Source organism: Hypanus sabinus, chromosome 16 (genome assembly GCF_030144855.1).
Source record: "Hypanus sabinus isolate sHypSab1 chromosome 16, sHypSab1.hap1, whole genome shotgun sequence".
Classification (NCBI taxonomy): Eukaryota; Metazoa; Chordata; class Chondrichthyes; order Myliobatiformes; family Dasyatidae; genus Hypanus; species Hypanus sabinus.
In genome coordinates this window covers 46,407,377-46,468,324 of record NC_082721.1, presented here as the reverse complement: position 1 = coordinate 46,468,324, position 60,948 = coordinate 46,407,377, and the positions used below count along the sequence as shown (strand labels likewise).

Below are 60,948 nucleotides of genomic sequence, written 5' to 3'. Positions count from 1 at the left end.
ATGCTAAATTTTGGAGTCCTAACCCACCTTTTCTTTCCTGTGATGACAGACCTTAACGAAGGATGATTTGGACCCAAATGCTGGAGTATCTTAGGCAAAGATCGAGACACGGTATGAAATTGGACTGAGAACTGAGCATAAAACAAAACAAAAACTAGATATTTCTGGTTGATCTTACAACTGAGCACTGAGCTCCATTCAAGTAATCTTTAAATACTCAACTCTTGATTCCCAAAAGGTAATTGCCTATTAGTGGGACAGTCCTGAACCCTTAAAGGGGCTGTGGCAACTGTCCATACTCCAGAGAGTTTGAGCATCTAAACCCCGGACAGGAACCCTTCCCCTACAGCTGAACGCTGATAGTACTGGCTGCTCAGAGAAATGGTGATGGTGCTCATGGATGAGAACTGGATCCAAGATGTCTTTTTCAAGCATCTAGTACATTTCCTCAGATCCAAATCCTCCCCAGTCAACAAGGTATTGTGAAGACCTGTGCCATTGATAAACCTGCATGGCAGCAGGGCTGATTGGGGTGGGGCTAAGTGGCTGATGCTGACAGAGATGTGGAAGGTGGGATTGATCTTCAGGGTCTTGTGGAGCAGCAAGGTGTAAGCCACCAGGTTTAATTTCCTCAGGACTTTGAAGGGTCCAATGAACTTAGGAGCCAATTTTCTAGACTCCACCCAGAGTGGCAAATCTTGAGTGGACAGCCAGACCTGTTGCCCAGGCTGCAAAGTGGGTCCCTGTCTTCTCTTTTGGTTAGCCTTGGTTTCTTCCCTCTGAGTGGAGGCCAGCAAAATCTCTCTTGTTCTAATCTATATCTGTTTGGAGCGTTGAACGAAATCTTTGGCCCCAGGAACCTCTGTTCAGGGAAGAGTGACAGAGGATAACCAAAATGGCACTCAAATGATGACATCTTGTGCACCAAATGCTGTAATGTGTTGTGGGCATGTACACATCACTCATCAGGCCTTTCTGAGGCCAGGCACCTCTGGGTTTGTTCCAAATCTTGATTGGCCGCTCCATCTGGCCATTGGACTGCAGATGAAACCCAAAGGAAAGACCTGCAGTTGCACCAGTCAATTTACAGAACACCATCCCAAAATGGGATGCAAATTGTGGACCATGATCTGTGACAATGTCCACCAGGAATCCATGAATCTTGAAGACCTGGTCCAGGACAATCTTGGCTGTCTCCACTGTAGATGGTAGCTTATCCAAGGCAATGAACTTGCAGGCTTTTGAAAACCAATCAACAATGTCCATGATGAAGGTCCTGATGACCCATGACAAAGTCTATTGAAATGTGTGCCATTGTCCTTCTGGAACAGGTAGGGAGTGGAGGAGACCTTGAGGTTGGGTACGGGGTTTCTTGTTCCGAGCGCACACCTCACATGCCTACACTTGCTGCCAGACCTCTTTCATCATTCTGGGCCACCAATACCTCCTCTTGATAAACTTGAGGGGCCTAGCAATCCCTGGTTGAGCGGTCATTCTCAATGTATGTCCCCATTAGTGTACCTGAGACTAGACAGAACATGGGATGAACAACTGGCCCAGAGGACCATTCCCAGGAATTTCCCTTTGCGCTTAGGTCTTGCAAACAAGAGCGTCAATTCCCCAACAAATTGGTGCTATCACCCTGGCTTGGGCCAAAACGGTGGAAGACTTCTCCTCTCATTCGAGTTCATCAAACTGATGGGATAAGGCATTGGATTTTTGTTTCTTGTGATCCTAGTCGATAGATCAGGATGAAATTAAAGCAGTTAAAGAACAGAGACCACCTGGACTGCCTGGAATCCAGCTTCAGGACCTTCTGAATATAAGCCAGGCTATTGTGGTCTGTCCAAATGACAGAAGGGTTCTTGGCCCCCTCAAGCCAGTGACATCATTCCTCCAAGGGTAACTTAACCACAAGAAGCTCCCAATTCCCAATGTCATAGATCCTCGCTGTCAGGGTTAGCTGCCAGGAGAAGGCAGCACCCACTCTGATGCCTGAGGCATTCCCCTCCATGATGAAGGGAAGGTTCGGGTTGGGTGAAACCAAAATGGGAGCAGTAGTAAACCACTGTTGAAGCTCTGCAAAAACAGCGTCCACTTTAGTAGCCCAGACAAAAGGGCCCGTTGATTTCTTAGCACCGTCAGCGGAGCTGCCACTGAGCTGAAGTTCCTGATGAACTTCCAGTAGAAGTTTGCAAACCCCAGGAATCGTTAGACTTGTTTGACTTTGGATGGTTGCAGCCTACCTTTGACTGCCTGGGTCTTGGTAGGATCCATCTTGAGATTGCCATCGGAAGCGATGAAACCCAAAAATGCAATAATCAGGTGAAATTTGGACTTCTCCAGCTTGACATAAAGTCCACAGTCTAGAAATGTCTTTAAGTTGTCCCTGACATGACCGATATGTAGGTGAAGACATACTTATGCAGAGTATCACAGAGCATGTCATTTATAATGCCTGAGAAATGGCTGGAGCGTCCACCAGAATGAAGGGCATAACCAGGTTCTCGTAGTAGCCTGTCGGTAAATTGAATGCAGTCTATAACTCATCATCCTCCTGTATGTGGTCCAGGTTGTACACACTCCACAGGTCTAGCTTTGTGAATACTCTTGCCCCTTGGAGAATCTCAAAGACTGTATTCATGAATGGAAAGAGGTAATGATTCTTGGCTGTTACGCAGTTTAGCCCCCAATCATCAACACATGGTCATAGGCTCCCATCTTCCTTTTGTACAAAGAAGAAGCCTGTGCCAGTGGGTGAGGTGGAGGTCCAAATAAGACCAGTAGCAATAGCTTCCTTTTTATACTCTTCCATGGTGCTTCTCTCTGGGCCTGAGAGCAGAAAAAAATCAACCCTGTGGGAGGGCAAGCACCAGACAGCAGGGTTAACCCTACAGTTGTAGGGTTAATGTGGTGGAAGAGTCGAGGCCTTTCCCTTGTTGAATACTTCTTCCAAGTTCTTGTAGACAGGAGGGATTTTGACCGGTCTGAGTGTTGTGCAATCTCCTCCAGACCTTCCTTCAAAGATGACTCCTGAGGTTTCTTCAGTGGCGGGGTGATTTGACAGACCTCAGAGTCCTCTCCCTAGGTTCAGGAAACTCATTTGTAGAAACTGTAGCAAAATCCCGACCTGTACCCACAGGCAGTGGCAGCGAGGCATTACAGATGGTTCTTGTGCCTCCACCCCGGGAATAGGCTCCTAGATACTGCGTACAGCAGACTTCCCTTTCCTTGATATTCCCTCTCTCTAGTTCCCATGTGGTTGTGACTAGACAGTGTCAGGACTCGCATGGTCCCTTGGCTGGGATCAGCTTGACCATCCTCGAGTGCAGGTCTAGGTCTCCAGAAGGCCTCAGGTGACCTTGCACTGAATGCTACCCATTGGTCTCAGGAGAGTCTGGGTGTCCAAAGACCATGTCGCAAACAAACTCTCTTCCAATGGCTAGACTAAGCAATGATTCTCCACCCCCCCTCCAGTCCACGGACTGGTTATGCTGGGAAAGTCAAGGGTATCCGAGGTACGAGTGATGAGTTAACTATTTAGAAACTAATGCCCTCCACATAATCCTCTATTCTCATCTGCAAAGTCTGTTGTTGGATCTGCCTGGAACCTAGCAGGCAGCTGTCCAAGACAGCTGTGGGCATGGTCTGGCTCAACACTCACAGTGGTATGTTGAGGTGATGGGCAGTTCCTAAATCCAGAAAATAGGGCTGGGAGTGGTGGCTACTACCGTTGAAGTCTACCTGATACAGGACAGTCTTTGCAATTCTCCCAATGGCTGCAGCCTCGGCATTTGGCCCGCAGGAGCTCTGCCTCCCCAGCTGTAGCCTTGTCTCCAATGCCAGGACCTCTCATTGTCTATTGCAGTCGATTTGCACAGGCTCATTGGGATCCTGAACAGGAGATGGGTTGGTCATGGTCCGAGGTCAGGGAGTGGACTGTGAAGCACTGAGGCTGGGCTCAGGGTAGCCCTCTTTGATCTGTTGATGTAGTCCCACTCTCACTCTGCTAGATGATTATTGAAATGACTGGACTGTTTAATCTCCAAGTCCTCTGCTGGCTCTCCCAAGGTGAGGGCATCGTTCAGTTCATCTCGAAGTTCATGGCAGTATTACATGGCCAAGGCCTCTGCGTTCCAGCCACTGTCTTGGGCCAAGGTCTGAAACCTGAAAGCGTAGTTGTCTGCTGAGTGTCTGCCCTATCGTATCTTCATAGGTGGTCCAATGGAGTGAATTCATGTCTCCTCCTTGTCCTAATGAACACCCCCAAATCTGAGCAAATTTCTGAATTCATTCCCAATGCACAGTGACCCAGGCCAGGGCTCTCCCAGTCAGAAGTGAGGTAGTGAAGACTGCACTTTTGTGTTCCAAAGGGAACCAGGACAGCTGGAGTTGGAACACTAATGAGCATTGGGTAAGGCAGCCATAGCAAGAACCCAGGTCACTATTGAATCTCTCCAGGGTTGGAAGATGGGCTGGTTCCACAGAGCGACTGACAGACTCACCAAAGAACTGGCTTCCTTCTTATGAAAGTTAAAGGAAATTATTTAAACTGTTCACATTCACCCAGTTAAATTAAATTCAACTCTCTTTGATAAAAGGTGTGTGTGCTCCTCGGCAACAGAAAATTCCAAGTTCAATTCCCACAAGAACAAAATATAGAATTCAGTCCCTCCATGAGCAAACACTGCACTGTTGGAGGTATCCTCTTTCACAGGAGAGGAAGCACATTCATTCTTAAACACAGAAGGGTGAACAATTGTCCTGGACTTCTGATAAACATCAGATGAGCTATGACGGCGTGGTAGCACAGTGGTTAGTGCAACACTTTACAGCCTCCAATGATTAGTGTTCATTTCCCGTTGCTGTCTGTAAGGGTTTTGTATGTTTTCCCTGTGACCGTGTGGGTTTCCTCTGGGTGCTACGGTTTCCTCCTCCTTTCCAGAAGCATGGTGATACTTGTGGACTGCCCCCAGCATGTCCTCAGACTGTGTTGGTTGTCTCAAACAGCAGGTTTCACTGTTGTGATGTTTCAATACACATGTGACAAATACTACCAATCTTCAATCTATGACTTCACTGCTGCTCTTGGGGACTTCAGCATATAATGCCATCATCATTTCATTGGTGGTAAAGGATGCCAAGATTCAAATGCAAAGACTTTATTATCTTTTGTGTCGAATATACCAGAGGGGCTCTTGCTTTGCTTCATCCTCAAAGAAACCATCTGCACCAGAAGTCAAACTGCACTGCAACTGTGAAAGATTGTTAAGCAATGGAGCAAAGAGTGAAATGTTCAGCAGCCTCATGCAGAGGGCTCTGGGTGCAGCTCATCACATCATGGAAACCAGCCACCCTTCCGTGAGCTCAGTCTACACTTCTCACTACCTCAGTCTAGCAGCCAATATGATCAGAGACCCTATCTGCCCCAGATATCCTCCCATCTCCCATCAGACAGAATATACAAAGGCCTGTAGGCATGTACCACCAGGCTCAAGGGCAGCTTTTCTCCTGCTGTTATAAGACAATTGAATGGTCCCTTTGTAAGGTAAGTTGGACCCCCAATGTCTCAAGTTACCTCATCATGGTCTTGCACCTTACTATCTGCACTTTCTCTGTAGAAGTAACACTTTATTCTGCATTGTGTTATTGCTTTTCCCTTGTACAACCTCAAGATACTGATGTGATGAAACAATCTCTATTGTTAGCATGCAAAACACAGCTTTTCACTCTACCTGGATAAATGCCACAATAACAAACCAATTTTTAAATGATCATTTCTTGTTATCACACCAGTATATATCTGCTCTAAAACTCATTGAGTCTATGCTGGCTCATGATACTAGCCCATTGTACTAGCACCATCTCCTTGTAAGTGTTTCACCTCATGTTACCATCAACTCTGCCCTGGAATCTATCACTCATATCCACACTAGGGGCAATTTAAAGAGGTGAGTTAATCTTCTAACCTGCACCTCTTTGGGATGTGAGAGGAAACCAAAGCACCTAGAGGAAGCCTCCTTGGTGGGATTTTAGTCCATGCATACTACTATGATATTTGCCTGAATGAGAACAAGGGTTGCATTACTTCGATGCCTTAGATTGGAAATGGTGCTTTTTCAATACAATTCATTTAGGGTCTTTATTTAAGTGACAGAATATTACTTGAGGCTGATCTGTCAAATATACTCTTTTAAAGAGCTCAATGATCTACCTTTTTTCAAGCTATTTTTGTTAAAGTTACTCAGATTAATATGCTAAATTGTAGACTCAGATTACTTAGATTCTCTTGATAAATCATTTTATAATAAGATGCTTGCTGTCCCCAGTTAATAACCATTAAGACCTTCCTCTGAAAGACCCTGTAATGTTTCCTGGTACAACCGCATTATCCACAGACATGACGTTCTTCCACCTTCAGAGTTTCCCATACCCAGGATGCTGATGTTTACTGCCATTTAACTCTGACTAACAGAGACAAGATCGAATGGTTCCCAGATACAATGAGAATCCGTGTAAGCAGAGTGCTGAGGGGAGGCTAGCGTAGAAAAGTGAACTGTTGTACAAGCTCACCCTTCACCTTACTGAAAGCTGAAACAGATATCAGGAGCTGAATGGCCTACTTCTGCTTTGATATTTTATGTTAATATTAAATGTATATGCTGAGTAAGAAGCATTTAAAAAAATCAACAAAACCATAGAAATTATTTTGAAATAATTCATGAGAAAAGCTGAATAAATATTTATTTGACTGTGCTGGAGCAATGATCACGAAGGTTAACATACAGCATCTTTTCTCTACAGTACAAAGCTCAAAGTATATGTGTGGAACTCGTATGTTACTGCTGGTGACATCCATTATAGCACTGATAATCAATAATCAATGCACAAACACTAATGCAACTGTAATATGGATCCATCAACAGTCTACTGGTTTCTGCATAAATACAGTCAAACATTACAATAGATGAAAGTGATCAGATTTCTATTGTGCATAGTTCAGAGTTCATGCAAGTAAGTAGCACTAAAGCCTTGGTAGCATATGTTGTGACTCCGTAAACCTGTCCTTTTTAACACAAATCATTACAACTTTAACATTAGAATGATGCAAAGCTGCTTGGAACTCTGCAAATCACCGGAACAATGATTCACAGCTAGTTTTACACTGGAAATTAATTATGGAATTATTTGAATTGAACATTTTAATTATGGAAGTATAATTTAGTGCTAATTATGCTTGGGTTATCAAATATTCCAAATTATTCAAATTTGAAATAAACACTATAAAGAAAAATAATATGAATGGAAAAAACTTCATTAATTTTGGTAATGTGACTCTTGGTGTTTGGATCATGCAAGTTCAATTCTACTGAATATTGATGTAAGTTATGGCCTTGTAACTCAAGCCCCAGCCGGCAGACTTAACTTTTGCTGGTACAGATACTGGTGCATAAATAGAAATCATACAAGGGATTTCTGTGATAACTTTCATTTAATGGACAGCTGATAACACTTCTACCCAAATGGCACAAGTTAAGGGGTTTGGACTATGTGCACCTTTAGAAGTAACATTAACAATATTTGACTAGATTTTAAAAACATGCTTTTAAGCACATACATTTTGTTTGAAGAAGATCGTTTTTTTTATCTATGTGGGGAGCACACGATATGGCCTTTGCAGCTATTGAAGGGAGATCCTGAGCACACTAGAGTAGATGCTGTTCTGCCAATGAAAAGCCTCCCAAACTTAGTCCACATGAAATCCATCTGTTAAAGAAACCTGAGGCAAGTTTGAAAGCAGGTGCTAAGGATGAAAAATGATTGTCCTAACAATTACATGTGCCAAGTCATTCAGACAGAAGGCTTTCAAAATTAGAATTCCATTCCCATTGCAAACCAACTCAAGGAGTGGGACTTCTCCATCGATGGTGAGCAGGGACAAGCTGTAAGAGACAGTATCAAGAACTTACTTGGACAATGTTAGAATGAGGAGCTTCATACATTAGGTAGGAATGAGGCTACATTGAGGCACAGAGATTGGGCACCAATAACAATAATAAACTCAACTTTCTTCCTCTTCCTCCTGCAGCAGAATTTTGGTTGCATGTCACTTGACCACAATAGGTGTATGTCTTCTCCATGGTGCAGCAAAGCTCTAAGTGTAGTTGGTACTGGGGTTATCAAAACAGTAATCAGACTTTTACGCCAAGCTTTGAGTTGCTTGGTTGCTTTGGTGGTCATGCATGCAAAGCTTGGAAGATAATTTGTTTGTTTTACCTTTGTGTTTAATGGCAAAGCTATCTTTAGACTTTGGTTGCAGCCAATTCTCCACACAGTTATATTATTCTTTGAATCTAATGCAAAACTGACTGAATTTCATTTAAAGTCCAAAAAAATCACACTCTGTGCCATGCACTCTGAGTGACAACTGATCTTGCTACATTTGTCACTCACTCTAAGTGAACAGTGCCATGGTGGGTCTCGGCCCGAAACGTTGACTGCTCATTTCAACGGATGCTGCCCAACCCGCTGAGTTCATCCAGCTTGTTTGTACGTACCCCTGACATCTCCTCTGTACCTACGTCCAAGCACCTTAAAACTGTGCTAGCCATTTCAGCCCTGGGAAAAAGCCTCTTATTATCCACACAATCAATGCCTCTCATCATCTTGTACACCTCTATCAGGTAACCTCTCATCCTCCGTCGCTCCAAGGAGAAAAGTCCAAGTTCACTCAACCTATTCTCATAAGGCATGCTTCCCAATCCAGGCAACATCCTTATAAACCTCCTCTGCACCCTTTCTATGATTTCCACAACCTTCCTGATGTGAGGCGATCAGAACTGAGCACAGTACTCCAAGTGGGATCTGACTAGGGTCCTATATTGCTGCAACATTACCTCTCAGCTCTTAAACTCAATCCTATGATTGATGAAGGCCAATGCACCGTATGCCTTCTTAACCACACAGTCAACCAGCACAGCAGCTTTGAGTGTCCTATGGACTTGGACCCCGAGATCCCTCTGATCCTCCACACTGCCAAGAGTCTTGCCATTAATACTATATTTTGCCATAATACTTGACCTACCAAAATGAGACACCTCACACTTATCTGGGTTAAACTCCATCTGCCACTTCTCAACCCAGTTTTGCATCCTATCAATGTCCCACTGTAAACTCTGACAGCCCTCCACACTATCCACAACACCCCCATTCTTTGTGTCATCAGCAAACTTACTAACCCATCCCTCCACTTCCTCATCTAGGTCATTTATAAAAATCACGAAGAGTAAGGGTCCCAGAACAGATCCCTGAGGCACACCACTGGTGACCAACCTCCATGCAGACTATCACCCATCTACAACCACTTTTTGCCTTCTGTGGGCAAGCCACTTCTGGATCCACAAAGCAATGCCCTTGGATCCCATGCCTCCTTACTTTTTCAATGTCTTGCATGGGGTACCTTATCAAATGCCTTACTGAAATCCATATATACTACTTCTACTGCTCTACCTTCATCAAAGAGTTTAGTCACATCTTCAGAAAATTCAATCAGGCTCATAAGGCATGACCTGCCTTTGACAAAGCCATGCTGACTATTCCTAATCATATTATACCTCTCCAAATGTTCATGAATCCTGCCTCTCAGGATCTTCTCCATCAACTTACCAACCACTGAAGTAAGACTCACTGGTCTATAATTTTCTGGGCTATCCCTACTCTCTTTCTTGAAAAAGAGAACAACATCCTCAACCCTCCAATCCTCCGGAACCTCTCCTTCCCCCATTGATAATGCAAAGATCATTGCCAGAGGCTCAGTGATCTCCTCCCTCGCTTCCTACAATAGCCTTGGGTACATCCCATCCAATCCTGGTTACTTATCCAACTTGATGCTTTCCAAAAGCTCCAGCACATTCTCTTCCTTAATATCCACATGCTCAAGCTTTTCAGTGTACTACAAGTCATCCCTACAATCGACAAGATCCTTTTCCTTAGTGAATACTGAAGCAAAGTATTCATTAAGTACCTCTGCCATCTTCTCTGGTTCCATACATACTTTTCCACTGTCACACTTGATCGGTCCTATTCTCTTACGTCTTATCCTCTTGTTCTTTACATACTTGTAGAGTGCCTTGGGGTTTTCCTTAATCCTGTCTGCCAAGCCTTCTCATGGCCCCTTCTGGCTCTCCTAATTTCATTCTTGAGCTCCTTCCTGCTAGACTTACAATCTTCTAGATCTCTATCATTACCTAGTTTTTTGAACCTTTCATAATTTCCTGGGCTATCTCTTCTCCCTTTCTTGAATAAGGGAACAACATCCGCAACCCTCCAATTCTCTGGTACCTCTCCTGTCCCCATTGATGATGCAAAGATCATCACCAGAGGCTTAGCAATCTCCTCCCTCGCCTCCCTCAGTAGCCTGGAGTACATCTCATCTGGTCCTGGTGGCCTACCCAACTTGATGCTTTCCAAAAGCTCCAGTACATGCTCTTCCTTAATATCTACATGCTAAATTTTTTCAGTCCACTGTAAGTCCTCCCTACAATTGCCAAGATCCTTTTCCATAGAGAATACTGAAGCAAAGTATTCATTAAGCACCACTGCCATCTCCTCTGGTTCCATACACACTTTTCCACTGTCACACTTGATTGGTCCTATTCTCTTACGTCTTATCCTCTTGCTCTTCACATACTTGTAGAATGCCTTGGGGTTTTCCTTAATTCTGCCCGCCTTGGACTTCTCGTGGTCCCTTCTGGTTCTCCTAATTTCATTACTAAGCTCCATTCTGCTAGCCTTATAATCTTCTAGATCTCTATCATTACCTAGTTTTTGAACCTTTCATAAGCTCTTTTCTTCTTGACTAGATTTACAACAGCCTTTGTATACCACGGTTCATGTACCTTATCATCCTTTCCCTGTCTCATTGGAATGTACCTATGCAGAACTCCATGCAAATATCCCCTGAACATTTGCCACATTTCTTCCGTACTATTCCCTGAGAACATCTGTTTCCAAGTTCCTGCCTGATAGCTTTATATTCCCCCTTATTTCAATTAAACTCATTCCTAACTTGTCTGTTCTACCCCTCTCCAATGCTATGGTAAAGGAGATAGAATTGTGATCACTATCTCCAAAGTACTCTCCCACTGAGAGATCTGACACCTGACCAGGTTCATTTCCCAATACCAGATCAAGTACAGCCTCTCCTCTTGTAGGCTTATCTACATACTGTGTCAAGAAACCTTCCTGAACACACCTAACAAACTCCACCTCATCTAAACCCTTCACTCTAGGGAGATGCCAATCGATATTTAGGGAATTAAAATTTCCCACCACAACAACCCTGTTAGAGTTTAGGAGTTGGCATGTTATGTTGAAGTTATATTGGATGTTGGTGAGGCCAAATTTCGAGTTTTGTGTGCAGTTCTGGTCAATAAGTTTGTAAGTGTAAGGAGAACATTTACATGGATGTTGTTGGGAATTGAAGACCTGAGTTACAGGGATGTGCTGAATAGGTCAGTACTTTTCTCCCTGGAGTGCAGGAGAATGAGAGGAGCTCTTTTAGAGGTTTGGCAAAATTTTGAGGGGTATGGATAAGGTAAGTGTACGCAGGCTTTTTTTCCTCAGGTTCAATGAGACCAGAACTAAAGATCACAGGTTAAGGATGAAAGGGGTATTAAGGGGAATCTAAGGGGAATCTACTTCACTCAGCGCTGTGAGTGTGGAAGGATCTGTCAGCAGAAGTGGTGGATGCAGATTTGAATTGTAACATTGAACAGTTTGGATACATAAATAGACACGAAGGGTACAGAAGGCTATGGTCCAGATGCAGGTAAATGAGACGAGGCAGGAAACCAGCTGGCACAGCATAGTAGATTTGCCAAAGGGCCTGCTTCTGTGTTGTCATGCTCTATGACTCCATGTTTGATCTGCTCCTTTGTCAGTTAAAGGGAGCCCATCTCAAACACTTTCCCTGTAACTGTTCTCCCTCAGGATCCGCTAACCTCCCAGTCACATCACCACTTAACCCAGCACAGCCTCCTGTAGTGAAACAACACTCACAAGACAGGACTTATACCAAGTGAATCAACAGTCTGGGTCTGTGTATATTGGGAAACAAGAGCGTTAGCTGGTGAATGAAGGGTCTAAACTGGCCTGCTTCGTTGCACTAACTCAAAGCACTGAACTTTATAACACAGTAGCTTGAAGAAATTAGATACTTTGCTTTCAACTAATTACATTTAATTAGTATAGGATAAACAATAAGCCTTAAAGTTAAGATTGTCAGGCTTTGAAAAGAATTCAAAAGTTTTCAAAATGAATCAAACTTAAAATAGAGAATATAAAAAATCATAAAACAATTAAATACATCTGAATTAACAATATGTAAATGATCCGCAAGTTTTCTGTCTGCATGGCTGCTATCCCCAACTAAATGAATTAATTCATTGAAGTTGTATTGGATCTTATCACAATGGTTTCATCATCTGAGGCTCCCCCTATAACAAGCTGGAACCATTTGTCCTCAGATGTACTTCTGGCCTTCCCCACAACATTGTTGTGGATCACTATTTTAAAATTACTTTATCCTTTGGCTGGCAACTCACTTGATCTTCAGCAACATTCCATTGTAAGTTCTGCCTCAGGAGTTGAATTGCTTTACAAGCTGTCACGACATATTTCTCATTTGTCTCAAAATTAAGTGTGACTTGAATGAGGCTCGAGCCAATTACATGTTTGCTGTAAAATGGATAACTCTGGTTTCAACACACTGTCAATTAAACTTCTCACTTAACCAGTTGAAGTACAAATTTCAGTTATAAGACATATAGGAAATAGATTGTATGAGAGGGGCAGAATTTGAACTGGTTGAAAAGTTTTCCATCAATGCAGTTTGTAACCAGAGTTCTGGTTTTGCTTCATGGTCAATCCCTGATGCTAAGAGGTTCACTTCATGGGATGTAACTTGGAACCCAGGATGGTCACCTCTCTGGATGCTAAAGGATCTCATAGGTTTGATTCAACACCTGGTGCTCATGACTTAATCCACCAGATATTTGGTCTTCTTTTGATTCCACAGGTGGAGCAGCCCTGAGAATAGGAAACACAGAAATCATACCAGTGTCCTCTTGCATGAATGGGCAGTGTGGGAAATGGTATGTCAACCAAAGTTTAAGACAAATTGCAGTACTGCACAAATACTACAACCTATAAAGAAAAAGGTTGCACAAACATCAATACCATCAGCCTGCAGTTATTAACAGGTACCCAAGTAGCATCAATAAACATGCAATGAACTAACATAATGTCAAAGAAAGATATTAGTTTTCCTTATTTGTTCAATTTATTTCATACATCATGAATATATTGCAGAACTTTTTCACAGAATCCTTTAAACAAAGTGTCTGAAGGAAAATGGGTGGATTGAATTTTATGGGATTGCAAGAGTTAGTTCGTTTAACCAACCCTTTCAGTTAAAGTATTGCCCTGTGTTTTGATCTATAGTGGCAACGTTTAAAAGGCCCTTAGTCTGGCATATATACAGGTAGGGAATGGAGGGACATTGACCATGTGTGGGCAGATTTGCAGTTCAAATCAATATCAAGGTTGGCACAGAGATCGTGGGCCAACAAGTCTGTTCCTAAGCTGTATTCTGTGTTTGATATCTATCTTCTGTGTTCTATTTCTCCCTATCAATATATTACATTTCATTCATTCATTTTACAATAAAGAGAACAGAAGCCTAGTTGCCAGTTTTTTATATCAGAACTTAAATCAAAACATTACATGTTGGAACTCTCTGCTCTGGCATTCTCTGATTCAACAACACCCGTGGCCTGGCACATTTTTAAACTTGGCATCAGTGGCTTTTAGAACTGCCTGTATTAGTTTATTGTATGAGCAAAAGCTTCTGTATTAGCTAGATTTGAGATACAGTATATATAAAAAAAAACTTTCCTTAATGAACTTTGTGAAAATAAAACATAAAACATATACAGAAAACTGAATCAGTTTATCAAAGACAAATTTTCACAGGCTGACTGTTCACATTTGGAGGCCACATAATGGTTGTGCAGAGTGAAGTGGCAAGCCTAGAGTTGGGAATAAGTTCAGTTAAAGGTTTTCAGAGCAGCTATTGTGATATAACATTTTTTGGTGTCCAGCAAAAATCAGATCCTAAGGCTCAAAGGATGAAAGAGTTTCAATCTAATTTATATCCTGTTCACAATAATAAGCTGCTGTAAACGTTAATGGAACTTTTATTTAAGTCTCCAACTTGTTCATCTTGTTGCCTATTATAGAGAGAGGCTGCAGTCTATGGCATCTGTTAGGATGCATTTCTTCATTTTAAATGGGGTGTAATTAGATGTGTTCAGACAGGTTTCCTGACACAATATGTAGATAAGCCTACAAGAGGTGAGGCTGTACTTGATCTGGTATTGGGAAATGAACCTGGTCAGGTGTCAGATCTCTCAGTGGGAGAGCATTTAGGAGATAGTGATCACAATTCTATCTCCTTTACCATAGCATTGGAGAGGGATTGGAACAGACAAGTTAGGGGGACGGTTAATTGAGTAAGGGGAAATATGAGGCTATCCGGCAGGAACTTGGAAACATAAATTGGAAACAGATGTTCTCGGGGAAATGAATGGAAGAAATGTGGCAAATGTTCAGGGAATATTTGCGTGGTGTTCTGTGTAGATACATTCCAATGAGACAAGGAAAGGATGATCAGGTACAGGAACTGTGGTGTACAAAGGCTGGTGTAAATCTAGTCAAGAAGAAAAAATGTGCTTATTTAAAGTTCAAAAAACTAGGCAATGATAGAAATCTAGAAGATTATAAGGCTAGCTGGAAGGAGCAAGTATGAAATTAGAAGAGCCAGAAGGGGCTATCAGAAGGCCTTGGCAGACAGGATTAAGGAAAACACCAAAATATTCTACAAATATGTGAAGAGCAAGAGGATAAGTCATGGGAGAATAGGACCAATCAAGTGTAACAGTGGAAAAGTGTGTATGGAACCGGAGGAGGTGGCAAAGGTACTTAAAGAGTACTTTGCTTCAGTATTCACTATGGAAAAGGATATTGCCGATTGAAGGGATGACTTGCAGTGGACTGAAAAGCTTGAGCATGTAGATATTAAGGAAGAGGATGTGCTGGAGGTTTTGGAAAGCATCAAGTTGGATAAGTTGTTGGAACCAGACAAAATGTACCCAAGGCTACTGTGGGAAGTGAGGGATGAGATTGCTGAGTCTCTGGCGATGAACTTTGCATCATCAATGAGGATGAGAGAGGTTCCAGAGGATTGGAGGGTTGCAGATGTTGTTCCCTTATTCAAGAAAGGGAGTAGAGATAGCTCAGGAAATTATAGACCAGTGAGTCTTACTTCAGTGGTTGGTAAGTTGATGGAAAAGATCCTGAGAGGCAGGATGCATGAATATTTGGAGAGGCATAATATGATTAGGAATAGTCAGCATAGCTTTGTCAAAGGCAGGTTGTGCCTTATGAGACTGATCGAATTTTTTGAGGATGTGACTAAACACTTTGATAGAAGTAGATGTAGTGTATATGGATTTCAACAAGCATCTGATAAGGTACCCTATGGAAGTCTCATTGAGAAAGTAAGGAGACATGGGATCCAAGGGGACATTGCTTTGTGAATCCAGAACTGGCTTGCCCACAGACTGCAAAGAGTGGTTGTAGATGTGTCATATTCTGCATGGAGGCTGGTGACCAGTGGTGTGCCTCAGGGATCTGTTCTGGGATCTCTACTCTTTGTAATATTTATAAAAGACCTGGATGAGGAAATGGAGGGATGGGTTAGTAAATTTTCTAATGACACACAGGTTGGGGGTGTTGTGGATATTGTGGAGGGCTGTCAGAGGTTACAGTGGGACATTGATAGGATGCAAAACTGAGCTGAGAAGTGGCAGATGGAGTTCAACCCTAGATAAGTGTGAAGTAGTTCATTTCAGTAGATCAAAAATGATGACAGAATATAGCATTAATGGCAAGACTCTTGGCAGTGTGGAGGATCAGAGGGATCTCTAGGACACTCAAAGCTACTATGCAGGTTGACTCTGTGGTTAAGTTGGCATACGGTGCATTGGCCTTCATCAATCGTGGGATTGAGTTTAAGAGCCGAGAGGTAATGTTACCGCTGTATAGGACCCTGGTCAGACCCCACTTGGAGTACTGTGCTCAGTTCCAGTTACCTCACTACAGGAAGGATGTGGAAACCATAGAAAGGGTGCAGAGGAGATTTACAAGGATGTTGCCTGGATTGGGGAGCATGCCTTATGAGAATAGGTTGAGTGAACTCGGCTTTTTCTCCTTGGAGCAACGGAGGATGAGAGGTGACTTGATAGAGGTGTACAAGATGATGACAGGCATTGATTGTATGCATAGTTAGAGGCTTTTTCCCAGGGCTGAAGTGGTTAGCACAGTTTCAAGGTGCTTGGAAGTAGGTACAGAGGAGATGTCAGGGGTAAGTTTTTTACACACAGAGTAGTGAGTGCATGGAATGGGCTGCCAGTGGCGGTGGTGCAGGCAGAAATGATAGGGTCTTTTAAGAGAGTCCTGGATGGATACGTGGAGCTTAGAAAAATAGAGGCCTAGGTAGTTCTAAGGCAAGGACATGTTTGTCACAGCTTTGTGGGCCAAAGGACCTGTATTGTGCTGCAGGTTTCTTTATGTTCTATGTTTCTTCAATTAAAGATTGTGAGAATTCAGAACTTTCTCCCCAGAAAGTTGGGGAGACTGAAGCCAATTAGAAAATATCATCACTGAGATCAGGAAAGAACTGTAAGTATGATAAATGAATGAGAACACAGATCAGCCATGATCAAATTTAAAGGCAAGGGAGGCTTGGTGGACTGAATGGTCTACTCTTATTACTGAGTTCTCAATTGGTCTGGTCAACTTTGGAGGCATGTTTTCTCAATGCTCAGCAAGGTTTCAAATTGTGACATGGAACCTCTCGGAGATAAAAAAAAACAGTAGAATTTGCCTACTGTTTGTGGTGGCCATCAACAACTCATCACTTAATGTATTGTAAAGTGCAATAGTATTCTTGCAGGGACATCTAATGCTGAGCCTTAACTGTACTAACATGCTATAACATCAATCATGGAGGTCTAGGGTAAAACTAAACGCTGTGCAGAACTGATTGAGGGAACTTGGACAATGGGAAAGTTTTAAAGAGAATTCTTCAAAGAGGAAAGAGGAGGGGGAGTGGGTTTGAATAATGAACATCATTAATTGGAGGTGCAAGGGTTGATGGCTTGGCTCCCAATGGTAGAACAAAGAGATGCACTGTGCACAAAAGACCAGGATGAAGATGCATAGAGAGTTAAGGAGGAAGATTGAAATATAGAAAGCTGAGGTCATTGAGATTTGATTGCAAAGTTGGAATTTTTTTTGAATAAAGTTCATCCCATTGTCTAAAGGAGCGATACTGTTACGTTCCATTTTTTAGATCAGCACACTGTTTGAACAGATCAATTGGTGAATTAACATTAATATGCTGGCAAGCGATAAGCATGTATGCCAATTCAATACTTCTGGATATGGTAATGTCAACATAGATTATAAATTTAACCCATAATTGAGTTTGAAACCACAAATTACTACAGTGACAGACAACTGCTCAGTGTCCAGTGGGTACTTTTAAATTCTTGCTGCATGGCAATGAATTAGAAATATTTGTTTACAAGAGGACATGTGTGATCATAATAAAATGGCTTTATTAAGTTTAGCTCAGCTTTCAGTGGGCACTGCTCACTGACATCCTGACAGTTACTGTGTTCTTTGTTTCAGTCATCCAGTGGTTATTACTCCAGGTGGAAAGGGACTGCCTTCATTCAAAACTAATCTTAGCAAACTCCAGAGCTACAAATTTCCACAGCAGGCAATGAATCATCTGTGATCTTAATGGATAAATAATAATGTGTGATATAATCCCAATGTAAACAATAGAAGTAGTTTATCTAATTAAAAGATCCAAGGATTGTGTTAAGCTATTACTCACTTGTGAAACCTCTACATCGCATAAAGCCTCACCCATTTTTTACACTTATCCAGGTGATAAGACCATATTGCACAGGAGCAGAATTAGGCCACTTGGCCCATCTAGTTTGCTCTGCTATTTCATCATGGCTAATCCGTTTCCATTTTAGCCCAATTCTCCTGCCTTTTCCCGATAATCTTTCATGTCCTGACTAATCAAGAACCTATCAAACTCTGCCTTAAGTACATCCACTGACCCGGCATCCACAGCCACCTATGGCAATGAATTCCACAGATTCATGACCCTCTGACTAAAGAAATTCTTCCACATCTCTGTTCAAAATGAATGTCTCTCTATTTTGAGTCTGTGCCTTCTGGTCCTAGACTTCCCCTGCAAAGGAAGCGTCCTCTCCACATCCACTATCTACGTTCACTTCGACATTCAATATGCTTCAATGAGATCCCCCTCATTCTTCGAAATTCCAGTGAGTAAAGGCTGAGAGCCATTAATTGCTCCTCATACAATAAGACTTACATTCCTAGAATTGTTCTTGTGAACCGCCTCAGAACCCTTTCTTAATATCCTTTCTTAACTAAGGTGAACAAAATTGCTCACAATACTCCAAGCATTACATCCTTGTTTTTATTTTCTAGTCTGTTTGAAATGAATGCTAATGTGGCATTTGCCTTCCTCACTTCTGACCCGACCTGTAAGTTAACCTTCAGGGAATCCTCCATGAGGACTCCAGAGTCCCTCTGCAGCTCTCATTTTTGAATTTTTTTCTGTTTTATAACTGTAAACTCATGTATTAATCTTGATCAGTGCCTATTTCATTGATGTTTGTAATAGAAGTGAATGATGTATGTGGGAGGCAAAATCAATAAACTTGCAGAATAGTGGAGTTGCTGATGGAAGGCCACAGAGAGTTATAGGAATGTAGAAACATAGAAAACCTACAGCACAATGCAGGCACTTCGGCCCACAATGCTGTGCCAAACATGTACTTACTTTAGTAATTACCTATGGTTACCCATAGCCCTTTATTTTTCTGAGCTCCATGTACCTATCCAAGAGTCTCTTAAAAGACCCTATCATATCCGCCTCCACCATCCCCGCCAGCAGCCCATTCCACACTCTAACCACTCTCTGCATAAAAAACTTATGCCTGACATCTCCTCTGTACCTTCTTCTAAGTACCTTAAAACTGTGCCCTCACTTGTTAGCCGTTTCAACCCTGGGAAAAAGCCTCTGATCGATCCCTCTCATCATCTTAAAATGACATGTTGATGGAATTGCTGAAATTCCCAGGAGCTTAATCCCAACAATTGTGAGGTGATGCAATTTGGGAGCTCTAATGAGGCTAAGAAGTACACCTTGAATGGTAAGGTCTTAGGGAGTATTGAGGGACAGAAGGACCTTAGAGATCCTTAAAGGTAGCAACATAGGCAGACAATATTGTTACGAAGGAATATGGAGTTCTGGTCTTCATTAGTTGGGGTACAGAGCAAGGTTATGCTACAAATTGATAAAACCTTGCTCAGACCCCTGCTGAAGTATTGTGTCCAGTTCTGGTCTCCAAGGTATAGAAGGAATGTGATAGCACCGATGAGGGTGCAGAGAAGATTCACAAGCAGTGGACAGAGCGTGCAATTTATCCCTGTTGTGCATAAATAACCTCTTCATGCTCAAGCGAGTATCATTCTGTACTCTTTCCTGGCCAGTTAAGGTTGCAAAGCTTTTAAGTACACATGAAGAATTTGAAGTATGAAATAAAAGCACGCGCTGGACCGAGATCCCGGGTTAAACACAGCTAATCGACTACAGCAGGTAGTCAAGTCCCTTTCTTTCTTCGGATTTCTCCCTTTGATCTCTAGCGTTATCTCTCTCCAATTCCTATCTTGTTCACTGAATCCCACTCTCCTTGAATCTGCTGAGAACCCCAGCCACTCACCTTGTCATGGAGATGGCGACCGGCAGCCGTCCCTTCTTGCCGGGTGCCTCCCGTGACAACGCCGGACGGATGCGGCTAACCCCGGTGACTTTCAGCACCAGGTCGCGGACAGCTGCTCGGAACTCTCTCCGCATCAGGCAGTAGAGGACCGGGTTGAGGCAGCTGTTACTGTACGCTAGGCAGACAGTCACAGGGAAGACATACGCCTGGGTGTTGTAAAAGGCAACACTGAAATGGACCACATTGAGCTTGATGAAGGCACTCCAGAGAGTGATAGCTTGGTTGGGCAACCAGCTGATGAAGAAGGCTAACACCACGATGGTGACGGATTTGGTAACCCTGGACATCCTCTTTGGGTTGTTGCTGCTCATTTCTCTGTTGTTGACGAAACGCAGCAATAGGAGGTAGGAGGCGGAGATAATGGCGAGGGGTAAGATGAAGCCAACCAAAACCTTCAGCGCCTGATAGAGCCCGAACCAAAACTGGGGGTTGCTGTGAAGCTGGGGAAACTTGGTGATGCACAGTTCTTCAGTGGGGAGCACGATGGTGGTGGAGTAGGTGGCCTGAGGAAGGGTTGCCACACAAGCCAACCTCCAGATGAAGACACAGGTTAACCCATCCCAGCATGTGGAGGACCTCCTTTTCATCTTCAGTGACTGGGACACCGAGCAGTACCGGGTGATACTCATTACAGCCATGAAGAAGACACTGGCGTACATGCTCATCACCGTCATAGATGACACCACCTTACACATGACACGTCCAAAAGGCCAACTGAAGTCCATGGCCGTGTCCACTGCCCAGAAAGGTAGGGTCACCACGAACTGGATGTCAGTCACAGCCAGGCCCATGACCAAGATGGTCATTGTGGACTTCTTCTTGTTGGCTTGCAGGAGATAAAGCACCAGGAGATTGCCCAGCAGACCCAAGGCACACACCACAGAATAGACAATAGAGATCAGGATCCTGATGATCTTGGACCCCTCGTTATGTACCTCGGTGCCGTGGTAAATCAACCATTTCAGCAGATCTTCCAGACACTGGTTAGTTTCATTGGACGAAAAGGAAACTCCATCATCGTCCAAGTAACAGTCTCGGTCAGACGTGGCCATCTCCTCCGACTACTGTCCCTTCGTTCTCCGCAGCATCTGGAACATAGATAGACGATGTGTAGCTGACCACTGGACCTCCTTCACCCTTGTTGATGATCCCTTTCTGTAGTTATCCCAGTTGACTGACTCTACACCCTTATGTCCTCGATCTGCCCACCTGTGTCTCATCTCCCCTCTTTTTTCCTCTCCACCATTTTTCCCTCTTCCCAATCCCCCTCCTGCTCTCCCGTCTTTCTACCGTCTGGCCGATCCCTCTCCCGCCCCTCTGAAACCTCTCCTGCCTTCCAATTCCTCCACTCCTTTCCACAATTCCTCTCCCGCCTTAAAATATTCTACGTTTCCCTAATCCTCCTGGTCCCATACCCTCTCGGATCCAATTTCTTTCTCGCTATAACTACTCTCCTGCTCTTTGATCCTCTTCTCCCGACCTCCTTTCCTTTCCCACTCTGATCCCTATCTCATTTTCCCTCGATTCCTACTTCATCTACCCTTAACCAAACTCTCCTTGACTCCCTTCTTCCTCTGTCCCTATTCCACCCTCTCCCCAGTCCCTTCTGATTTCCTCTCACTCCCTCTTTGACCTACTGTCGAACTGGCTTTCTCCACGCCGGCTCCTCTGCTTCCCCGGCTCCTGGTACTGGCAGTGAGCGATCGCCCAGCTGTGAAACCAAGGACTCTATGGACCACCGAACGGATGTTCTCTGGGCGCGCTGCCAGTGGTGAGGAGCCGAGAAACAACGACCAAAGCTCAGCCGCGCACGTTGAGCTCCGGTGAATGAGGGCTCACAGCTCCGCCATAACCCGGTCTGTTTAACGCCAGCGATGTCATTAATGATTTCGCAGGAGTGTGGGAAGCCCTTCCTTTAATCTGTTCCCTTCATTTGAACGCGAGTCCACGAAACACAGCCTTAATAATATGTGCTTAAAAGTGGGGTGCATTAAAGATACGAGGTCACATCGCAAGCAGAATTCACCAAGAAAGTGAAATGCACGCACGACCGAAGTCCGAGGCTCCGCGCTCACCTCGGCAGAGGTCTCAATATTTAGTGATGGGGAGGAGGTCGTCGCCCCTATTTATGGCTAATCCAGTGTTTGTCCTCACTCATTCCCTCTGGTTCTGTGGAGTCCACCAGTTCGTCCACATGAAGAGATCCACTCTGATGAAGCGAATCCCAAGGAGGCGACTGAACGAACTTCAGAGAGAGGAGCGATTGACTGAAATGAGCACAGCTCCCTCCCTCCCGGCAAGCGGAACAGCGAGGTTGGTTACTGCAAGAACGTTGCAATAATATTGTAAATATTTCGCTGTCTCAGTAAAGCAGCCAGCAGAGTCAAAGACTCCATCCACAATCCACCCCGCACATTCTGTATTCGTCTGTCTTTTATCGGACAGAAAATACGAAAGCCTGAAATAACATAAAACCGGGCTCAAGGACAGCTTGTTATAAAAGTATTGAATAGTCCGCTTGTGCAGTAAGTTCGACCTTGATCTCACAATCTACCGCTTTATGACCTTGCGCCTTACTGTTTACTTACTCTTTCTCTGTAGTGTCACATTTCATTGCGCACTATTTTGTCTATATGGACCGTTTACCAGACAAGCTTTTCACTGTATCTCGGTGCTTGTGAAACAACAAAATAATTCCAGTTCCAAAAGGACTGAGAATTCCACACCAAGTTCTAGGGAGCACTGGGGCAAAAGCTTGGGTGGATGGTAGCTAGTGGGCTTTAAGCACCAGGTTGGTCACTTGGGGGATGGGTACTCTTCTGGATTCTACCCAGAAGCAATTCTGTGACATGTAACTCCAACAGCATCCATGAAGCCCCGCACCATCTATGATTAGCAACCCACCTTGTACAGATAACCCTTCCACCATCAGTGGAGCAGAATAAATGGCAAAAGATTTTTATTCCCAAACCCAGGCTAAGAGTAACAGATGTGTGGGAAAATTCACAGTTCAGATCTTGATCAGGACATTTCTTTATCTAATTCTTGGAAATTCCTGTGCAATGTATTTATTGTGGACTGCAGCAGTCCATGCAGAAGTAGTCAGCGCCACCTCGTCAAGGGCACTTTAGACAATGTTTTTATTCCATAAACGATTAAATAAAGGGTGAGTTCCTTTCCAGCTCCAAAAAAGGGTCCCAGCCCAGAACATCGACTGCTCATTTCCATGGATGCTGCCTGATCTGCTGAGTTCCTTCAGCATTGTGTGTGTGAGTTGCTTTGGATTTCGAGCAACTACAGAATTTCTTGTATTTATGAGTTCAACTAATAGCTGATTGGTGTTTCCCTGAAAAGCTTGCTTTAAAAAAGAATTGTCATTTTTATCAAGGCACCAATACTGTGTAATTAGGTTTAGTATTCACTGTCAATGCTTGCACTTAAATTGAGAGTTCCAGATCTCCAGTGACCTGGGCTCTCAGTTCCAAGGGAGAGATGTGCTCTGGTGGGGTTGGATGGTTTAAAAGCTGGATACAGAAAGACTCAAACCAGGAATTGTGCAATTTATAAAGTCAATCTGGTGTTGGTTAGAATTTGGCCACTATTGAAAGGAACAACAGAAATTATGCTCATGCAAAAACTTTGTCATGTGCTTCCTGAACAGGGAGGAGACTTCTACTCCTTTCCTTTTCCATCCCCCAACTCCTAAATGAGGATAACAAAGCTTGAAATGTTTACATAAATCTCCCGAAATACCTCATGTCAGGGCGCTGAAGCAGAGACCCAATTGCAGACCCAGTGAGCATTGTGATATTTACTGAGTAGCAAATCCAGGGGGGCAACAAAGTCAGCTTCAAAGCTCAGGTGGAGAACAAAACATTCGGAGAAATCCAAAAACTAGAATTGGGAAACAGGCAGAGTCAATATTCAGACAGACAGAGTACAGATACAAATGCTGGACAGGCTCAGGAAAACGCACTAACATAATCTGGCAATAAACAGGTGAAAACACAGGACTGAAATACAGTGGCAATAAACAGAGAAGCAGATGATAGGTGGAGCACAATGAGACACGGGTGGCAGCAATACAGGTAACAATGAGAAACAGATGAGAGACAGAGTACTCAGTGATACAGGGGCCTGTGCAGAGCAGGAGTGGGGACAGGAGCACATGGCAATACAAAACCACAGACTGACGGCTAGGGGGAAAACACACAAAAAGTTCAACTAGAGGTACTGACACCTTATAAGATCCTGACAGCCACCCTTTCCCATGAGATAGGTGTTTATGGGCAGCCGCATGTGAAGTGTAACTAAATGTGAAACAGGTTTTACATTTTTATTTCCTCATTTGTAACGTGAACAGAAACCTCAATTTTGATAATAAATGTGTCTCAACATTTTAATCAAATACCCCCATTTAATGTCTTATAACAATAAAAAGAACCTTATGTACATTAATTGACACATGCAGTATATCTCGTTTTGCACAGTGTGATTTCAGGTAATCAATTGCATGGTCTGACAGCATTTCCACAGGTTTTTCACATTCACGTATATCATGGTTTGACTATCACTTACCATCTGTGCTATTTCCATCATTAGCATTTGATCATAGTCCTTTTTCCCTTGGTGATTCAAGTGCTCACTCTTAAATATTGTGCAAAGTCTCCAACTCTACAAACCCTGAAGGAGTGTGTTTCAGTTTCCAACAACACCCCCTTCCACCACCCGCCAACAAAAATCCAAAATCTTACCCATAAACACAAGAAATTCTGCAGAAGCTGGAAATCAAGGGCAACACACACAAAATGCTGGAGGAATCCAGCAAGTCAGAAGCATCTAAGGAGAGGAATAAACAGTTAAAATTTCAGGCCAAGTCCCTTTATCAGGATTCAATCTTACTTATGAGTATTAAATGCTAGCTGAAGGGTAAACTTTGCCCAGAACAGGACTGAGTTGACTGCCATCCAAACAGAGCTACCATTTCAATCACTGACTTTTCATTAAAGCGCAGAGAAGTTCTGGCTGAGGGGTCCTCAATATGAAACGATAATTCTGTTTCTCTCTGCAATGCTGTCTGACTTTCTGAGTATTTCTAGTGCTTTTGGTTTATGTTTAAGCTAGTGTCCTGCCATGTCTCTTGTTGGTGGCAGCTAATGCCAAAAAATGTACAGTCAATACTTTCTGTCTGTGAGAAACTGAATTTGGTGAAAAGAGATTTAGTCCTGGATAGTGACACAGAGTCAGAATGCAGTGAGTTGATGAAAGAGAGCTTGTTCAAAGGTCTTGGTTGTCTTCCAGGAGAGTACACGTTTAAAATTGACAACACAGTGCCACCTGTAGTACATCCATGGAGAAAAGAGCCTTTTGCATTACATGATCAACTGAAAACAGAACTAGACAGATTGGAACGGCTAGGAGTCATTAAAAAAAATTGATGAACTGACTGAATGGATCAATTTGCTTGTTATTGTTGATATGAAAAATGGAAAACTGAGGATTTGCTTAGATCCAAGAGACTTGAATTGCGCCATTAAAAGAGCGCATTCAAATTGCCTACTCATGATGAAATTATGTCACTGTTTGCTAGTGCAAAGTACTTCAGTAAATTAGATACATCCTCGGGATTCTGGCAACTTAAATTAGATGAACCAAGTTCAAAGTTGTGTGTCTTTAACACTCCTTTTGCCAGGTACTGTTTTCTTAGGCTTCCATTTTGAATTGAATCAGCTCCTGAATTGTACCATAAAACCATTCACAAGCTAATATGCACATTGAGGGCATAGATACTTCCATGGATGATATTATTGTTTGGGAATAATCTAAGCAAGAGCATGATGCCAGACTTAGACAAGTCTTTGAGGCAACACACAAGGCAAACCTGAAGTTGAATAAAGACAAATGTCAGCTAGGAGAGACTGAGCTTACCTTTGTGGGTGATATCATCAGAGGGTGTGCATCCTGATCCATTGAAGGTTTCTGCTATTGAGAACATGCCAAGACTGCAATGTAAAAAGGATGTTCAAAGGTTTATGGGAATGGTCAAATAATGGGAAAATTCATACCCAATCTTTCAAAACAGCTTGCTCCATTGAACAGCTAACAGAAAAGAAAAACAAATGGAACTGGAATCAGGAACAGGAGAAGGCATGGCATGGCAAAATCTCAAGAAAGTGCTCACCAAAGAACCTGTGTTGAAATTCTGTGATGCTGAGACACCATCAAAATCTCATGGGATGCATCTCAAGCAGGCTTAGGGGCAGTATCACTCCAGAAACACAATCAGGAATGGCTACCAGTGGCATATGCATCTCGTGCATTATCCGATCCAGAAACAAGGTATGCCCAAATTGAAAATGAATTGCTCAGCATTAACAAACCTTTAAGCAACTGTCCTTTGCAAATTCAGTGAATGATGATCAAATCGCAAAGATATGCGTTGAATGTGTCATACACACCCGGAAAATTCATGTACACAGCTGACACACTTTCCAGAGCTGTGGATCGAACAACAAAAGATAGTCACAGGGACGCTGTTGATGTTCAGTCATTAGTTGATATGATCATAGAGACTGTACCTGTTGCTCCCAAAAAGTTAGAACTACTGTGTCTTAAGACAGAGAAGGACAAAATTCTCAGTCAGCTAATGCAAGTGGTGATGGATGGATGGCCAAATAATAAGCATGACTGTACATCAGAAGTACAAGATTATTGGAACCACAGATCAGAACTGTCTGTTGTAGATTGGATATTGTACAAAGGTAGCAGAATTGTGATTCCTAAAAGTCTCCAAAAAGAAATGCTTGGGAAAATTCATGAAGGCCCCCTAGGTATTGAAAAATGTAAGAGAAGGGTGCAGGAAGTGATGTTTTGGCCCAGGATGAATCAAGAAATTGCAGAATTGCTGCCTTCTTGTTGAATATGCTTTAAATACCAACCTAGCAACCCTAAGGAGCCACTGCATCCACATCCTAGTCCTCAGAGACCTGATCAGAAGGCAGACATTGATCTTTTGTATCTGACATCAAAGATTATCTATTAATAACAGCTGTTTGCTGTTAAATAAAAGTTCTAGTTATGTTCTTCCAGAATATGTTTCTTTATGAGTAACCCACAGTATGTATAAAGAACACAACAACAGGCAGCTGTGCAGGCCAAGTCATTGGTATATTTAAGGCAGAGGTTGATAGGTTCTTGATTAAATAAGGCGTTAAAGGTTATGGGGCAGGAGAATGGGGTTGAAAGGGATAATAAATCAGTGAAAATGGAATAGCAGAGCAGAATTGATGTGCTGAATGGCCTTATACTGCTTTTGTGTCTTCTGGTCTAGGGTCCAAATGACTTTAACTGCAAGAAGTTAACCTGGTACTGTTTGGTCTCAGGCTCAATCTGCAATAACCACAACAGTGACAGCACAGTACAGCTCTACGTGATTCAGCTGCAGGAAGTTGCTGACCTTTGGATAGGGTGTCAAGCTGTGTTGAAGCTAAAGAATTGACACACATTTCATAATAATGGTCACCTGGTGTACTGAACTCCTACTCCCCAGAAGATGCTACTTCACTGATTTTTGCTGTTTGTGCGTGCAATAAGGTTGTTATATGTGTTACCTGTTGCTGGATTAATTTCAATTAAAACAAATATTTTAAATGCAGGTATTGTATAATTCTATCAAACAAGATTGTGAATCATGATTTTAAGAATGAAAACTCCCCACAGATAACCACTAATGAGGTGTTTTGATCAATTCTAAACTCTTAATTTTTCAAAGGGTGTGCTGGCAGTTATCTATCCACAGGATCAGTTAGTTAACTCCTCATTGCCAAAAGCCAAGTCTGGCTTTGAGCAGGAGTAACATTACCTATGTCTAGATATCATACACTCAACTAAATACTTACCTTTCACCTGTCTTTCCTCAAGATTTCCCAAATGCACGGATGGCCTTGTGAACAAGAAATTGAAAATCATAAAAAACTTGCTGAATTTCTAAAAGATTATCAGAAAATGCTGAAAACACTCAGCAGACCATTTTGCATTTGTCAAAACAGAAAGAAAATTAATATTTCAGGTTGTAGATTCTTTCTCAACCAGCTCTGACAAAGGATCTTTGATCTGAAAATTAGCCCTGCGTTCCTTCCCATAGACCTGCTGAGAATTTCCAGCATTTTGTGTGTGTTGGTCTGTATTTCCAGCATTATTTGTTTTATATTTTACCCTCATGAACAAAGTCACCAGTGGTCTCTTGTGTGATGGTCCATGGTCATTCTTGTGTTCTTCAATCTGAGTGAAATCTTTCACAAAGCCAAACTGTCCCAATTTCCTTCCCTAACTGTGGCCCTCTGTCATGTCACTCAGATTTCCTCCTTTGATCTCCTAGGCTCTGTCATTTCTACATTCTGTTCTCTACCTACATGATAGCTTGTCATTACATTGTAACTGCAGAGTGATCTTCACCAGTGGTGTGGCATGATTCCCTCGCTGATTACAATATGAAGTGTTGAACAATCTCACCAAGACTCAGGAGCTCCAACAACTATGTAATCTGAAACTATAAGCTCCCCTTTAGTTCAAAATAATATTTTTTGTGTGTGTCCACTGATGTTTATCATCTATATTAATGACTTAGATGAGAATGCAGTTGGTAGAGTTCATTATTGACACAAAAAATTGGTGATGTAGTGACAGTCAAGAAGGTTATTTAAGATTGGGAACATGAATTGAAGGATAACAGGTGGAATTTATCTTAGATACCTTGAAGTGTTGCATTAATGTAAATTAAACCTGGGTAGGACTTGCACAGCAAACGTAGGGCTCTGGAGAATGTTGTAGAACAAGGGAACTCAGCGGTACGAGTGCCTAGTTCCCTGAAAGGAGTGGCATAGATGGACAGGATGGTAAGGAAGGCCTTTGGCATGCACACCATTAGTCAATCCACATGGGATGGAATGATTGTTGCAACTGTAAAGGCCTTTGGTGAGACCATTCTTGGAACACTATGTGTAGTCCTCCTTGCCCTGGAGGGAAGTCATTAAGCTGGAAAGAGTGCAAGATGCATAAAAGATTTATCAGGATGCTCCCAGGACTGGTGGGCTGGAGATTGTTTTCCCTAGGGTGTAGAAGGCTAAGTGGTAACCTTATGAAGGTATATAAAATGACAAGGGGCAGAGATAGTGACAGTCATTTCCTCAGGGCAGGGGAAGTCTAAAACTTGACAGCATAGATTTAAAATGAGAGGGGAAATTTTTAAAGGTGACCTCCAGGATGGGACTTCCACACAGAGTGTGGTGAATATATGGTATGGCCTGTCAGAGGAAGTGGTAGAGGCAAGAACAATTGCAAAGCTTAAAAGGAATTTAGATAGGTATATGGGCAGAGAAGTTTTAGGGCAGGGGTTCCCAACTTCTTTTATGACATGGACCAATACCATTATGCAGGAAGTCCATGGGCCCCAGGTTGGGAACCCCTGCTTTAGAGGGATATGGACCAAACACAAGTAAAATAGGACCAGCTCTATGGAAAACTCATTGGGCTAAAGATCCTGTTTAACTCTATGAGTGCATGCCTCAAGTTTTTCATTGCACCTGTACTTGCACATATTGAACTCAACTTTGACTCAAATACACTCTGGTCATCATGTGTAAAAGCAATACAATCATATAGGTCGATCTTTATGTTCATTGCATCATTAAATCAATGTATTTGCTTGAAATGTCTGAGTTCATGTTCCTTCCTGAAGTACAGCCATGAGGAAAGGGACAGTCTGTTACACTGCACCCAGTCATTCTGTGTCTAGTGGCAGCAGACCAAGGCTGGGCTCCTTCCCTACAGAAGCTTCACATCAGCTGCTCGAGCTTCAGTGTGCCTCTCCACACGTACAACACTCACCTCACCATGTCAGCTTCTGGGGGTCAGACACTCTAATTCTCCATAATATGGATAGCTGCACGGTTCCTTTAAAAATTAAGGCTAATTGGTGGCCATGTTTTGGCACCAGAATTTTAATCTCTAAATAGCACTTGAGCTGAGGTTCAATCATCAGCTCAACTTGGATTCTCGTCTAGTGTCTGGTTTTAGAGCCCTGTCTTCATTTCAGTCTCATACCATGCCTTGATGCTAGTCTCATACCAGATACTCCAACACTTGGGTCGTAACCATCTTTGCCTAGGTCTCTCATCACACCTGCACCTGGAAATGCCAGTAAGCAACATTCACTTACAGACAGCTCCTTACACTGGAAGACCAACAGCTTTTAGTTTTTGTATTTTGGATGAATTTTAGCATCCTAAAATGGCAATAGTGAAGCCTTTTATCCTGCCCTTCTTTCTGGTTCAAATTCCATCCATTTTTCAGACAGTAAACACAGGCTGAACCAGGTACTTTGCATTCTCAGAACTGCTTCTAGCTAAGGTGTTCATGCATCAGTAAGATTATGTTCACCCTTTCCTGAGCTCCAGTTCACCCTTTTGCTGACCTTCTATTCTTCTGGCCAAAAGCTTAAACCTCCACCTGTGGCAGGGCTTGACTGCCATCTCCTCCTGCAAAGCAAAACCAGGCAACATAAAGGACAAGAAGGATTAGCTCCCAGACGAGCTCAATGCCTTTTATTCCTACTTTGAACGACAGAACATGGAGGCACTTCCACAAATACTCACAGCCCCTAATGAGCCTGTGATTTCAGACTCCAAAGCTGATGAGAGGGCATCCTTCAGGAGGGTGAACCTATGGAAAGCATTTGGCCCAGATGGTGTACCTGGCTGAGTATTGAAAACCTGCGCTTATAAACTGGCTGGAGTGTTGACGGACATCTTCGACCTCACACTTCCGTAGTCTGAGTTATCCATCTGCTGCAAGCAGGCTTCCATTATACCCATGCTCAAGAATAATCTGGTAACTTGCCTCAATGACTATTGTCTGGTAGCACTGTGAAGAGCTTTGAGAGGCTGCCCAGAGTTAAGCAGCGTAGTGGTTAACAGAACACTGTTATGGTGTCAGCGACACTGGTTCAATTCCTGCCACAGTCTGTAAGGAGTTTACAATCTCTCCATAACTGCAAAGTTTTCCACCAGGTGCCTACATTACGAAGACATATGGGTTAGATGGTGAATTGGTCATGTGGGTGTAATTGGTTGGCAGGGGTTCATTGGCCCAGAAGGGTCTATTACTGTGCTATGTTCATAAATAAATAAATTTCAACTCCCTCCTGAAGAGTGATTTGCATCCACTCCAATTTGCCTACTGTCACAGCAGTTCAACAGCAGATGCCATTTCATTGGCTTTTCACTCAACCCTGCAACATCTCAACAGTGAAGATGCATACACCAGGATGCTCTTCATTAACTGCTGCCCAGTATTCAGTATTATCATCTCCTTGAAACTATTCAATGAGCTCCAAGACTTGGGGCTCAATACCTCCTGGTACACCTGGATCCTTGATTTCCTCACTTGCAGACTCTAGTCAGTACAATCAAGATCAGTGCAGACACACCACAAGGCTCTGTACTTGGTTCCCTGCTCTTCTTGCTTTATGCCTATTACTGTGTGCCTAAGCAGTATTCAATGCAATATTTAAACTTGCAGACAGCACCACTCTGTTGGCCAATTCAAAGGTAGTGCTGAATTGGCATACAGGAGGCTGAAACTCTGGATGAATGGTGCCTCAACATCAGCATAATCAAAATGCTGATTATTGACAATAGGTTGAAAAGATAGAAGCTCATGAGCCATTCTTCATTAGGGGATCAGAGGAGAAGAGGATCAGTAACTTTAAATTACTCAGCATTATCATATCAGAGAATCTGTCCTGGAATTAGCACCTAAGTATCATCACAAAGAAAACAAGGGAGCACCTCTACTGTCTTGGAAGTTTGTGTACATTCATCATACCACTAAAAGCTTTGACAAATTTGTATAGATACACAGTGGGAAGTTTCCTAAATGTTTCACCATGGCCTGCTATGGAAACATCAATGCCCAGGGATACAAATGCCTACCACCATCAAGCATGAATTTTTAGCAGGCTGCAATCATCACGGGAGCATTCATTGTGATGCAGTAATGAGAGCTGAGGTGCTTTTGGGACGTGTCAATGGGGCTGCAAACATAATCATCTATTGATGTCAGCAGCAACCAATAAAAAGAAGCAAGGTGTAAGTGGAGTAGCCATTGTTGGAGTGGTCAGTGTTGGAGCGGGTAGTGTTGGAGTGGACAGTGTTGGAGTGGTCAGTGTTGAGAGTGGTCAGTGTTGGAGTGGTCAGTGTTGGAGTGGACAGTGTTGGAGTAGTCAGTGTTGGAGTGGACAGTGTTGGAGTAGTCAGTGTTGGAATGGTCAGTGTTGGAGTAAACAGTGTTGGAGTGGACAGTTTTGGAGGGTACAGTGTTGAGGTTAGAGTGTTGGAGTGATCAGTGTTGGAGTGGACAGTGTTGGTGTGGACAGTGTTGGAGTTGGTAGTGTTGGAGAGGACAGAGTTGGAGTGGACAGTCTTGGACTGGTCAGTGTTGGAGTGAACTGTTTTGGAGTAGTCAGTGTTGGAGTGGACAGTGTTGGAGTGGACAGTGTTGGAGTGGTCAGTGTTGGAGTAGTCAGTGTTGGAGTCATCAGTGTTGGAGTAGTCAGTGTTGGACTGGTCAGTGTTGGAGTAGTCAGTGTTGGAGTAGTCAGTGTTGGAGTGGTCAGTGTTGGAGTGGTCAATGTTGGAGTGGTCAGCATTGGAGTGAACCCTGATTGAGTAGTCAGTGTTGAAGTGGACAGTGTTGGAGTAGTCACTATTGGAGTGAACAGTGTTGGAGTGGACAGAGTTGGAGTGGACGGTGTTGGTGTGGTCAGTGTTGGAGTGAGTAAGTGTTGGAGTGGTCAGTGTTGGAGTGGTCAGTGTAGGAGTGGTCAGCGTAGGAGTGGACAGTGTTGGAGTAGTCAGTGTTGGAGTGGACAGTGTTGGAGTAGTCAGCATTGGAGTAGCCATTGTTGGAGTCATCAGTGTTGGAGTGGACAATGTTAGCGTGGTGAGTGTTGGAGTGGTCAGTGTTGGAGTGGACAGTGTTGGAGTGGTCAGTGTTGGAGTGGACAGTGTTGGAGTGGTCAGTTTTGGAGTGGACAGTGTTGGAGTAGTCAGTGTTGGAGTGGTCAGTGTTGGAGTAGTCACTGTTGGAGTGATCAGTGTTGGAGTGGACAGTGTTGGAGTAGTCACTGTTGGAGTGAACAGTGTTGGAGTGGTCAGCATTGGAGTGAACCCTGATTGAGTAGTCAGTGTTGGAGTGGACAGTGTTGGAGTAGTCACTGTTGGAATGAACAGTGTTGGAGTAGTTAGTGTTGGAGTGGACAGAGTTGGAGTGGATGGTGTTGGTGTGGTCAGTGTTGGAGTGAACAGTGTTGAGTAGCCATTGTTGGAGTTGTCAGTTTTGGAGTGAACAGTGTTGGAGAGGTCAGTGTTGGAGTAGCCATTGTTGGTGTTGTCAGTGTTGGAGTGGACAGTGTTGGAGTTGTCAGTGTTCGTATGGGCAGTGTTGGAGTAGTCAGTGTTAGGATAGCCGTTGTTGGAGTGGTCAGTGTTGGAGTGGACAGTGTTGGAGTGGTCTGAGTTGGAGTGGTCAGTGTGGGAGTGGTCAGTGTAGGAGTGGTCAGTGTTGGACTTGTCAGTGTTCGTGTGGGCAGTGTTGGAGTAGTCAGTGTTAGGGTAGCCGTTGTTGGAGTGGTCAGTGTTGGAGTGGACAGTGTTGGAGTGGTCTGAGTTGGAGTGCTCAGTGTGGGAGTGGGTAGTGTTGGAGTGGTTAATGTCAGAGTGGACAGTGTTGGAGCGGGTAGTGTTGGAGTCGACAGTGTTGGAGTGGTCAGTGTTGAAGTGGACAGTGTAGGAGTGGACAGTGTCGGAGTAGTCAGTATTGGAGTGGTTAATGTCAGAGTGCACAGTGTTGGAGCGGGTATTGTTCGAGTCAACAGTGTTGGAGTGGTCAGTGTTGGAGTAGTCAGTGTTGGAGTAGTCATTGTTGGAGTGGTCAGTGTTGGATTGGTCAGAGTTGGAGTAAACAGTGTTGGAATAGTCAGTGTTGGTGTGCACAGTGTTGGAGTGGTCAGAGTTTGAGTAGTCAATGTTGGAGTGGTAAGAGTTGGAGTGGTCAGTGTTGGAGTAAACAGTGTTGGAGTGTTAAGTGTTGGAGTAAACAGTGTTGGAATAGTCAGTGTTGGAGTGGACAGTTTTGGAGTGGTCAGTGTTGGAGTGGACAGTGTTTGAGTAGTCAATGTTGGAGTGATCAGTGTTGGAGTGGTCAGTGTTGGAGTAGTCAATGTTGGAGTTGTCCGTGTTGGAGTGGAGCGTGGTGGAGTGGTCAGTGTTGGGTAACCATTGTTTGAGTTGTCAATATTGGAGTGGACAGTGTTGGAGTGGTCAGTGTTGGAGTTGTCAGTGTTGCAGTGGACAGTGTTGGAGTGGTTAATGTAGGAGTGGTCAGTTTTGGAGTGGTCAGTGATGGTGTGGACAGTGTTGGAGAAGTCAGTGTTGGTGTAGCCATTTTTGGAGTGGTAAGAGTTGGAGTGGTCAGTGTTGGAGTGGTCAGTGTTTGAGTGATCAGTGTTGGAGTTGTCTGTGTTGGAGTAGTCAATGTTGGAGTTGTCCACGTTGGAGTGGAGCGTGGTGGAGTGGTCAGTGTTGGGTAACCATTGTTGGAGTTGTCAATGTTGGAGTTGACGGTGTTGGAGTGGTCAGTGATGGAGTTGTCAGTGTTCGAGTGGACAGTGTTGGAGTGGTCAGTGTTGGAGTGGACAGTGTTTGAGTAGTCAATGTTGGAGTGATCAGTGTTGGAGTGGTCAGTGTTGGAGTAGTCAATGTTGGAGTTGTCCGTGTTGGAGTGGAGCGTGGTGGAGTGGTCAGTGTTGGGTAACCATTGTTTGAGTTGTCAATATTGGAGTGGACAGTGTTGGAGTGGTCAGTGTTGGAGTTGTCAGTGTTGCAGTGGACAGTGTTGGAGTGGTTAATGTAGGAGTGGTCAGTTTTGGAGTGGTCAGTGATGGTGTGGACAGTGTTGGAGAAGTCAGTGTTGGTGTAGCCATTTTTGGAGTGGTAAGAGTTGGAGTGGTCAGTGTTGGAGTAAACAGTATTGGAATAGTCAGTGTTGGAGTGGACAGTGTCGGAGTGGTCAGTGTTGGAGTGGTCAGTGTTTGAGTGATCAGTGTTGGAGTTGTCTGTGTTGGAGTAGTCAATGTTGGAGTTGTCCACGTTGGAGTGGAGCGTGGTGGAGTGGTCAGTGTTGGGTAACCATTGTTGGAGTTGTCAATGTTGGAGTTGACGGTGTTGGAGTGGTCAGTGATGGAGTTGTCAGTGTTCGAGTGGACAGTGTTGGAGTGGTCAGTTTTGGAGTGGACAGTGTTGGAGTAGTCAGTGTTGGAGTGGTTAATGTAGGGGTGGTCAGTGTTGGAGTGGTCAGTGATAGTGTGGACAGTGTTGGAGAAGTCAGTGTTGGAGTAGCCATTTTTGGAGTGGTCAGTTTTGGAGTGGACAGTGTTGGAGTAGTCATTGTTGGAGTGGTCAGTGTTGGATTGGTCAGAGTTGGAGTAAACAGTGTTGGTGTGGTAAGTGTTGGAGTAAACAGTGTTGGAATAGTCAGTGTTGGTGTGCACAGTGTTGGAGTGGTCAGTGTTGGAGTAGTCAATGTTGGAGTTGTCCATGTTGGAGTGGAGCGTGGTGGAGTGGTCAGTTTTGGAGTGGACAGTGTTGGAGTAGTCAGTGTTGGAGTGGTTAATGTAGGGGTGGTCAGTGTTGGAGTGGTCAGTGATAGTGTGGACAGTGTTGGAGAAGTCAGTGTTGGAGTAGCCATTTTTGGAGTGGTCAGTTTTGGAGTGGACAGTGTTGGAGTAGTCATTGTTGGAGTGGTCAGTGTTGGATTGGTCAGAGTTGGAGTAAACAGTGTTGGTGTGGTAAGTGTTGGAGTAAACAGTGTTGGAATAGTCAGTGTTGGTGTGCACAGTGTTGGAGTGGTCAGAATTTGAGTAGTCAGTGTTGGAGTGGTCAGTGTTGGAGTAGTCAATGTTGGAGTTGTCCATGTTGGAGTGGAGCGTGGTGGAGTGGTCAGTGTTGGGTAACCATTGTTGGAGTTGTCAATATTTGAGTGGACAGTGTTGGAGTGGTCAGTGTTGGAGTTGTCAGTGTTGGAGTGGACAGTGTTGGAGTGGAAAGTGTTGGAGTGGTCAGTTTTGGAGTGGACAGTGTTGGTGTGGTTAGTGTTCCAGTGGACAGTGTTGGAGTAGTCAGTGTTGGAGTGGTTAATGTAGGAGTGGTCAGTGTTGGAGTGGTCAGTGTTGGAGTAGCCATTTTTGGAGTGGTCAGTGTTGGAGAGGACAGTGTTGGAGTGGTCAGTATTGGAGTGGACAGTGTTGGAATGGTCGGTGTTGGAGTGAACCCTGATTGAGTAGTCAGTGTTGGAGTGGACAGTGTTGGAGTAGTCACTGTTGGAGTGGACAGTGTTGGAGTAGCCATTTTTGGAGTGGTCAGTGTTGGAGAGGACAGTGTTGGAGTGGTCAGTGTTGGAGTAGTCAGTGTTGGAGTAGTCACTGTTGGAGTGGACAGTGTTGGAGTCATCAGTGTTGGAGTAGTCAGTGTTGGAGTGGTCAGTGTTGGAGTAAACAGTGTTGGAATAGTCAGTGTTGGAGTGGACAGTGTTGGAGTGGTCAGTGTTGCAGTGGACAGTGTTGGAGTAGTCAGTGTTGGAGTGGTTAATGTAGGAGTGGTCAGTGTTGGAGTGGTCAGTGTTGGAGTAGCCATTTTTGGAGTGGTCAGTGTTGGAGAGGACAGTGTTGGAGTGGTCAGTGGTGGAGTGGACAGTGTTGGAGTAGTCACTGTTGGAGTGGACAGTGTTGGAGTCATCAGTGTTGGAGTAGTCAGTGTTGGAGTGGTCAGTGTTGGAGTAAACAGTGTTGGAATAGTCACTGTTGGAGTGGACAGTGTTGGAGTCATCAGTGTTGGAGTAGTCAGTGTTGGAGTGGTCAGTGTTGGAGTAAACAGTGTTGGAATAGTCAGTGTTGGAGTGGACAGTGTTGGAGTAGTCACTGTTGGAGTGGTCAGTGTTGGAGTAGCCATTTTTGGAGTGGTCAGTGTTGGAGAGGACAGTGTTGGAGTGGTCAGTGTTGGAGTAGTCAGTGTTGGAGTAGTCAGTATTGGAGTGGACAGTGTTGGAATGGTCTGTGTTGGAGTGAACCCTGATTGAGTAGTCAGTGTTGGAGTGGACAGTGTTGGAGTAAACAGTGTTGGAATAGTCAGTGTTGGAGTGGACAGTGTTGGAGTGGTCAGTGTTGCAGTGGACAGTGTTGGAGTAGTCAGTGTTGGAGTGGTTAATGTAGGAGTGGTCAGTGTTGGAGTGGTCAGTGTTGGAGTAGCCATTTTTGGAGTGGTCAGTGTTGGAGAGGACAGTGTTGGAGTGGTCAGTGTTGGAGTAGTCAGTGTTGGAGTAGTCAGTATTGGAGTGGACAGTGTTGGAATGGTCTGTGTTGGAGTGAACCCTGATTGAGTAGTCAGTGTTGGAGTGGTCAGTGTTGGAGTAAACAGTGTTGGAATAGTCAGTGTTGGAGTGGACAGTGTTGGAGTGGTCAGTGTTGCAGTGGACAGTGTTGGAGTAGTCAGTGTTGGAGTGGTTAATGTAGGAGTGGTCAGTGTTGGAGTGGTCAGTGTTGGAGTAGCCATTTTTGGAGTGGTCAGTGTTGGAGAGGACAGTGTTGGAGTGGTCAGTGTTGGAGTGGACAGTGTTGGAGTAGTCACTGTTGGAGTGGACAGTGTTGGAGTCATCAGTGTTGGAGTAGTCAGTGTTGGAGTGGTCAGTGTTGGAGTAAACAGTGTTGGAATAGTCAGTGTTGGAGTGGACAGTGTTGGAGTGGTCAGTGTTGGAGTGGTCAGTGTTGGAGTGGTCAATGTTGGAGTGATCAGTGTTGGAGTGAACCCTGATTGAGTAGTCAGTGTTGGAGGGGACAGTGTTGGAATAGTCATTGATGGAGTGGTCAGTGTTGGATTGGTCAGAGTTGGAGTAAACAGAGGTGGAGTGCACAGTGTTGGTGTGGTCAGTGTTGGAGTGAACAGTGTTGAGTAGCCATTGTTGGAGTTGTCAGTGTTCGTGTGGGCAGTGTTGGAGTAGTCACTGTTAGGGTAGCCGTTGTTGGAGTGGTCAGTGTTGGAGTGGACAGTGTTGGAGTGGTCTGAGTTGGAGTGGTCAGTGTGAGAGTGGGTAGTGTTGGAGTGGACAGTGTTGGAGTGGTCAGTGTAGGAGTGGGTAGTGTTGGAGTGGACAGTGTTGGAGTGGTCAGTGTAGGGGTGGTCAGTGTTGGAGTGGACAGTGTTGGAGTAGTCACTGTTGGAGTGAACAGTGTTGGAGTAGTCAGTGTTGGAGTGGACAGAGTTGGAGTGGACAGTGTTGGAGTGGTCAGCATTGGAGTGAACCCTGATTGAGTAGTCAGTGTTGGAGTGGACAGTGTTGGAGTAGTCACTATTGGAGTGAACAGTGTTGGAGTAGTTAGTGTTGGAGTGGACAGAGTTGGAGTGGACGGTGTTGGTGTGGTCAGTGTTGGAGTGAACAGAGTTGAGTAGCCATTGTTGGAGTTGTCAGTGTTCGTGTGGGCAGTGTTGGAGTAGTCAGTGTTAGGGTAGCCGTTGTTGGAGTGGTCAGTGTTGGAGTGGTCTGAGTTGGAGTGGTCAGTGTGAGAGTGAGTAGTGTTGGAGTGGACAGTGTTGGAGTGGTCAGTGTAGGAGTGGGTAGTGTTGGAGTGGACAGTGTTGGAGTGGTCAGTGTTGGACTGGTCAGTGTAGGAGTGGGTAGTGTTGGAGTGGTCAGTGTTGGAGTGGACAGTGTTGGAGTAGTCAGTGTTGGAGTACCCGTTGTTGGATTGGTATGTGTTGAGAGTGGACAGTGTTGGAGTGGTCAGTGTAGGAGTGAGTAAGTGTTGGAGTGGACAGTGTTGGAGTGGTCAGTGTTGAGAGTGGACAGTGTTGGAGTGGTCAGTGTAGGAGTGAGTAAGTGTTGGAGTGGTCAGTGTTGGAGTGGTCAGTGTTGGAGTGGTCAGTGTAGGAGTGGTCAGCGTAGGAGTGGACAGTGTTGGAGTAGTCAGTGTTGGAGTGGACAGTGTTGGAGTAGTCAGCATTGGAGTAGCCATTGTTGGAGTCATCAGTCTTGGAGGGGACAGTGTAGGAGTGGACATCGTCAGAGTAGTCAGTATTGGAGTGGTTAATGTCAGAGTGCACAGTGTTGGAGCGGGTCGTGTTGGAGTGGACAGTGTTGGAGTGGACAGTGTAGGAGTGGTCAGTGTTGGAGTTGTCCGTGTTGGAGTGGAGCGTGGTGGAGTGGTCAGTGTTGGGTAACCATTCTTGGAGTTGTCAATATTTGAGTGGACAGTGTTGAAGTGGTCAGTGTTGGAGTGGACAGTGTTGGAGTGGTCAGTTTTGGAGTGGACAGTGTTGGTGTGGTTAGTGTTGCAGTGGACAGTGTTGGAATAGTCAGTGTTGGAGTGGTTAATGTAGGGGTGGTCAGTGTTGGAGTGGTCAGTGATGGTGCGGACAGTGTTGCAGAAGTCAGTGTTGGAGTAGCCATTTTTGGAGTGGTCAGTGTTGCAGAGGACAGTGTTGGAATAGTCAGTGTTGGTGTGCACAGTGTTGGAGTGGTCAGAGTTTGAGTAGTCAATGTTGGAGTGATCAGTGTTGGAGTGGTCCGTGTTGGAGTGTTCAGTGTTGGAGTATTCAATGTTGGAGTTGTCCGTGTTGGAGTGGAGCGTGGTGGAGTGGTCAGTGTTGGGTAACCATTGTTGGAGTTGTCAATATTTGAGTGGACAGTGTTGGAGTGGTCAGTGTTGGAGTTGTCAGTGTTGGAGTGGACAGTGTTGGAGTGGACAGTGTTGGAGAGGTCAGTTTTGGAGTGCACAGTGTTGGTGTGGTTAGTGTTGCAGTGGACAGTGTTGGAGTAGTCAGTGTTGGAGTGGTTAATGTAGGAGTGGTCAGTGTTGGAGTGGTCAGTGATGGTGTGGACAGTGTTGGAGAAGTCAGTGTTGGAGTAGCCATTTTTGGAGTGGTCAGTGTTGGAGAGGACAGTGTTGGAGTGGTCAGTGTTGAAGTAGTCAGTGTTGGAGTGGACAGTGTTGGAGTGGTCTGTGTTGGAGTGAACCCTGATGGAGTAGTCAGTGTTGGAGTGGACAGTGTTGGAGTAGTCAGTGTTGGAGTCATCAATGTTGGAGTAGTCAGTGTTGGAGTGGTCAGTGTTGGAGTAAACAGTGTTGGAATAGTCAGTGTTGGAGTGGACAGTGTTGGAGTGGTCAGTGTTGGAGTGATCAGTGTTGGAGTGAACCCTGCTGGAGTAGTCAGTGTTGGAGGGGACAGTGTTGGAATAGTCATTGATGGAGTGGTCAGTGTTGGATTGGTCAGAGTTGGAGTAAACAGAGGTGGAGTGCACAGTGTTGGACTGGTCAGCATTGGAGTGAACCCTGATAGAGTAGTCTGTGTTGGAGTGGACAGTGTTGGAGAGGTCAGTGTTGGAGTGGACAGTGTTGGAGTGGGTAGTGTTGGAGTGGACAGTGTTGGAGTGGGCACTGGTGGAGTGGTCAGTGTTGGAGTGAACAGTGTTGGAGTGGAGAGTGTAGGAGTGGGCAGTGTTGGAGTGGTTAGTGTTGGAGTGGTTAATGTCAGAGTGGACAGTGTTGGAGCGGGTAGTGTTGGAGCCGACAGGGTTGGAGTGGTCAGTGTTGGAGTGGTCAGTGTTGGAGTAGTCAGTGTTGGAGTAGTCATTGTTGGAGTGGTCAGTGTTGGATTGGTCAGAGTTGGAGTAAACAGTGTTGGAGTGTTAAGTGTTGGAGTAAACAGTGTTGGAATAGTCAGTGTTGGAGTGGACAGTTTTGGAGTGGTCAGTGTTGGAGTGGACAGTGTTTGAGTAGTCAATGTTGGAGTGATCAGTGTTGGAGTGGTCAGTGTTGGAGTAGTCAATGTTGGAGTTGTCCGTGTTGGAGTGGAGCGTGGTGGAGTGGTCAGTGTTGGGTAACCATTGTTTGAGTTGTCAATATTGGAGTGGACAGTGTTGGAGTGGTCAGTGTTGGAGTGGTTAATGTAGGAGTGGTCAGTTTTGGAGTGGTCAGTGATGGTGTGGACAGTGTTGGAGAAGTCAGCGTTGGTGTAGCCATTTTTGGAGTGGTAAGAGTTGGAGTGGTCAGTGTTGGAGTAAACAGTATTGGAATAGTCAGTGTTGGAGTGGACAGTGTCGGAGTGGTCAGTGTTGGAGTGGTCAGTGTTGGAGTGGTCAGTGTTTGAGTGATCAGTGTTGGAGTTGTCTGTGTTGGAGTAGTCAATGTTGGAGTTGTCCACGTTGGAGTGGAGCGTGGTGGAGTGGTCAGTGTTGGGTAACCATTGTTGGAGTTGTCAATGTTGGAGTTGACGGTGTTGGAGTGGACAGTGTTGGAGTAGTCAGTGTTGGAGTGGTTAATGTAGGGGTGGTTAGTGTTGTAGTGGTCAGTGATGGTGTGGACAGTGTTGGAGAAGTCAGTGTTGGAGTAGCCATTTTTGGAGTGGTCAGTTTTGGAGTGGACAGTGTTGGAGTAGTCAGTGTTGGAATGGTCAGTGTTGGAGTAAACAGTGTTGGAGTGGACAGTTTTGGAGGGGACAGTGTTGAAGTGGACAGTTTTGGACTGGTCAGTGTTGGAGTGAACATTGTTGGAGTGGACAGTGTTGGAGTAGTCAGTGTTGGAGGGGACAGTGTTGGAGTGGGTAGTGTTGGAGTGGACATTGTTGGTATGGACAGTGTCGGAGTGGGTAGTGTTGGAGAGGACAGAGTTGGAGTGGACAGTGTTGGATTGGTCAGTGTTGGAGGGAACACTGTTGCAATAGTCAGTACTGGAGTGGACAGTGTCGGAGGGGACAGTGTTGGAGTGGTCAATGTTGGAGTCGTCCGTGTTGGAGTGGAACGTGGTGGAGTTGTCAATGTTGTAGGGGACAGTGTTGGAGTCGTCCGTGTTGGAGTGGAACGTGGTGGAGTTGTCTATGTTGTAGGGGACAGTGTTGGAGTGGTCAGTGTTGGAGTTGTCAGTGTTGGACTGGTCAGTGTTGGAGTATTCAGTGTTGGAGTGGTTAATGTTGGAGTGGTCAGTGTTGGACTGAACAGTATTTGTGTAGACCGTGTTGGAGTCGACAGTTTTGCAGTACTCAGTGTTGGAGTGGACAGTGTTGGAGTGGTCAGTGTTGGAGTAGCCATTGTTGGAGTGGTTAATGTTGGAGTGGTCAGTGTTGTAGTGAACAGTATTTGAGTAGACAGTGTTGGAGTCGACAGTTTTCGAGGGTACAGTGTTGAAATGTACAGTGTTGGAGTGGACAATGTTCGACTGGTCAGTGTTGGAGTGAACAGTCTTGGAGTGGGTAGTGTTGGAGTGGACAGTATTGGAGTGGACAGTGGTGGAGTGGTCAGTGTAGGAGTGGACAGTGTTATAGTGGACAGTGTTGGAGTGGTCAGTGTTGGAGTGGACAGTGTTCGACTGGTCAGTTTTGGATTGGTAAGTTTTGCTTTGGTCAGTGTTGGAGTTGACAGTGGTGGAGTGGGTAGTGTTGGAGTGGACAGAGTTGACGTGAGTAGTGCTGGAGTGGATACTGTTGGAGTAGACAGTGTTTTAGTGGGTAATGTTGGAGTAGTCTGTGTTGGAGTGGAAAGTATTGAAGTGGTCAGTGTTGCAGTGGACAGTGTTGGTGTGGTTAGTGTTGGAGTAGACGATGTTGGAATTGTCAGTGTTGCAGTGGACAGTGTTGGAGTAGTCAGTGTTGGAGTGGTTAATGTAGGGGTGGTCAGTGTTGGAGTGGTCAGTGATAGTGTGGACAGTGTTGGAGAAGTCAGTGTTGGAGTAGCCATTTTTGGAGTGGTCAGTTTTGGAGTGGACAGTGTTGGAGTAGTCATTGTTGGAGTGGTCAGTGTTGGATTGGTCAGAGTTGGAGTAAACAGTGTTGGTGTGGTAAGTGTTGGAGTAAACAGTGTTGGAATAGTCAGTGTTGGTGTGCACAGTGTTGGAGTGGTCAGAATTTGAGTAGTCAGTGTTGGAGTGGTCAGTGTTGGAGTAGTCAATGTTGGAGTTGTCCATGTTGGAGTGGAGCGTGGTGGAGTGGTCAGTTTTGGAGTGGACAGTGTTGGAGTAGTCAGTGTTGGAGTGGTTAATGTAGGGGTGGTCAGTGTTGGAGTGGTCAGTGATAGTGTGGACAGTGTTGGAGAAGTCAGTGTTGGAGTAGCCATTTTTGGAGTGGTCAGTTTTGGAGTGGACAGTGTTGGAGTAGTCATTGTTGGAGTGGTCAGTGTTGGATTGGTCAGAGTTGGAGTAAACAGTGTTGGTGTGGTAAGTGTTGGAGTAAACAGTGTTGGAATAGTCAGTGTTGGTGTGCACAGTGTTGGAGTGGTCAGAATTTGAGTAGTCAGTGTTGGAGTGGTCAGTATTGGAGTAGTCAATGTTGGAGTTGTCCATGTTGGAGTGGAGCGTGGTGGAGTGGTCAGTGTTGGGTAACCATTGTTGGAGTTGTCAATATTTGAGTGGACAGTGTTGGAGTGGTCAGTGTTGGAGTTGTCAGTGTTGGAGTGGACAGTGTTGGAGTGGAAAGTGTTGGAGTGGTCAGTTTTGGAGTGGAAAGTGTTGGAGTGGTCAGTATTGGAGTGGACAGTGTTGGAATGGTCGGTGTTGGAGTGAACCCTGATTGAGTAGTCAGTGTTGGAGTGGACAGTGTTGGAGTAGTCACTGTTGGAGTGGACAGTGTTGGAGTAGCCATTTTTGGAGTGGTCAGTGTTGGAGAGGACAGTGTTGGAGTGGTCAGTGTTGGAGTAGTCAGTGTTGGAGTAGTCACTGTTGGAGTGGACAGTGTTGGAGTCATCAGTGTTGGAGTAGTCAGTGTTGGAGTGGTCAGTGTTGGAGTAAACAGTGTTGGAATAGTCAGTGTTGGAGTGTACAGTGTTGGAGTGGTCAGTGTTGCAGTGGACAGTGTTGGAGTAGTCAGTGTTGGAGTGGTTAATGTAGGAGTGGTCAGTGTTGGAGTGGTCAGTGTTGGAGTAGCCATTTTTGGAGTGGTCAGTGTTGGAGAGGACAGTGTTGGAGTGGTCAGTGTTGGAGTGGACAGTGTTGGAGTAGTCACTGTTGGAGTGGACAGTGTTGGAGTCATCAGTGTTGGAGTAGTCAGTGTTGGAGTGGTCAGTGTTGGAGTAAACAGTGTTGGAATAGTCAGTGTTGGAGTGGACAGTGTTGGAGTGGTCAGTGTTGGAGTGGTCAGTGTTGGAGTAGTCACTGTTGGAGTGGACAGTGTTGGAGTCATCAGTGTTGGAGTAGTCAGTGTTGGAGTGGTCAGTGTTGGAGTAAACACTGTTGGAATAGTCAGTGTTGGAGTGGACAGTGTTGGAGTAGCCATTTTTGGAGTGGTCAGTGTTGGAGAGGACAGTGTTGGAGTGGTCAGTGTTGGAGTAGTCAGTGTTGGAGTAGTCAGTATTGGAGTGGACAGTGTTGGAATGGTCTGTGTTGGAGTGAACCCTGATTGAGTAGTCAGTGTTGGAGTGGACAGTGTTGGAGTAAACAGTGTTGGAATAGTCAGTGTTGGAGTGGACAGTGTTGGAGTGGACAGTGTTGGAATAGTCAGTGTTGGAGTGGACAGTGTTGGAGTGGTCAGTGTTGCAGTGGACAGTGTTGGAGTAGTCAGTGTTGGAGTGGTTAATGTAGGAGTGGTCAGTGTTGGAGTGGTCAGTGTTGGAGTAGCCATTTTTGGAGTGGTCAGTGTTGGAGAGGACAGTGTTGGAGTGGTCAGTGTTGGAGTAGTCAGTGTTGGAGTAGTCAGTATTGGAGTGGACAGTGTTGGAATGGTCTGTGTTGGAGTGAACCCTGATTGAGTAGTCAGTGTTGGAGTGGTCAGTGTTGGAGTAAACAGTGTTGGAATAGTCAGTGTTGGAGTGGACAGTGTTGGAGTGGTCAGTGTGGCAGTGGACAGTGTTGGAGTAGTCAGTGTTGGAGTGGTTAATGTAGGAGTGGTCAGTGTTGGAGTGGTCAGTGTTGGAGTAGCCATTTTTGGAGTGGTCAGTGTTGGAGAGGACAGTGTTGGAGTGGTCAGTGTTGGAGTGGACAGTGTTGGAGTAGTCACTGTTGGAGTGGACAGTGTTGGAGTCATCAGTGTTGGAGTGGTCAGTGTTGGAGTGGTCAATGTTGGAGTGATCAGTGTTGGAGTGAACCCTGATTGAGTAGTCAGTGTTGGAGGGGACAGTGTTGGAATAGTCATTGATGGAGTGGTCAGTGTTGGATTGGTCAGAGTTGGAGTAAACAGTGTTGGTGTGGTAAGTGTTGGAGTAAACAGTGTTGGAATAGTCAGTGTTGGTGTGCACAGTGTTGGAGTGGTCAGAATTTAAGTAGTCAGTGTTGGAGTGGTCAGTGTTGGAGTAGTCAATGTTGGAGTTGTCCATGTTGGAGTGGAGCGTGGTGGAGTGGTCAGTTTTGGGTAACCATTGTTGGAGTTGTCAATATTTGAGTGGACAGTGTTGGAGTGGTCAGTGTTGGAGTTGTCAGTGTTGGAGTGGACAGTGTTGGAGTGGAAAGTGTTGGAGTGGTCAGTTTTGGAGTGGACAGTGTTGGTGTGGTTAGTGTTCCAGTGGACAGTGTTGGAGTAGTCAGTGTTGGAGTGGTTAATGTAGGAGTGGTCAGTGTTGGAGTGGTCAGTGTTGGAGTAGCCATTTTTGGAGTGGTCAGTGTTGGAGAGGACAGTGTTGGAGTGGTCAGTATTGGAGTGGACAGTGTTGGAATGGTCGGTGTTGGAGTGAACCCTGATTGAGTAGTCAGTGTTGGAGTGGACAGTGTTGGAGTAGTCACTGTTGGAGTGGACAGTGTTGGAGTAGCCATTTTTGGAGTGGTCAGTGTTGGAGAGGACAGTGTTGGAGTGGTCAGTGTTGGAGTAGTCAGTGTTGGAGTAGTCACTGTTGGAGTGGACAGTGTTGGAGTCATCAGTGTTGGAGTAGTCAGTGTTGGAGTGGTCAGTGTTGGAGTAAACAGTGTTGGAATAGTCAGTGTTGGAGTGGACAGTGTTGGAGTGGTCAGTGTTGCAGTGGACAGTGTTGGAGTAGTCAGTGTTGGAGTGGTTAATGTAGGAGTGGTCAGTGTTGGAGTGGTCAGTGTTGGAGTAGCCATTTTTGGAGTGGTCAGTGTTGGAGAGGACAGTGTTGGAGTGGTCAGTGTTGGAGTGGACAGTGTTGGAGTAGTCACTGTTGGAGTGGACAGTGTTGGAGTCATCAGTGTTGGAGTAGTCAGTGTTGGAGTGGTCAGTGTTGGAGTAAACAGTGTTGGAATAGTCAGTGTTGGAGTGGACAGTGTTGGAGTGGTCAGTGTTGGAGTGGTCAGTGTTGGAGTAGTCACTGTTGGAGTGGACAGTGTTGGAGTCATCAGTGTTGGAGTAGTCAGTGTTGGAGTGGTCAGTGTTGGAGTAAACAGTGTTGGAATAGTCAGTGTTGGAGTGGACAGTGTTGGAGTAGTCACTGTTGGAGTGGTCAGTGTTGGAGTAGCCATTTTTGGAGTGGTCAGTGTTGGAGAGGACAGTGTTGGAGTGGTCAGTGTTGGAGTAGTCAGTGTTGGAGTAGTCAGTATTGGAGTGGACAGTGTTGGAATGGTCTGTGTTGGAGTGAACCCTGATTGAGTAGTCAGTGTTGGAGTGGACAGTGTTGGAGTAAACAGTGTTGGAATAGTCAGTGTTGGAGTGGACAGTGTTGGAGTGGACAGTGTTGGAATAGTCAGTGTTGGAGTGGACAGTGTTGGAGTGGTCAGTGTTGCAGTGGACAGTGTTGGAGTAGTCAGTGTTGGAGTGGTTAATGTAGGAGTGGTCAGTGTTGGAGTGGTCAGTGTTGGAGTAGCCATTTTTGGAGTGGTCAGTGTTGGAGAGGACAGTGTTGGAGTGGTCAGTGTTGGAGTAGTCAGTGTTGGAGTAGTCAGTATTGGAGTGGACAGTGTTGGAATGGTCTGTGTTGGAGTGAACCCTGATTGAGTAGTCAGTGTTGGAGTGGTCAGTGTTGGAGTAAACAGTGTTGGAATAGTCAGTGTTGGAGTGGACAGTGTTGGAGTGGTCAGTGTGGCAGTGGACAGTGATGGAGTAGTCAGTGTTGGAGTGGTTAATGTAGGAGTGGTCAGTGTTGGAGTGGTCAGTGTTGGAGTAGCCATTTTTGGAGTGGTCAGTGTTGGAGAGGACAGTGTTGGAGTGGTCAGTGTTGGAGTGGACAGTGTTGGAGTAGTCACTGTTGGAGTGGACAGTGTTGGAGTCATCAGTGTTGTAGTCAGTGTTGGAGTGGTCAGTGTTGGAGTAAACAGTGTTGGAATAGTCAGTGTTGGAGTGGACAGTGTTGGAGTGGTCAGTGTTGGAGTGGTCAGTGTTGGAGTGGTCAATGTTGGAGTGATCAGTGTTGGAGTGAACCCTGATTGAGTAGTCAGTGTTGGAGGGGACAGTGTTGGAATAGTCATTGATGGAGTGGTCAGTGTTGGATTGGTCAGAGTTGGAGTAAACAGAGGTGGAGTGCACAGTGTTGGTGTGGTCAGTGTTGGAGTGAACAGTGTTGAGTAGCCATTGTTGGAGTTGTCAGTGTTCGTGTGGGCAGTGTTGGAGTAGTCACTGTTAGGGTAGCCGTTGTTGGAGTGGTCAGTGTTGGAGTGGACAGTGTTGGAGTGGTCAGTGTAGGGGTGGTCAGTGTTGGAGTGGACAGTGTTGGAGTAGTCACTGTTGGAGTGAACAGTGTTGGAATAGTCAGTGTTGGAGTGGACAGTGTTGGAGTGGTCAGTGTTGCAGTGGACAGTGTTGGAGTAGTCAGTGTTGGAGTGGTTAATGTAGGAGTGGTCAGTGTTGGAGTGGTCAGTGTAGGAGTAGCCATTTTTGGAGTGGTCAGTGTTGGAGAGGACAGTGTTGGAGTGGTCAGTGTTGGAGTGGACAGTGTTGGAGTAGTCACTGTTGGAGTGGACAGTGTTGGAGTCATCAGTGTTGGAGTAGTCAGTGTTGGAGTGGTCAGTGTTGGAGTAAACAGTGTTGGAATAGTCAGTGTTGGAGTGGACAGTGTTGGAGTGGTCAGTGTTGGAGTGGTCAGTGTTGGAGTAGTCACTGTTGGAGTGGACAGTGTTGGAGTCATCAGTGTTGGAGTAGTCAGTGTTGGAGTGGTCAGTGTTGGAGTAAACAGTGTTGGAATAGTCAGTGTTGGAGTGGACAGTGTTGGAGTAGTCACTGTTGGAGTGGTCAGTGTTGGAGTAGCCATTTTTGGAGTGGTCCGTGTTGGAGAGGACAGTGTTGGAGTGGTCAGTGTTGGAGTAGTCAGTGTTGGAGTAGTCAGTATTGGAGTGGACAGTGTTGGAATGGTCTGTGTTGGAGTGAACCCTGATTGAGTAGTCAGTGTTGGAGTGGACAGTGTTGGAGTAAACAGTGTTGGAATAGTCAGTGTTGGAGTGGACAGTGTTGGAGTGGACAGTGTTGGAATAGTCAGTGTTGGAGTGGACAGTGTTGGAGTGGTCAGTGTTGCAGTGGACAGTGTTGGAGTAGTCAGTGTTGGAGTGGTTAATGTAGGAGTGGTCAGTGTTGGAGTGGTCAGTGTTGGAGTAGCCATTTTTGGAGTGGTCAGTGTTGGAGAGGACAGTGTTGGAGTGGTCAGTGTTGGAGTAGTCAGTGTTGGAGTAGTCAGTATTGGAGTGGACAGTGTTGGAATGGTCTGTGTTGGAGTGAACCCTGATTGAGTAGTCAGTGTTGGAGTGGTCAGTGTTGGAGTAAACAGTGTTGGAATAGTCAGTGTTGGAGTGGACAGTGTTGGAGTGGTCAGTGTGGCAGTGGACAGTGTTGGAGTAGTCAGTGTTGGAGTGGTTAATGTAGGAGTGGTCAGTGTTGGAGTGGTCAGTGTTGGAGTAGCCATTTTTGGAGTGGTCAGTGTTGGAGAGGACAGTGTTGGAGTGGTCAGTGTTGGAGTGGACAGTGTTGGAGTAGTCACTGTTGGAGTGGACAGTGTTGGAGTCATCAGTGTTGTAGTCAGTGTTGGAGTGGTCAGTGTTGGAGTAAACAGTGTTGGAATAGTCAGTGTTGGAGTGGACAGTGTTGGAGTGGTCAGTGTTGGAGTGGTCAGTGTTGGAGTGGTCAATGTTGGAGTGATCAGTGTTGGAGTGAACCCTGATTGAGTAGTCAGTGTTGGAGGGGACAGTGTTGGAATAGTCATTGATGGAGTGGTCAGTGTTGGATTGGTCAGAGTTGGAGTAAACAGAGGTGGAGTGCACAGTGTTGGTGTGGTCAGTGTTGGAGTGAACAGTGTTGAGTAGCCATTGTTGGAGTTGTCAGTGTTCGTGTGGGCAGTGTTGGAGTAGTCACTGTTAGGGTAGCCGTTGTTGGAGTGGTCAGTGTTGGAGTGGACAGTGTTGGAGTGGTCTGAGTTGGAGTGTTCAGTGTGAGAGTGGGTAGTGTTGGAGTGGACAGTGTTGGAGTGGTCAGTGTAGGAGTGGGTAGTGTTGGAGTGGACAGTGTTGGAGTGGTCAGTGTAGGGGTGGTCAGTGTTGGAGTGGACAGTGTTGGAGTAGTCACTGTTGGAGTGAACAGTGTTGGAGTAGTCAGTGTTGGAGTGGACAGAGTTGGAGTGGACAGTGTTGGAGTGGTCAGCATTGGAGTGAACCCTGATTGAGTAGTCAGTGTTGGAGTGGACAGTGTTGGAGTAGTCACTATTGGAGTGAACAGTGTTGGAGTAGTTAGTGTTGGAGTGGACAGAGTTGGAGTGGACGGTGTTGGTGTGGTCAGTGTTGGAGTGAACAGAGTTGAGTAGCCATTGTTGGAGTTGTCAGTGTTCGTGTGGGCAGTGTTGGAGTAGTCAGTGTTAGGGTAGCCGTTGTTGGAGTGGTCAGTGTTGGAGTGGTCTGAGTTGGAGTGGTCAGTGTGAGAGTGAGTAGTGTTGGAGTGGACAGTGTTGGAGTGGTCAGTGTAGGAGTGGGTAGTGTTGGAGTGGACAGTGTTGGAGTGGTCAGTGTTGGACTGGTCAGTGTAGGAGTGGGTAGTGTTGGAGTGGTCAGTGTTGGAGTGGACAGTGTTGGAGTAGTCAGTGTTGGAGTACCCGTTGTTGGATTGGTCAGTGTTGAGAGTGGACAGTGTTGGAGTGGTCAGTGTAGGAGTGAGTAAGTGTTGGAGTGGACAGTGTTGGAGTGGTCAGTGTTGAGAGTGGACAGTGTTGGAGTGGTCAGTGTAGGAGTGAGTAAGTGTTGGAGTGGTCAGTGTTGGAGTGGTCAGTGTTGGAGTGGTCAGTGTAGGAGTGGTCAGCGTAGGAGTGGACAGTGTTGGAGTGGACAGTGTTGGAGTAGTCAGCATTGGAGTAGCCATTGTTGGAGTCATCAGTCTTGGAGGGGACAGTGTAGGAGTGGACATCGTCAGAGTAGTCAGTATTGGAGTGGTTAATGTCAGAGTGCACAGTGTTGGAGCGGGTCGTGTTGGAGTGGACAGTGTAGGAGTGGTCAGTGTTGGAGTTGTCCGTGTTGGAGTGGAGCGTGGTGGAGTGGTCAGTGTTGGGTAACCATTCTTGGAGTTGTCAATATTTGAGTGGACAGTGTTGAAGTGGTCAGTGTTGGAGTGGACAGTGTTGGAGTGGTCAGTTTTGGAGTGGACAGTGTTGGTGTGGTTAGTGTTGCAGTGGACAGTGTTGGAATAGTCAGTGTTGGAGTGGTTAATGTAGGGGTGGTCAGTGTTGGAGTGGTCAGTGATGGTGCGGACAGTGTTGCAGAAGTCAGTGTTGGAGTAGCCATTTTTGGAGTGGTCAGTGTTGCAGAGGACAGTGTTGGAATAGTCAGTGTTGGTGTGCACAGTGTTGGAGTGGTCAGAGTTTGAGTAGTCAATGTTGGAGTGATCAGTGTTGGAGTGGTCCGTGTTGGAGTGTTCAGTGTTGGAGTATTCAATGTTGGAGTTGTCCGTGTTGGAGTGGAGCGTGGTGGAGTGGTCAGTGTTGGGTAACCATTGTTGGAGTTGTCAATATTTGAGTGGACAGTGTTGGAGTGGTCAGTGTTGGAGTTGTCAGTGTTGGAGTGGACAGTGTTGGAGTGGACAGTGTTGGAGAGGTCAGTTTTGGAGTGCACAGTGTTGGTGTGGTTAGTGTTGCAGTGGACAGTGTTGGAGTAGTCAGTGTTGGAGTGGTTAATGTAGGAGTGGTCAGTGTTGGAGTGGTCAGTGATGGTGTGGACAGTGTTGGAGAAGTCAGTGTTGGAGTAGCCATTTTTGGAGTGGTCAGTGTTGGAGAGGACAGTGTTGGAGTGGTCAGTGTTGAAGTAGTCAGTGTTGGAGTGGACAGTGTTGGAGTGGTCTGTGTTGGAGTGAACCCTGATGGAGTAGTCAGTGTTGGAGTGGACAGTGTTGGAGTAGTCAGTGTTGGAGTCATCAATGTTGGAGTAGTCAGTGTTGGAGTGGTCAGTGTTGGAGTAAACAGTGTTGGAATAGTCAGTGTTGGAGTGGACAGTGTTGGAGTGGTCAGTGTTGGAGTGATCAGTGTTGGAGTGAACCCTGATGGAGTAGTCAGTGTTGGAGGGGACAGTGTTGGAATAGTCATTGATGGAGTGGTCAGTGTTGGATTGGTCAGAGTTGGAGTAAACAGAGGTGGAGTGCACAGTGTTGGACTGGTCAGCATTGGAGTGAACCCTGATAGAGTAGTCTGTGTTGGAGTGGACAGTGTTGGAGAGGTCAGTGTTGGAGTGGACAGTGTTGGAGTGGGTAGTGTTGGAGTGGACAGTGTTGGAGTGGGCAGTGGTGGAGTGGTCAGTGTTGGAGTGAACAGTGTTGGAGTGGAGAGTGTAGGAGTGGGCAGTGTTGGAGTGGTTAGTGTTGGAGTGGTTAATGTCAGAGTGGACAGTGTTGGAGCGGGTAGTGTTGGAGCCGACAGGGTTGGAGAGGTCAGTGTTGAACTGGACAGTGTTGGAGTGGTCAGTGTTGGAGTGAACAGTCTTGGAGGGGACAGTGTAGGAGTGGACATTGTCGGTGTAGTCAGTATTGGAGTGGTTAATGTCAGAGTGCACAGTGTTGGAGCGGGTAGTGCTGGAGTGGACAGTGTTGGAGTGGTCAGTGTTGGAGTGGACAGTGTAGGAGTGGTCAGTGTTGGACTAGTCAGTGTTGGAGTAGTCATTGTTGGAGTGGTCAGTGTTGGATTGGTCAGAGTTGGAGTAAACAGTGTTGGAGTGTTAAGTGTTGGAGTAAACAGTGTTGGAATAGTCAGTGTTGGAGTGGACAGTTTTGGAGTGGTCAGTGTTGGAGTGGACAGTGTTTGAGTAGTCAATGTTGGAGTGATCAGTGTTGGAGTGGTCAGTGTTGGAGTAGTCAATGTTGGAGTTGTCCGTGTTGGAGTGGAGCGTAGTGGAGTGGTCAGTGTTGGGTAACCATTGTTTGAGTTGTCAATATTGGAGTGGACAGTGTTGGAGTGGTCAGTGTTGGAGTTGTCAGTGTTGCAGTGGACAGTGTTGGAGTGGTTAATGTAGGAGTGGTCAGTTTTGGAGTGGTCAGTGATGGTGTGGACAGTGTTGGAGAAGTCAGCGTTGGTGTAGCCATTTTTGGAGTGGTAAGAGTTGGAGTGGTCAGTGTTGGAGTAAACAGTATTGGAATAGTCAGTGTTGGAGTGGACAGTGTCGGAGTGGTCAGTGTTGGAGTGGTCAGTGTTGGAGTGGTCAGTGTTTGAGTGATCAGTGTTGGAGTTGTCTGTGTTGGAGTAGTCAATGTTGGAGTTGTCCACGTTGGAGTGGAGCGTGGTGGAGTGGTCAGTGTTGGGTAACCATTGTTGGAGTTGTCAATGTTGGAGTTGACGGTGTTGGAGTGGACAGTGTTGGAGTAGTCAGTGTTGGAGTGGTTAATGTAGGGGTGGTCAGTGTTGTAGTGGTCAGTGATGGTGTGGACAGTGTTGGAGAAGTCAGTGTTGGAGTAGCCATTTTTGGAGTGGTCAGTTTTGGAGTGGACAGTGTTGGAGTAGTCAGTGTTGGAATGGTCAGTGTTGGAGTAAACAGTGTTGGAGTGGACAGTTTTGGAGGGGACAGTGTTGAAGTGTACAGTGTTGGAGTGGTCAGTGTTGGAGGGTACAGTGTTGGACTGGTCAGCATTGGATTGCACAGTTTTGGAATAAACAGTGTTGGAGTGGGTAGTGTTGGAGTGGACAGTGTTGGTGTGGACAGTTTTGGAGTGGGTAGTGTTGGAGAGGACAGAGTTGGAGTGGACAGTGTTGGACTGGTCAGTGTTGGAGTGGACAGTGTTGGAGAGGACAGAGTTGGAGTGGACAGTTTTGGACTGGTCAGTGTTGGAGTGAACATTGTTGGAGTGGACAGTGTTGGAGGGGACAGTGTTGGAGTGGTCAATGTTGGAGTCGTCCGTGTTGGAGTGGAACGTGGTGGAGTTGTCAATGTTGTAGGGGACAGTGTTGGAGTCGTCCGTGTTGGAGTGGAACGTGGTGGAGTTGTCTATGTTGTAGGGGACAGTGTTGGAGTGGTCAGTGTTGGAGTTGTCAGTGTTGGACTGGTCAGTGTTGGAGTATTCAGTGTTGGAGTGGTTAATGTTGGAGTGGTCAGTGTTGGACTGAACAGTATTTGTGTAGACCGTGTTGGAGTCGACAGTTTTGCAGTACTCAGTGTTGGAGTGGACAGTGTTGGAGTGGTCAGTGTTGGAGTAGCCATTGTTGGAGTGGTTAATGTTGGAGTGGTCAGTGTTGTAGTGAACAGTATTTGAGTAGACAGTGTTGGAGTCGACAGTTTTCGAGGGTACAGTGTTGAAATGTACAGTGTTGGAGTGGACAATGTTCGACTGGTCAGTGTTGGAGTGAACAGTCTTGGAGTGGGTAGTGTTGGAGTGGACAGTATTGGAGTGGACAGTGGTGGAGTGGTCAGTGTAGGAGTGGACAGTGTTATAGTGGACAGTGTTGGAGTGGTCAGTGTTGGAGTGGACAGTGTTCGACTGGTCAGTTTTGGATTGGTAAGTTTTGCTTTGGTCAGTGTTGGAGTTGACAGTGGTGGAGTGGGTAGTGTTGGAGTGGACAAGAGTTGACGTGAGTAGTGCTGGAGTGGATACTGTTGGAGTAGACAGTGTTTTAGTGGGTAATGTTGGAGTAGTCTGTGTTGGAGTGGAAAGTATTGAAGTGGTCAGTGTTGCAGTGGACAGTGTTGGTGTGGTTAGTGTTGGAGTAGACGATGTTGGAATTGTCAGTGTTGCAGTGGACAGTGTTGGAGTTGTCCGTGTTGGAGTGGGTCAGTGTTGGAGTGGTCAGTGTTGGAGCGGACAGTGTTGGAGTGGTCAGTGTTGGAGTAGTCAATGTTGGAGTAGTCAGTGTTGGAGTGGACTGTGTTCGAGTTGTCCGTGTTGGAGGGGACCGTGGTTGGAGTGGTCAGTGTTGAGTAGCCATTGTTGGAGTTGTCCGTGTTGGAGGGGACCGTGTTGGAGTGGTCAGTGTTGAGTAGCCATTGTTGGAGTTGTCAGTGTTGGAGGGGACAGTGTTGGAGTCCTCAGTGTTGGAGTTGTTAAAGTTGTAGTGGTCAGTGTTGGAGTCGTTAGTGTTGGTGTGGATTGCATTGGAGTAGTCAGTGTTGGAGTGGTCAGTGTTTGAGTAGCCACTGTTGGTGTGGTCAGTGTTGCAGTGGTCAGTGTTTGAGTGGTCAGTGTTGGTGTAGTCAATGTTGGAGTACTCACTGTTGGAGTAGACAGTATTGGAGTTGTCCATGTTGGAGTGGACCATGTTGGAGTGGTCAGTGTTGTGTAGCCATTGTTGGAGTAGTCAGTGTTGGAGTGGACAGTGTTGGAGTAGTCAGTGTTGGAATGGTCAGTGTTGGAGTAAACAGTGTTGGAGTGGACAGTTTTGGAGGGTACAGTGTTGAGGTTAGAGTGTTGGAGTGATCAGTGTTGGAGTGGACAGTGTTGGTGTGGACTGTGTTGGAGTTGGTAGTGTTGGAGAGGACAGAGTTGGAGTGGACAGTCTTGGACTGGTCAGTGTTGGAGTGAACTGTTTTGGAGTAGTCAGTGTTGGAGTGGACAGTGTTGGAGTGGACAGTGTTGGAGTGGTCAGTGTTGGAGTAGTCAGTGTTGGAGTCATCAGTGTTGGAGTAGTCAGTGTTGGACTGGTCAGTGTTGGAGTAGTCAGTGTTGGAGTAGTCAGTGTTGGAGTGGTCAGTGTTGGAGTGGTCAATGTTGGAGTGGTCAGCATTGGAGTGAACCCTGATTGAGTAGTCAGTGTTGAAGTGGACAGTGTTGGAGTAGTCACTATTGGAGTGAACAGTGTTGGAGTGGACAGAGTTGGAGTGGACGGTGTTGGTGTGGTCAGTGTTGGAGTGAGTAAGTGTTGGAGTGGTCAGTGTTGGAGTGGTCAGTGTAGGAGTGGTCAGCGTAGGAGTGGACAGTGTTGGAGTAGTCAGTGTTGGAGTGGACAGTGTTGGAGTAGTCAGCATTGGAGTAGCCATTGTTGGAGTCATCAGTCTTGGAGGGGACAGTGTAGGAGTGGACATTGTCGGAGTAGTCAGTATTGGAGTGGTTAATGTCAGAGTGCACAGTGTTGGAGCGGGTAGTGTTGGAGTGGTCAGTGTTGGAGTAGTCAGTGTTGGAGTCATCAGTGTTGGAGTAGTCAGTGTTGGACTGGTCAGTGTTGGAGTAGTCAGTGTTGGAGTAGTCAGTGTTGGAGTGGTCAGTGTTGGAGTGGTCAATGTAGGAGTGATCAGTGTTGGAGTGAACCCTGATGGAGTACTCAGTGTTGGAGGGGACAGTGTTGGAATAGTCATTGACGGAGTGGTCAGTGTTGGATTGGTCAGAGTCGGAGTAAACAGAGGTGGAGTGCACAGTGTTGGACTGGTCAGCATTGGAGTGAACCCTAATTGAGTTGTCAGTGTTGGAGTGGACAGTGTTGGAGTAGTCACTGTTGGAGTGGACAGAGTTGGAGTGGTTAATGTAGGGGTGGTCAGTGTTGGAGTGGTCAGTGATGGTGTGGACAGTGTTGGAGAAGTCAGTGTTGGAGTAGCCATTTTTGGAGTGGTCAGTGTTGGAGAGGACAGTGTTGGAGTGGTCAGTGTTGGAGTAGTCAGTGTTGGAGTGGACAGTGTTGGAGTGGTCTGTGTTGGAGTGAACCCTGATGGAGTAGTCAGTGTTGGAGTGGACAGTGTTGGAGTGGTCACTGCTGGAGTAGTCAGTGTTGGAGTAGTCAGTGTTGGAGTGGTCAGTGTTGGAGTGGACAGTGTTGGAGTGGACAGTGTTGGAGTGGTCAGTGTTGGAGTAGTCAGTGTTGGAGTAGTCAGTGTTGTAGTGGTCAGTGTTGGAGTAAACAGTGTTGGAGTAGTCAGTGTTGGAGTGGTCAGTGTTGGAGTAAACAGTATTGGAATAGTCAGTGTTGGAGTGGACAGTGTTGGAGTGGTCAGTGTTGGAGTGGTCAGTGTAGGAGTGGTCAGCGTAGGAGTGGACAGAGTTGGAGTAGTCAGTGTTGGAGTGGTTAATGTAGGGGTGGTCAGTGTTGTAGTGGTCAGTGATGGTGTGGACAGTGTTGGAGTAGTCAGCGTTGGAGTAGCCATTGTTGGAGTCATCATTGTTGGAGTGGACAGTGTTAGCGTGGTGAGTGTTGGAGTGGTCAGTGTTGGAGTGGTCAGTGTTGGAGTGGACAGTGTTGGAGTAGTCAGTGTTGGAGTGGACAGTGTTGGAGGGGACAGTGTTGGAGTGGTCAGTTTTGAAGTGGACAGTGTTGGAGTGGACAGTGTTGGAGTGGTCAGTTTTGGAGTGTACAGTGTTGGAGTGGTCAGTGTTGGAGTGGTCAGTGTTGGAGTGGACAGTGTTGGAGTGGACAGTGTTGGAGTGGTCAGTGTTGGAGTGGACAGTGTTGGAGTGGACAGTGTTGGAGTAGTCAGTGTTGGAGTGGACAGTGTTGGAGTCATCAGTGTTGGAGTAGTCAGTGTTGGAGTGGGTAGTGTTGGAGTGGATAGTGTTGGAGTGGACAGTGTTGGAGTGGTCAGTGTAGGAGTGGTCAGTGTTGGAGAGGACAGTGTTGGAGTGGTCAGTGTTGGAGTGGTCAGTGTTGGAGTGGTCAGTGTGTGGTCAGTGTGAGAGGACAGTGTTGGAGTGGTCAGTGTTGGAGTAGTCAATGTTGGAGTAGTCAGTGTTGGAGTGTACTGTGTTCGAGTTGTCCGTGTTGGAGGGGACCGTGTTGGAGTGGTCAGTGTTGAGTAGCCATTGTTGGAGTTGTCAGTGTTGGAGGGGACAGTGTTGGAGTCCTCAGTGTTGGAGTTGTTAAAGTTGTAGTGGTCAGTGTTGGAGTCGTTAGTGTTGGTGTGGACAGCATTGGAGTAGTCAGTGTTGGTGTGGTCAGTGTTGCAGTGGACAGTGTTTGAGTGGTCAGTATTGGTGTAGTCAATGTTGGAGTACTCACTGTTGGAGTAGACAGTATTGGAGTTGTCAGTGTTGGTGTAGTCAATGTTGGAGTACTCACTGTTGGAGTAGACAGTATTGGAGTTGTTGGACAGTATTGGACCATGTTGGAGTGGTCAGTGTTGTGTAGCCATTGTTGGAGTTGTCAGTGTTGGAGTGGACAGTGTTGGAGTAGTCAGTGTTGGAGTGGACAGTGTTGGAGTAGTCAGTGTTGGAATGGTCAGTGTTGGAGTAAACAGTGTTGGAGTGGACAGTTTTGGAGGGTACAGTGTTGAGGTTAGAGTGTTGGAGTGATCAGTGTTGGAGTGGACAGTGTTGGTGTGGACAGTGTTGGAGTTGGTAGTGTTGGAGAGGACAGTGTTGAAGTGTACAGTGTTGGAGTGGTCAGTGTTGGAGGGTACAGTGTTGGACTGGTCAGTATTGGATTGAACAGTGTTGGAATAAACAGTGTTGGAATGGGTAGTGTTGGAGTGGACAGTGTCGGTGTGGACAGTGTTGGAGTTGGTAGTGTTGGAGAGGACAGAGTTGGAGTGGACAGTCTTGGACTGGTCAGTGTTGGAGTGAACTGTTTTGGAGTAGTCAGTGTTGGAGTGGACAGTGTTGGAGTGGACAGTGTTGGAGTGGTCAGTGTTGGAGTGGACTGTGTTCGAGTTGTCCGTGTTGGAGTGAACCCTGATGGAGTACTCAGTGTTGGAGGGGACAGTGTTGGAATAGTCATTGACGGAGTGGTCAGTGTTGGATTGGTCAGAGTCGGAGTAAACAGAGGTGGAGTGCACAGTGTTGGACTGGTCAGCATTGGAGTGAACCCTAATTGAGTTGTCAGTGTTGGAGTGGACAGTGTTGGAGTAGTCACTGTTGGAGTGAACAGTGTTGGAGTAGTCAGTGTTGGAGTAGTCAGAGTTGGAGTAGTCAGCATTGGAGTAGCCATTGTTGGAGTCATCAGTCTTGGAGGGGACAGTGTAGGAGTGGACATTGTCGGAGTAGTCAGTATTGGAGTGGTTAATGTCAGAGTGCACAGTGTTGGAGCGGGTAGTGTTGGAGTGGACAGTGTAGGAGTGGTCAGAGATGGAGTTGTCCGTGTTGGAGTGGAGCGTGGTGGAGTGGTCAGTGTTGGGTAACCATTGTTGGAGTTGACAATATTTGAGTGGACAGTGTTGTAGTGGTCAGTGTTGGAGCTGTCAGTGTTGGAGTGGACAGTGTTGGAGTGGTCAGTTTTGGAGTGGACAGTGTTGGTGTGGTTAGTGTTGCAGTGGACAGAGTTGGAGTGGTTAATGTAGGGGTGGTCAGTGTTGGAGTGGTCAGTGATGGTGTGGACAGTGTTGGAGAAGTCAGTGTTGGAGTAGCCATTTTTGGAGTGGTCAGTGTTGGAGAGGACAGTGTTGGAGTGGTCAGTGTTGGAGTAGTCAGTGTTGGAGTGGACAGTGTTGGAGTGGTCTGTGTTGGAGTGAACCCTGATGGAGTAGTCAGTGTTGGAGTGGACAGTGTTGGAGTGCTCACTGTTGGAGTAGTCAGTGTTGGAGTAGTCAGTGTTGGAGTGGTCAGTGTTGGAGTGGACAGTGTTGGAGTGGACAGTGTTGGAGTGGTCAGTGTTGGAGTAGTCAGTGTTGGAGTAGTCAGTGTTGTAGTGGTCAGTGTTGGAGTAAACAGTGTTGGAGTAGTCAGTGTTGGAGTGGTCAGTGTTGGAGTAAACAGTATTGGAATAGTCAGTGTTGGAGTGGACAGTGTTGGAGTGGTCAGTGTTGGAGTGGTCAGTGTAGGAGTGGTCAGCGTAGGAGTGGACAGAGTTGGAGTAGTCAGTGTTGGAGTTGACAGTGTTGGAGTAGTCAGCGTTGGAGTAGCCATTGTTGGAGTCATCATTGTTGGAGTGGACAGTGTTAGCGTGGTGAGTGTTGGAGTGGTCAGTGTTGGAGTGGTCAGTGTTGGAGTGGACAGTGTTGGAGTAGTCAGTGTTGGAGTGGACAGTGTTGGTGGGGACAGTGTTGGAGTGGTCAGTTTTGAAGTGGACAGTGTTGGAGTGGACAGTGTTGGAGTGGTCAGTTTTGGAGTGTACAGTGTTGGAGTGGTCAGTGTTGGAGTGGTCAGTGTTGGAGTGGACAGTGTTGGAGTGGACAGTGTTGGAGTGGTCAGTGTTGGAGTGGACAGTGTTGGAGTGGACAGTGTTGGAGTAGTCAGTGTTGGAGTGGACAGTGTTGGAGTCATCAGTGTTGGAGTAGTCAGTGTTGGAGTGGGTAGTGTTGGAGTGGATAGTGTTGGAGTGGACAGTGTTGGAGTGGTCAGTGTAGGAGTGGTCAGTGTTGGAGAGGACAGTGTTGGAGTGGTCAGTGTTGGAGTGGTCAGTGTTGGAGTGGTCAGTGTTGGAGAGGACAGTGTTGGAGTGGTCAGTGTTGGAGTAGTCAATGTTGGAGTAGTCAGTGTTGGAGTGTACTGTGTTCGAGTTGTCCGTGTTGGAGGGGACCGTGTTGGAGTGGTCAGTGTTGAGTAGCCATTGTTGGAGTTGTCAGTGTTGGAGGGGACAGTGTTGGAGTCCTCAGTGTTGGAGTTGTTAAAGTTGTAGTGGTCAGTGTTGGAGTCGTTAGTGTTGGTGTGGACAGCATTGGAGTAGTCAGTGTTGGTGTGGTCAGTGTTGCAGTGGGCAGTGTTTGAGTGGTCAGTGTTGGTGTAGTCAATGTTGGAGTACTCACTGTTGGAGTAGACAGTATTGGTGTTGTCAGTGTTGGTGTAGTCAATGTTGGAGTACTCACTGTTGGAGTAGACAGTATTGGAGTTGTCCATGTTGGAGTGGACCATGTTGGAGTGGTCAGTGTTGTGTAGCCATTGTTGGAGTTGTCAGTGTTGGAGTGGACAGTGTTGGAGTAGTCAGTGTTGGAATGGTCAGTGTTGGAGTAAACAGTGTTGGAGTGGACAGTTTTGGAGGGTACAGTGTTGAGGTTAGAGTGTTGGAGTGATCAGTGCTGGAGTGGACAGTGTTGGTGTGGACAGTGTTGGAGTTGGTAGTGTTGGAGAGGACAGAGTTGGAGTGGACAGTCTTGGACTGGTCAGTGTTGGAGTGAACAGTTTTGGAGTAGTCAGTGTGGGAGTGGACAGTGTTGGAGTGGACAGTGTTGGAGTGGTCAGTGTTGGAGTAGTCAGTGTTGGAGTCATCAATGTTGGAGTAGTCAGTGTTGGAGTGGTCAGTGTTGGAGTGGTCAGTGTTGGAGTGGTCAGTGTTGGAGTGGACAGTGTTGGAGTGGTCAGTGTTGAAGTGGTCAGTGTTGGAGTGGTCAATGTTGGAGTGATCAGTGTTGGAGTGAACCCTGATGGAGTACTCAGTGTTGGAGGGGACAGTGTTGGAATAGTCATTGACGGAGTGGTCAGTGTTGGATTGGTCAGAGTCGGAGTAAACAGAGGTGGAGTGCACAGTGTTGGACTGGTCAGCATTGGAGTGAACCCTAATTGAGTTGTCAGTGTTGGAGTGGACAGTGTTGGAGTAGTCACTGTTGGAGTGAACAGTGTTGGAGTAGTCAGTGTTGGAGTAGTCAGAGTTGGAGTAGTCAGCATTGGAGTAGCCATTGTTGGAGTCATCAGTCTTGGAGGGGACAGTGTAGGAGTGGACATTGTCGGAGTAGTCA

The 60,948-nt window shown here is 45.8% G+C and overlaps 1 protein-coding gene across 1 annotated transcript; it reads right to left on the bottom strand.

Moving 5' to 3' along the window:
• Positions 1–19,954: 19,954 nt before the first annotated feature.
• Positions 19,955–21,070, bottom strand: LOC132405902 (relaxin-3 receptor 1-like). Its single transcript, XM_059990879.1, has one exon. The coding sequence runs from the start codon at positions 21,068–21,070 to the stop codon at positions 19,955–19,957; it is 1,116 nt and encodes a 371-aa protein (XP_059846862.1).
• Positions 21,071–60,948: the final 39,878 nt, after the last annotated feature.

Coding starts and splice junctions, on each gene's coding strand:
- LOC132405902 (XM_059990879.1), bottom strand. CDS start 21,070: ATGGCCACGTCTGACCGAGACTGTTACTTGGACGATGATGGAGTTTCC.